The sequence below is a fragment of the Rattus norvegicus genome, chromosome X, assembly GCF_021556685.1.
Source record: "Rattus norvegicus strain SHRSP/BbbUtx chromosome X, alternate assembly SHRSP_T2T, whole genome shotgun sequence".
Taxonomy (NCBI): domain Eukaryota; kingdom Metazoa; phylum Chordata; class Mammalia; order Rodentia; family Muridae; genus Rattus; species Rattus norvegicus.
In genome coordinates this window covers 82,428,508-82,500,596 of record NC_141554.1, presented here as the reverse complement: position 1 = coordinate 82,500,596, position 72,089 = coordinate 82,428,508, and the positions used below count along the sequence as shown (strand labels likewise).

The window sequence follows — 72,089 nt, the reverse complement described above, 5'->3', positions numbered from 1 at the left end:
TCCTCAGAAAATTGGACATTGAACTGCCTGAGGATCCAGCTATACCTCTCTTGGGCATACACCCAAAAGATGCCTCAACATATAAAAGAGACACGTGCTCCACTATGTTCATCGCAGCCTTTTTTATAATAGCCAGAAGCTGGAAAGAACCCAGATGCCCTTCAACAGAGGAATGGATACAGAAAATGTGCTACATCTACACAATGGACTATTACTCAGCTATCAAAAACAACGAGTTTATGAAATTCGTAGGCAAATGGTTGGAACTGGAAAATATCATCCTGAGTGAGCTAACCCAATCACAGAAAGACATACATGGTATGCACTCATTGATAAGTGGCAATTAGCCCAAATGCTTGAATTACCCTAGATGCCTAGAACAAACGAAACTCAAGACGGATGATCAAAATGTGAATGCTTCACTCCTTCTTTAAATGAGGAAAAAGAATACCCTTGGCAGGGAAGGGAGAGGCAAAGATTAAAACAGAGACTGAAGGAACACCCATTCAGAGCCTGCCCCACATGTGGCCCATACATATACAGCCACCCTATTAGACAAGATGGATGAAGCAAAGAAGTGCAGACCGACAGGAGCCGGATGTAGATCGCTCCTGAGAGACACAGCCAGAATACAGCAAATACAGAGGCGAAAGCCAGCAGCAAACCACTGAACTGAGAATAGGTCCCCTGTTGAAGGAATCAGAGAAAGAACTGGAAGAGCTTGAAGGGGCTCGAGACCCCAAAAGTACAACAATGTCAAGCAACCATATCTTCCAGGGACTAAGCCACTACCTAAAGACTATATATGGACTGACCCTGGACTCTGACCCCATAGGTAGCAATGAATATCCTAGTAAGAGCACCAGTGGAAGGGGAAGCCCTGGGTCCTGCTAAGACTGAACCCCCAGTGAACTAGACTATGGGGGGAGGGCGGCAATGGGGGGAGGGTTGGGAGGGGAACACCCATAAGGAAGGGGAGGGGGGAGGGGGATTTTGCCCGGAAACCGGGAAAGGGAATAACACTTGAAATGTATATAAGAAATACTCAAGTTAATAAAATAAATAAATAAATAAAAAAAAAAAGCAGAAATCATGTCAGAGAAGAGGCCAATTGAAACTCTTCCTATTCCAACTAAAAAGAAATCCCCCCATTACTCTGGAATATCTTCCAGTTCTATCCATAACAATTCATTGAAAGACTTCGATTCCTTATAGAGCACCTGCTTGAGAAGACAAAGCCACTGTAGCAAATAGAAAAGTGTCCAGTTGTGGTCTCCCTACCCTTTGTTTTTGGGAATCCTCATCTCTCAAGCTATCTAATTCCCCATGCCTACGCAACATAATACCACAGGAAACTTCTCCCATAACAAGTAATATTTCTGCAAAGAATTTTCTCATGATTTTATGTAAGAAATTTTTAGTGGGCTAGGAAACTGTCCTTCATGGCTGAGATACACTTATATGTCATGACTGAAAAGAGAACACTCTATAGAAGATTTATCTCTGTCTTCAACTAATAAATTTATGTATGAATGTGGTAGCAAAATGCATTATAGCTTTTAATAATTGTTAAACCATACTCTCCTAAGCTATACACTTAATTCTAAGACAAATATCAATAATAGCCTAATCAGGATTCCATTAAGAAGAGAGCCTCCAATAGCAAATTAGGAAGCTTCTTTTTCATATGTGTTTCTTCAAATATAGACAGCACACCCACAATGAAACCACCAAACAATGGTTAGGGAGCAATGACATATGAAAGCAATAACAATATCACTTACCAGTCACAGAAAGAATGGCCTATTCCAGCTGTATCTCACACTGTTCCAACTACACCATATAACAGAGTGCCGACTAGGTTCTCACAAAGGGGGCAATTGGCCATAAAATAGCTTGCCCCAAGGACTATTAGTGAAAGGGAGTATAAAAATCTTAGAAGAGAGAAGGAAATAATCACTGGGAGGCAGGGGGAAGGAGGGGTCTGGGTGGGAGATGAGGAGAGGGAGGGGAAAAAAGGAACAGAATCAGGTACGGGGTGGGCAGGAGAGAATCCCAAAGGGACAAGAGAATGAATAGGGATAAACAGCTTCATAAGGAAAGTGGGAGGCGGGGGAACCCTCTAGAAAGTACCAGAGACCCTGGATGTGACAAACTCACAACTCAATGGGCAAGGCCAAATTGCCCAACTCTGGGGAGAGGGAACTCAGAGTCCTCTAGTAGAAAGACAGGGCCTCAAGTAGAAGGACAGGGTTACTAACCCACAGTCAAATTTTCTGACCCAGAACTTCCTGTCTGAAAGAACTGTGGGGACAAAAATAGAGAAGAGACTGAAGGAATGGTAGTCCAATGGCCATCCCAACTTAGGATTCAGCTCATGAGAGAGCACCACGGCCTGAGGCTATTATGAGTGCTGTGATATGCTTATGCGTATAGACAGGAGTCTGGCATGTCTGTCTTCTGAGAGGCCCTACCAGCAGCGAACACAGACAAAAGCAGATACTTACACCCAAACATTGAACTGAAGTCAGGCATCCCTATGGTTAAATTAGGGGAAGGACTGAAGAAGCTGAAAAGTAGAGAGACCCCATAGGAAGACCAGCAGTCTCGCCTTACCTAGATACCAGGGAGCTCCCAGAGACTGAGTCACCAACCAGGAGCATACACAGGCCCTGGCACATTTATAGCAGAGGTCTGCCTGGTCAGGTCCTAGTGGGAGATGTTCTTAAACCTTGAAAGACTTGAGGCCCCAGGGAAGGAGGAGGTTGAGTAGGGGTTACACACTCTTGGAGACAAAGGGGAGGAGGAATGGGATAAGGAACTGTGGGAGAGAGGGCTGAGGGGCAAGCAATGGCAGAAATGTAAACTAAAAAAAATAAATAGAATTCTTCCATTTCTAATAGGTATTTACCATTTACAATGGAAATTATTCCTTCCACAATGAGACCTACAAATACCAAGAGGCAGCTTTCAAGTACAATGGTAGGCATCTCGTGGTGGTAAAATCATAAAAAAACAGGAATAATTAGTATCTTTATTATTATTCATCTCTATATGCCATCTTTATGTCAAGCCTTGTGACTTAAGGAAATTAGCTATTCAGTCATTTGATATTTTTCATTTTTATAATGACTTAAAGATCCAGAGGTATGAACAGAGATATCTGTCTCTATATCAGAAAAAATATTTACTAATAGAATAAAAGTATTCACAGTTAATAACTTCCATGTGTCCACAGACTCATTTCAGAAATGAGCACATTAAAACAATGCAGCTGTCATCTGAAAACATTCTTTGCTTTTGCTCATAATTACAGTGATACACATTTAGTAGTTTAAAAAAGTATGTAATAATTCAAATGTCAACTTTGAGTAAGAAGACCTGAAAATAGCCTTTAGTAATCATATCTAATTCCTCACTACTTAACAATTATATAACTGTACGGGATGATGCCACAGGTGAGTCAAGTACAAGATAGAATGAGGCCTGTCGTTGGACGAGAAGGAAAGATGGACAGGAGAAAAGTTTGAGGGAATGTGAGGAGACTGGAAGGAAAGGAGGAAGAGAGGAGAAAGCTGTGGAGAAGCTGCAGAGAGGACGTGGAAGCTGATGTTAAGATCCCACACGGTTCCTTTACAGATTGTTATGAATGTTCTTAAGGGATGGATATGTACAGGACTTTGTATATTTAAGTGGGCAATTATATCCAAGCAATTGGATCAAAAGTTATTGGGTTGTGTGTTCTTTCTTGGGGCGATGTAAGTTTAAGAGAGTATGTGGCGGCTGGGACACTGAGCCACCATGGAATTAGGATGTATATTTCTGTCATGGTGGCAGCCTGCCTTGGGAACTGGATGGGTAGAGAGATTGTTGCCAGGCTCAGAGAGAGGCCTTCGGCAGTATTATATTGAATGGAGCAAAGTGGGTGAGAGGCTTTGCTGACTGAGATTAAGATACCTATCAGATATCTTGTGGTACTGTGGTGCCGGACCTATAGCCCGTAAAAAGACTGATTTATTTTTTTATAATTGTACCACAAGATAACTACTTAATGAAGGAGTGGACAACAGGAGGAAAGATAATTCTGGTTACAGATACACAGCAAACATGTGTCATTTGTATGATAAAAAAATACAATCCCTGGCCAGTGAGATGAATTCATGGCTAAATTCTTTGCTGCCATGCCTGACTGAGTTCAATCCCACAGACCCAGTGATGGAAGAACTCAGTCATACCACTTGTAATCTAGCTTTCACACGTGCTATAGTACACACAACCCTTATCAATAAACAATAGTTGTAAAAAAGTATCATGAAGTGGTTTCTCTCCCAAGAACATGAGTTTTTTTTAACTTCTGTGGAAAATCCAGCTACCAGCTCATCTGACAGAAGTTCTCTATTTTATTTTGTATTCTTTTACTTTGCCCTGTATTCTATGCCATGCTAGATACTAGTTTGCATTAAACCATAGATAATATTCTTAATTATGACAAGCTCTCTCTTTTACAGCTAGACCTTAAAGCCTATCAAGATAATCATTCCCTTCCTTGCTTAGCATTCCTACTTAATCCTGATCAGCCCTTTTCAATAATGATGGTTATTTTTCATGTATTGAAGCTAGCACTTCTATTCATCTTTAGCAAAATGCTGGCACATGAAAATAGCTGAGCAGACATCTATCAAACAAATAATAAATACATTTTTAGAAATAAATCCCAGCTGGTTCCTGAAAGATATTCAATTTCTCAGTGGTTGAAAGAAGTATTTTGAAATACATCCTCCCATTTAATTTTCTCAGTAAACAAATATAAGTCATAATCTGATATTCTAATTTTTAAATTATAGGAATGGAGAAAGTAGTATTAAATCAATCAATTTACATTTATTAATAATCTGCCATGCACTAGGCACCAATTCTTAAATAGACAGAAATACTAAAAATAATCTGTATTTATCCATCATAACATACCACTTCTGTCTTGATCCTCCACTGAAATGTTTCTTTCTTCTGGATATTGGAATAATTTGAAAACTCTTGATAATAAAAATAATTAGTTCTATAACCCAGTGGCATAACATAGTATTTCCCATATAAAATGTGCTCAGAAAATATTTTTAAATAAATGAATAAGTTAACAAAGCTAATAGACTATTTTATATTTTTAAACTTTTAAAATACAAAGAACTCATGAAGTTAGACTGCAGGGAGACAAATAACCCTATTAAAAATGGGGTTCAGAGCTAAACAAAGAATTAACAGCTGAGAAACACCAAATGCATGAGAGGCATCTAAAGAAATGTTCAACATCTTTAGTCATAAGGGAAATGCAAATCAAAACAACCCTGAGATTCCACCTCACACCGATCAGAATGGCTAAGATCAAAAACTCCGGTGAGAGCAGATGCTGGTGAGGATGCAGAGAAAGAGGAAAACTCCTCCATTGTTGGTGGGATTGCAGACTGGTAAAACCATTCTGGAAATCAGTCTGGAGGTTCCTCAGAAAATTGGAAATTGCACTACCTGAGGACCCAGTTATACCTCTCTTGGGCATATACTCAAAAGATGCCCCATATAAGAAAGACACATGCTCCACTATGCTCATAGCAGCCTTATTTATAATAGCCAGAAGCTGGAAAGAACCCAGATGCCCTTCAACAGAGGAATGGATACAGAAAATGTGGTACATCTACACAATGGGATACTACTCAGCTGTCAAAAACAATGACTTCATGAAATTCATAGGCAAATGGAGGGAACTGGAAAATATCGTCCTGAGTGAGGTAACCCAATCACAAAAAACACACATGGTATGCACTCATTGATAAGTAGCTATTAGCCCAAATGCTCGAATTACCTTAAATGAACACATGAAACTCAAGAAGGATGACCAAAATGCAGATGCTTCATTCCTTCTTTATAAGGGAAACAAGAATACCCTTGGGAGGGGATAGGGAGACAAAGTTTAGAACAGAGACTGAGGGAACACCCATTCAGAGCCTGCCCCACATGTGGCCCATACATATACAGCCACCAAGCTAGATAAGATGGATGAAGCAAAGAAGTGCAGGCTGACAGAAACCGGATGTAGATCTCTCCTGAGAGACACAGCCAGAATATGGCAAATACATAGGCGAATGCCAGCAGCAAACCACTGAACTGAGAACGGGCCCCCCTTCTCGGGGGGGGGGATCAGAGAAAGGACTGAAAGAGCTGAAGGGGCTTGAGACCCCATATGAACAACAATGCCAACCAACCAGAGCTTCCAGGGACTAAGCCACTACCCAAAGACTATACATGGACTGACCCTGGGCTCTAACTGCATAGGTAGCAATGAATAGCCTAGTAAGAGCACCAGTGGAAGGGGAAGCCCTTGGTAATGTAAATAAGAAATACCCAATTTAATAAAGATGGAGAAAAATGTATATTCTCTTTCTTAGGTTATGATATCTCAGTCCCATTTATGGATGAGTATCTCTTAGGTGCTCCACTTTGTCCTATGATCCTGATTATTGCCATTTTTTATAATTACTCTATCTAGTATTGCAAAACATTAAAAGAACCTCAACTATTCATATATGCTGTAATTACTCCAAATACATGCTTCTGGGATCAAGGAATTAGAAGCTGAGCACTAGTGAGTCATAAATGTGCCAAGGTCTCATCTCTCCCTAGGCCTTACATATACTATATATAAAGGACAATAGGTGAACATGAAGATTGCATGAGAATGGTCTATATTAACCAATAGAGAAACCAACCTTTCCCTGACACTCTATCTGCATGCTGTTAATTTATGGGCATTGTTTCAAAACTGAATAATACTTTCTGTTATTATTGTGATACTTATATACTTTGGGAATGCAAAGTAAGATTTCTTTTGGAATTAACATTTTTAATTAATTAATTTATTTATTCACCTTACATCCCAACTGCTGCCCTCACCCTTTTCTCAATCCCCACCTCATAAATCCCTCACCACATCCCCTTTTCCTCTGACAGGGTGAAGGCCCCAATTTCTTTCCCCCAGCCCTGTCACATCAAGTCTCTGGAGGGTTAAGCACATCCTCACCCACTGAGGCCAGACAAGACAGCCCAGATTGGGGAACCGATTCCACAGACAGGCAACAGCTTTGGGATCAACTTCTACTCCACTTATTGGGGATCTACATGAATACCTGAGCTTCATATCTGCTACATATGTATAGGGGACCTAGGTTCAGCCTGTGTATTCTCCTTGGTTGGTAGTTCAGTCTCTGGGATCCCCAAAGTGTCCAGCTTAGTTGAGTCAGTTGGTTTTCCTGTCGAGTTCCCATTCCCTCCAAGGCCCTCAATCCTTCCCTTAACTCTTCCATAAGACTCACCTGCACTTTGTCTAAAGTTTGGCTTTGGGTCTTTGCATCAGTTTCTGTCAGCTACTGGGTGGAGCTTCTCAGAGGACAGCCATGCTAGACTCATGTCTGCAAGTATAATAGAGTATCATTCATAATGTCAGGGATTGGTGCTTGGCCATGGGATGGGTCTCAAGTTGGTCTCGTTATTGGTTGGCCATTCCCTCAGTCTCTGCTCCATTCCCAGTCCCTGAATTTATTTTTTGTTTTAAATTTTAAAAAGTTAAATGTTTTATTAGCTATTTTATTTATTTATATTTTAAATGTGAATTCTGCCCCACAAACCCCCTATCCCATCCACCTCCTTGTTGCTTCTATGAGAGTGCTTTACCCACACCACCTACTCCAAGCCCTGCCTTAGCATTCCCCTACACTGGGGCATCTAGCCTCCACAGGATCAAGGGCCTCCCCTTCCACTGATGTCAGATAAGGCAATCCTCTGCTATATATGCATCTGGAGCCATGGGTCCTCCCAACCCCAGTGCACACTTTGGTTGGTGGTTTAGTCCGTTGAGGTCTGGTTGGTTTATATTGTTTTTCTTCATAGACAGGTTAAATTTGGGGTTGAAAGTTTTGTGGGTGGGTTGATGTCCTTATCCCTCCTAGCTAATGTAGGTAGCCAAATAAGAGAGCTAATATTTTAATAACCATATTGTCATTATTAAATTCCACATTAAACGGGGAGAATGAATCATAAATAAATTTAGCACACATACCCCACTAGCTTGAATTGAAACAGAGTGGACTCCCCAGCTGCTCCTTGGATTAATCATAGGATGCTCTGCTCTGGCCTAAGATTTAGACCCAGGAGCCAGGAAAGAAAGCTGTGGAAAATTAAACGATTGACAATTGAGAAGAATTTTAGCCTCAGGTACAACTATCAAGAGAGGGGACAAAGTCACTGGAAATTGGATTCTCCCCACTGAGAAACATGGGGTATTTTTAATTAAATTATTCTCATACAATATATTTCAAACATATTTTTTGTTACAGTAATACATCTTCGTTCTTTAAATACTGAAAAGGTATTTCTAAATCAAAGATTATCAAGGCTTCTGCACAGAAGAGCACTAACCCTGTCAAGAACACTTGACAGGAAGAGATTTGATGCAGAGCTCCACAGCCTAGCTCCTTGTTTTCACAAACAGAGGAGTTCCACTGTGGCAGACATGCCCTGATTTAATGAACACAAAGGTCATGAGAATTTTCCAGTAAGGCTGTCATTTAGAATATGTGCAAATCGTCTCCATTGCTGCTACAACCAACAGGTTTCCTACTGATTTTCCCTCCACTGAAAAACAGGGGAAAAGAATAACTAGACAGAAACAGACTTATTCAAGTCTCAGATTGAGGAAGATTAATTAGACCTTTCCTCTCATAACCTTCATTTTAGGGGCAGATTTAGTTTTGAGGGACTACCTGGGACAGTAACTGGGAAATTCCTTGCTCATTAGAAAAAGAATGCTTAAGTAGCTTGCATTTACACATTTACACTGTATATCAAAGCAGATCAAAAAAGAAAGTAAGCCTTTTTTCTTCAGGCAAACCATTACTTGGAAAACTTTATTTCCCATATATCCTTTAAGCATCAGAAAAACATTGTAGTTTCATATTTTTGTCTGTTGTTACAATATTTTTTATAAAACTTATTTTTATAAGTTTTATAGGGTTTTGCTACAGTAATGTCCTTTTGGTTTTTCCCAGCTCCACAGAGGCATAATTGATAAATAAAACATTCATATTAAAGTTGTATCATGTGATGATCATTATATGCATAGATTATGAAATGAACTCCACATACATATACATAGAAATATTATCACATGCTGACAAGGATAGTGGATATTGCTGACAGTTGTATGCAACACTATATTTTAATATTTGTCATGAATTACCTTAAATCTGACATCTATATTGTCTCTTTTCTGTAAATTGTTGTTTTTAGCTTCTAAAATTAAAGCATACCAAGATGAGCATGAGAGATCATGACTGTAATCACAGCATAGGAGGAAAATAATGAGTTTGAACCAAGCACAAGTTACAGGGTGATTTCCAGACCAACCTGTATTCTAGAGTGAAACCTAGTCTCACAAAAGAAAAAAAATTAAAGTGAACACAGCAGAATAGGACACGACTTTTCAGATTATTGCAAAATTGCAAAGTAAACAGGCAAAAACATTTTAGAATGAACGTCTTGATTCCCAATAAAAACATGTTTTCCTTTTCTGATAATGGACCAAGACAGAGGTAGAGGGAATAACAATGAAACAAAGAAACTAAGGGACTAAAGGAACAAAGTGATTAATGTAACTAGCTAGTCACAGAAAGCATAAGTAATGAAAATGTGGGCGCCTTAGGTTACTGCATAAATCAATGGATCATTTTTCTGTACTGCCCAAACATCATCAAAGCTAACAGCCAATGAAAAATCAATCACACATTTTTAGTAAAAACAAGAAAAAAATCTACGATACAGATTCACCAATGCTTGTTTTTATGTTTTTTTTTTTGTTTGTTTGTCCATTGAACAAGAGGTTCACTCTGTATCTAAGACTGATGAGAAACTCTCTATACAGTCAACTACAATCCTTTTGCCTCAGGCCCCAAGTAGTGGGATAACTGTTGCTATAACACCCAGCTTGAAGATACGATTTTGATTTCCCAAAGAGCAGTACTTTTGTGGAGGAAGGAGAGGAAGATGATGCAGGTTATCACATGGCCCATGCTGCAAGCTCAGTATGTATGTATGGCATTGAACTCCTGATCCTCTTGCCTCTACAAGGGCTCAGATTACAGGTATGAACCATCAAGATAGTGAAATAGATTTTTCTTGAAAGGAATTCTACTTTTTTGGAAGTAAGGTATTATTTGAAAACCTAAGAACCTAAAATGTTATTTCCTTGTAATCTTCCTCATCTACAGTTCCATTTATCATAATCCTTTACCAACAATTTACATAGTCACTTTGCTTTGAGAACAAAGATCACTAATTTTACATTAGTTGCTATTCTCAGCAATTATTTTCTGAGTTTTCACTAGACTGATCTCTGAATAATTACATTACCTGTGGGATATTCAGTATTGATGACACTTATTATCTAGACCTAGTCTTTTATGTCAGAGTTCTACCACTTTGAGTTATCATTTTAGAATCTAAAGAGTACCATTACATGGACATAAAAACACTTCTCCACTACATTATTTTATTGATGTATATATTACAATTAATAACATGAAATTCCTAAAGTATTCAGCTTGATAAATAATTGATTATATATATATATATATATATATATATATATATATATATATATATATATATATATAAAACCATTGCCTAATATATGCTCTGACCCCATTAAAAGATAGAGATTTTAAAAAAGACATTGCACTAGAAATATACTGATATAAATAGAAAATTTCAGGAAAGAATTAATGAATGTGGTAACATCTTAAATGAGTAGCTTGAGCCAGTACTAGGAATCTCATTTTGGAGACTATGAAAATTTGGAGTATAACAGAAACAGTGGTACCATGCAACTGACAAACTAGAAAGACTTACAAAAATCAGGGAAATGCAAATCAAACCTATATTCACACTCATTCTCATACCAACCAGAATAGATATTATCAAAATTACATAAAACCATTGTTGTTAGGATGCAGGGGATTAAAGAACCCTTATACAAGCTTAGTAAGAACATAAGTTAACCTAGTCATTGTAGAAATAACTATAAACCCATTTGAGAGCCAACAAGATGGCTCAGGGAAAGAAGTCTAATTATCACAATTTGATACTCCAGCTCCACGTGGCAAAAAAAAAGAGAACTTACTCCCTCAAACTGTTCTCTGATCTTCACATGAACACTGTAGCATGTACATACGAGCAACACACAAATTCATTAATAATTAATTTTAAAAATTAAATACATAAATCTCCTTCAAGACCTATAAAATAAGTAAAATGGAGACAATCTGAAAACAGAAATGAAACAAATAATAAAGGGAGATGACCTGGAAATAAGAATAAAATAATTTATTATATATAAGAGACTGTCATATGTATTCAATAAAATTTTACTTGGCCATAAATAATGAAATTATTTTCTTTGAAGGAAAATTAATGAAACTGGAAATCACTCTGTTAAGCAAAATACATCAAGTAACACGTTTTTTCTTTTACATGTAAAATTTAGGAGAGAAATGAGTATATTAAAATGGAACTATTAGGAAAGTGAGTGGGAAACAAGGAGTTAAGGAAACAGAGTAGAGATCAACACAGAGATACAAATGATCAAATTACATTATATGCATTATGAATATGTCATTATAAATGCATTACTTTGTACAATTAATACATCATAACTTTAGACACAAACATGAAAACAACTTTCCTTAACGAATATATAAATACTTCAGTTATGAGCCAGTAGAAATTATTAAGAAAATTATTTTTTTAAAAAAAGAAAAAACTGATTGTGTTTAGGCTTTCATCTCTAAGACAAAATGTCCCATATAAACAACTTAAGGGTAGGGAGATATACTTTATCTCATGATTTCAGAAGGTTCAGTCCATGACTCTTTGGCCTCATGCATTTGGATATAACATCATGCTGGCAAAACACACATAGTGTCCAGAAACAATAGACTAATCAGGACAGTATATATTTTCCAAGGATCTACTCACACCAACTAAAACTGTGGATAACATATAATGCTCAAACTATAACACTGACATTTCCCTAGAGTAGCAGAGACACTTAATACTTGCAAAAGAAAGAAGACATTTAAAATGTTAAAACTAGTGCATGGTTTGCCATAGTGAAACTGATGTGTGAGGAAGACCTCTGACTTCTTAAGCCATCCCCAATGCCAGAGGCTAAGTAACTGGGATATCATTCAGTCAAGTAGCTGAGTATCTCAGTCATCTCTCTCCAACCCTAGAAAGACTAGCGAGCTTGATTCTACCCATGGAAAATCAGAGCACAAAAGATGGCTAAAATTTGTTCTCCTAATGAAAAGCAAAGCCCACATTAAGAGGCTCAAAATGTAGCCCAAACATAGTGAAAAACACCCCAAAAAATCTCAATATCATGACAGAGATCATAGAAGGAACTTCTAAGCCTATCTTAACAAAAGATGTGATCATAGATGAACAGAGTCACAGTTCTGTATGTTTTACTCTGAGACAGTTTCACTCTCTATAACCCAAGTTCCCATTGAAGAATGACTGCAAAGAGAAAATTCTGTGTGTGTGTGTGTGTGTGTGTGTGATATTATAACAATTAACAAAATAATGCCTTTATAAGAAAATAAATTTAAATTAGATTCATCATATTAGGTGAATTAAGCTACTTTGAAACACAAATAAAAATGCCACAATGTAGCCATCTCTCCAGCGTCTCGTAGAGAATTTTTAAATATTTGCTTTAAGGAAACAACAAATTGGAGGGGGAAAAGTAACTCAGTGCTATACCAGAGAAGCATAACAAAATATTGGAAACAATTTGAAAAACATTTTCAATCTTGAGATGAAAAACATTAGCAGTGAAATTTAAAAATGTGATAGAACACAGGGAAAGTAGGCTGTGCTAACAGACAAAAGAACTGGTGAGGTTGAATGAGCTCAGACCTCAGGAATCTCAGAGATTTGAGATCTTCAGGAGTCAAGCTCCACTTCCTACCTGTCTCTGTACCTGTTCTGGAACACATAACCATGACACCCCACTGAAAGGACCATAGATAGTCAGTCAGGTAATATAATGCCTGGAGTACTTCCCCATGCAAAAGGAGCATCACTAACATTTCAACCTCAGCTTACAGGAAACACCTACCCCCTAAATCCCACCCTACTCCTTAATATTTAGATAATCCTATTCCATACAGAATAAAGCACACAATTTATTTCACTGAGCATCCTCTGAGCGAGGCCATTTTCATTGAGATGTAACACTTGGGAAAGAGTTCTCTCTCCTGAAGTATTCACCACTGGAGCTTGTACCCACCTGACTGGCCAGGTTCATGCCACCATCACTGCCTGTGCTCCTGTCACTACCAACAAGAGACCTGGGACCCTGGATACCAGCCCTCTGCAGGCCACTGAAACCTTTTCACTTCTCTTCTAAGAGCTCTACTACTTCCAGCATTCCTAGCCAGACTGGAGTCTAGTGGAACCTATTAGTCTCTGGCTTGGCCTTGCCCTCCTTTTATTGCTCATTAAGAAACAGAAGAAGAAAGGACCACAATAGAAAGTAATAGCAGAAGGAAAAATAGAAGGAAGGAAAACTAGTCAGCTCAAATGGAGGGCTATTTGAAAATAAAATGTCAGAAGCAAAAATAATAAAAACAACAAGTGTTCTAAAATGTTGGGACAGTATAAAAAGAGACAATATTCAGGTTATAGGTTTAAAGAGGGCCCGAGAATACCAGTAGGAAAATGCTTATTCAAAGAAATAACTAAAAGAAAAGATACAAGTAATCAAATACAGAAAGGTGAAAAGTCCATAAACTGTTTTAACTCAACAAAGTCTACCACGATGGAAATTATAATTAACCTTTCAAAGGAGCAAGATAAAGAAGATTCACTGGTATAAAAGAATTAAAAGAAGGCCAAGGGATTGTCTCAGTTGGTAAACTGAAGGCCCTGAATTCTGTTCAAGTTTTGCTTCCTTTCATGTGTATATGGGTTCTGCCTGCATAGATGTTTGTGTACTGCACCCCTAACGCCCATGAAGGTCAGAAGAAGGTGTCAATCCCTTGAAACTTGAGTTATAGGCAGTTGTAAGCTGCCTGACAAACTATTGGACACCAAATTCAGGTATTTAGGAAGAGCAGCCAGTGCCTTTAACCACTGAGCCAGCTATCCAGCCACAGTATATGAACTTTGAACTCATGTAAAAAGAAATATGTACCTGTAATCCCAGAATCCCAGTACAGAGGAGAGAGAAAAAGGAGAATTTCTTGTGCTTTCTAGATAGCCAGTCTAGCAAATCAATGAGCTCGAGATTAAGTGAGAGACTCTGTCTCAAAATAAATAAAGAAATGAAATGAAGATAGGAACGATGACAATTAACATTTATTTCTGCTTTCCACATAGACATGCAAGCATATGTGTGCAAAGTGCCACAAGCACATGCATGTGTACACACACACACACATGCACAGAGAGAGAGAGAGAGAGAGAGAGAGAGAGAGAGAGAGAGAGAGAGAGAGAGAGAGAGAAGGAGGAGAAGGAGGAGGAGGCGGAGGAGGGGGAGAAGAAGAAGAAGAAGAAGAAGAAGAAGAAGAAGAAGAAGAAGAAGAAGAAGAAGAAGAAGAAGAAGAAGAAGAAGAAGAAGAAGAAGAAGAAGAAACAATTAACAAATTGTCAAATGTCATATCCCACTCAGACAGATAATAAAGAAATATCAATAGTTACATTGCTAGAAGAAAGGACCTAGCCAACACTATAGACCATTTCAGCCACCTCTTCTGAATATTATTTTCCATCATTAGTTGCTATGTAACTAGCCACAAAATAAACTCAATACATTTTATTTAGAATAAAATCAAATATAAATGCATAGAATCAAAAAGTATGAACCTGAGAAGCCAATTAGTAAAAGACTGAATAAAGAAAAATACTACTTTTTAAATAGAAAATAATGATACAACATATCAAAACAAAAGAGATAGAAGGAAACTAAAATTAAGGGGAAAGTTTATACTAATTATAGCTTATAACAGATAATAAAAATGGTCTCAAATTAAAATATGTATTACTGCATCTAAAGAGCCTAAAAAAAAGTACATACTAAATCCAAAATTAATAAGAGGGAGGAAAGGATAAATATTAGAAAGAAATAATGACAAAAGTAAACAGTATGAAGTACCAACAAAACAAATACCTTTTTCTTTAAAAAAAAAGTAAAAAAAGACAAAAAACAAAAACAAAGCTTTGGCTAAACTAAGAAAAAGACATAAATCACAGAAATAAATAAAATAAAAGCCAGAAACAAGAATGAGAGAACTTATAACAGATAATGCAGAAATAAAAATGATAATTAATGATTATTATAACTATACCTGTAAATCTATCTGGATAAAAGAGAAAATATCTGTATACATATACCCTACAAAAATTTAGCCATGGAAAAATGTGAAATCTCACCAGAATAATAAGTAATGAAATTGACTCAGCACTAAAAATGTCTGCCATCAAAGAGAAGCGCATAGTCAGATACTAAATGCAAACATTTAGAGGACAAAGATCAATAGTTCTTATGTTATTTCAATAGCAGAAAGGGACAGAGTTCTCAAAACCCATTCTATAAGGCAAATCTGTTCCTGGCATGAACATACTGCTAATGTACCATTAGATTTAATTTATTATTATTTTATTAAGTTCTGCATTTAGATTCATCAAGAATACTAATAAACTGAAACTAAAAGCTTACTAAATTGGTACCTTTGATGAACTGGAATTAATGCCATTGATTCAAGGGTAGTCCATTTATATTTATATAAATCAGTGACATATGACACATCAAAGCAATAAGATAGAAGGACATGAATCATATAATTACCATATAGCACTTATGCCAAATGGAGGGAAACTAAGATTTCCACTTTTACAATTTCTAGTCAACATATTACTGAAAGTGTTACCTAGACAACCAGGTAGGCACTGTCTTCCTGGAATTGGATGTAGAGATGAAGATACAGTGATGTATGTCCTATAGATTTTATTATTTGCAACATACAGTTTCTCCTCTCAATCATTTTTTGAGACAGTTTCTTTTCTTTTCTTTTTTTTTTAGGTTGGCCTTGAATTCATACTACTTCTGCTTTTTCCTTTCAAGAGTTGGGATCACAGGTATATGTCATTATACCTGTATTTCTATTAAGTTTACCTTTTTTAACATACCAGATTACTCTTAAGACTTATTACAGAATCAAACCACCAGTGCAGAGCGACGAAAAAAGAAAAAGCCAATACTCAATTAAACATGACCAACATTGCAGACATTATTGTCCTTTTCAACTTGATATGGTAAAATTGATCACTAAGTGTGACTCAGCATGATTCTATTCCAGTGTCTCCTGTTGGTGTTGTGTGTAATTTGTTACCAGTTTTCACTTGGACCTATTGATAATCCATTGCATTTTAATGAGATGGCCAGCAACGATTGTCTTAGTCATTTTGTTTTTCCTGTTATTCTGATAAAATAACTCAAAGTAACTCAAGGGAGAAAGAGAGGATTGATTTACCATTCAAGGGTATAATCCATCATGGTGGGGAAGTTAAGACAGCAGGTGCCTGAAGCAACTGGTCACATTAAGCCCACTATGAGGAAGCAAAACATCATGGTTATGCTGATTAGCTTCTCTTTCACCTCCTACATAAGTTCAGCACAGCTCAGTGAATCAATGAGTTTATTGGGGTTACTAACAAAACTCAATGATAGAGGCACCATCAAAGTTCACGCTAGTATGGGTGATGATTCAGGAACGCCAAAAAGCTGAAATTCCCATGACAACTTGCAGGGCAGGCAGTTCAACAGGTTGTAGTGTCCTTTCCAGACACTCAGTTGGTCTGAGCCCCTTCCAGGAATCTGCGCAGGTCTTTGCCACTTCCAGGCAGCTCAGCCTGTCTAAGAATGCTTCTATACCTACTCTGGGAAGAAGGAATTATTATATCTGGTCAGTTTCAGGGATTTCCTAAAGGTTCTGAGCTGTTTAGTTCTTGAGTCTTAGAGAATATCCATTTAGAACATCTTTAATCTTAAGGAACTTCCATGCAGGGTGTAATGTTTCACCTTGATTGCTGCTACACAGCAGCATCCTCTAACTTTTTTCTTACAAGCTCATTCTTCTACACAGAAACTAGGCTACCCTTGAACTCACAAAGATCCATTTACTATGCCTCTGCCCCTGCCCCTGTCCCTGCCCTTGCCCCTACTCCTGCCTCTGCCTCTCAAGTGCTAGGATTAAAGTATGTGCCATCATGTCTGACACATTATATTTTCATACATGTACTTAATGTATTTCAATAATACTTGCCATTTGTTACATTTTTGTCCCCTACACACACTGACTAATCTCATTACTCATCTTAACTAGTACCCTTTTATTTTCATGCTTTGTTTATTTATTTTTATTCATTTATTTATTTATTTATTTATTTATTCCCTTTATCATAGTGATCTGGTAAGTTTCATTAAGATTGCTTACATAAGCATGCAAAAGGGTTTTTGCCCCTCAGGAATAACACCACCTCTGGAGTTGCAATACCACTTTCAATGTGTGTAAATCCTCAGGGAGGTGTAGGATCCCATAAGCCCCACTTCATTGTGACTGGATATGAATGGGCTCCAGGTTGTATAAATCTTATGCAGGTAGTTACAGCTGCTGGAGTTCAAGAGTGCAGCAGCCATATCATGACTGAAAGCCAGTTCTCCACACCCTTCCCCCAGCCCTTAGGTTATTTCCAGACGTGCTTCAGCAATGTGCCCCCAGCACTAGATATATAAATGTCCTAGTCGTGTAATAATCACTTATTTTTCAGCATTGGGACTCATTATTAGTTTTTGCAACTCTCACTGCATAAAGAAACTTCACAGAGTGACAGCAGCACTAATCTCTAGTCAAAAACATAGTTATTTAGAATGCAATTTGACAGGTAGATCGTGTCTATTTGCAAAACAGCAGTTACTTCTCCAGTGGAGTTGATGACCTCTTCATCCATTGACTTTTGATTAAATTTTTATTAGCACGTATGAGTTCTCTTCTGTGAAATGGACCCTAAGTCTAATCAAAAAAGCAGTTACTCACGCTTATAATAGACTTGACACCATTGCACCATGTGTAGCTTTCCTGGATACTCATTATTATTACACTCAAAGTCTGCATCTGAGTAAAACTTCACATGACAATTTTTTCTAGTAGCTTGCACACTTTTGACCCTATGAAGACTAACTACTAGGGAGGTAGCCTCCAGCCTAATTAAAGCTTGACTTTTATAAGTCCTGCCGCTGCTAAAAACAGCTTTATCCACCCACATAGGGTAATTCCATTCAAACTTTTTTTTAAATTCATCTTTAACTATCTAACCAACCAACTCTCTAAATTCCCTTAAAGCTTTATAATGCATTGTTCATTAGGTGGACCTTCTCCTCCACTCTCTGCTCAGCACAATCTCCTGGGACTCCCCTCACCACTTAACCTTTACATTCACTAAACTTATCCATACCAAATATGTCCCTTTCCACTTTCATATCACATACATTGTACTATTTCCATCCCGCTTAAGGAATCCCTTTTCTTCTCTCATGTGCCCTTTTTAGTTTCAAGGTCTCTATATACACTCACTCCTACATAAATGCACAAACATAAATATTGGAAGCTAGAATTTACATATGAAATAAAGGATGCAGTATTTATATTTCTAAAGCTGAGTTCTAGCACTTAATATATTTGCTAGTCCCAAGCATTTCTTGAAAATTTCCTAGTTTCATTTTTAAGGCAGAATAAAATTTCATTGAATATATGTATAGCACTCTAATCATCTATAGGCTTGTATTTTTCTAAACCAAAAAACTTTTGCTTTGATCATCCTTTCATTTGTTGATGGAAATCTAGGTGGATTCTATCCATATCCTTCCTGTTATTTATAGAACAACAATAAACATGGATTTCCATATTTGTAAATATAAGCATGAGTATAGGGCCACCCATGGACATGTGGGCACCCTATCAGAGGCTACTGATTCTCTTCCCCAACAGCAATCAACTTCTAGCAGCGCCTCAGTTAGGGGCAGGATCCTCTTCATATGCCCCTTCCTTAACTATACTGGTATTGTGTCTTATTTGATCTCAGATAGGTCTTGTGCAAGAAACCACAACCAGTATGAGTTTATAACTGCAAAACCCCTTCTATGTTCAGAAAACACTGTTTCATATTGTTCCTCTTTCTCCAGAGCCCATAAGCATTAGGGGTAGAGGGTAATATAGGTGCCTTGTTTAGAGTTAGGTAATTCACAGTAACTTATTCTATGCATGTTGTGAGTCTCTGTACTAACTACCATGTACCATGTCCCATTGCCAGCTTGTGTCACTAGATGGTACTAGCATATTTGTAAGATGGGTTCTGGTAAAAGGAAGTTAATCCACTGGAGGCACCCCCCCTCAAGGCTATTGGGAAACTAGATTTTTCCTATCCTGGTTTCCCATCCATCATGGAGTAAGTAGCTTTCTTTTGCCACACACTATTCCATGAACTGTCTCACTATAGACTCAAAACAAAACAGATAAGCAACCATGGACTAAAATGTATAAAACTATGAGACAGGAAGAAAAAACTAACGCGAAAGGCAAACTCAAATAGGTCTTAATTATCTCTAGCATCAAATAAAATTTACATGAAACAAATAAGCATAGAATAAAACATGGATGTCCTTTATGTTTGGAGACTGATTCCACACTTAACAAACATCTATGAGGTGGTTTGAATATGTACAGCCTCCATATATCATTTGTATGAATACTTACCCCAAAGGGAGTGGCATTAATAGGAGGCTCAGTCTTCTTGAAGTAAGTGTGGCCTTGGTGGAGGACCTGTGTCACAGTAGGGGTCATACTTTCAGGTCTCCTATGCTCAAGCTCTACACAGTATGACAGTTTCCTTCTACCTGTGGTCAAGATGTACAACTCTCAGTTTCTTTTCTTGTATCATGTCTATCTGCCTAATGCCAGGATTCCTGCCATGATGATAAAGGACCAAATGTCTGGCACTGTAAACAGGCCCCAATGAAATGGTTTCCCTTTAAAAGAGTTGCTGTGGTCATTGTATCTCTTCACAGCAATAACAGCTTATCTAACAAAATCTGTGAAAGAATTTCTTCTGGTCTCCATCTAAATCCCATAGCTAGGGCTGTCCCACAATCCTCCATACACAAATACTGTCCAGAATGAGCATTCTCCCAGGAGTGCTGTCACTCCTAAGCTCATAGGTGACACCACCACTTTTGTTTCAATAACTGGCCAAAGAGAGACCCACCAGGAGTGCACAGGGCATAAGAACCACAGAGTAGCATGTAACAGGATCCTTCAAATCACCATCTGCACCCCAGAGCCTTGTGTACCCAAATCCTGCTGGGAGAGAGACGATTGTCCAGGAGTGCTGGCACACCTAAGAGCATGAATTTACAGGCCCACAAGAGGGAGAAGTTCCAGCCAGAGACTACAAGACCAACTAATAGCAAAGGTAACCAAAGAGCAAGAGGCAAGCACAAGATCATAAGCAACAGAAACCAAGAATAATTGGCAACATCAGAACCTAGTTCTCCTACAAGAGCAAGTCCTGAATACCCTAACACACCAGAAAAGCAAGATTCAAATTTAAAATCATATCTCATGATGATGATAGAGGATTTAAGGAGGACATAACTAACTCCTTTAAAGAAATACAGGAGAACACACGAAAAAAGTTAGAAGACCTTGAAGATGAAACACAAAAATTACTTAAAGAATTACAGGAAAACACAATCAAACAGGTGAAGGAATTAAAAATTGAAATAGAAACAATAAAGAAAGCACAAAGGGAGACAAACCTAGATAAAGAAAACCAAAGAAAGAGACAAGGTGTCATAGATACAAGCATCACCAACAGAGGACTCCATAGAAATTGTCGACACAACTGTTAAAGATAACGTAAAAGGGAAAAAGCTACTGGTCCAAAACATACAGGAAATCCAGGTAACAAGGAAAAGATCAAACCTAAGAATAATAGGTATAGAAGAGAGTGAAGAATCCCAGCTCAAAGGACCAGTAAATATCTTCAACAAAATCATAGAAGAAAACTTCCCTAACCTAAAGAAAAAGATGCCCATAAACATATAAGATGCCTATAGAACTCCAAATAGATTGGACCAGAAAAGAAACTCCTCCAGTCACATAATAGTCAAAACACCAAATGCACAAAATAAAGAAAGAATTTTAAAAGCAGTAAGGGAAAAAGGTCAAGTAACATATAAAGGCAGACCTATCAGATTTACACCAGACATCTCACCAGAGACTATGAAAGCCAGAAGAACCTGGACATATGTCATACAGACACTAAGAGAACATAAATGCCAACCCAGGTTACTGTATTCAGCAAAACTCTCAATTAACATAGATGGAGAAAGCAAGATATTCCATGACAAAACCAAATATACACAATATCTTTCTACAAATCCAGCCCTACAAAGGATAATAAATGGTAAAGCCCAACATAAGGAGGCAAGCTACACCCTAGAAAAAGCAAGAAACTAATCGTCTTGGCAACAAAACAAAGAGAAGAAAAGCACACAAACATAACTTCACAGCCAAATACAAATATAACAGGAAACAACAATCACTATTCCTTATTCTCTCTCAACATCAATGGACTCAATTCCCCAATAAAAAGATACAGATTAACAAACTGGAAACGCAATGAGGACCCTGCATTCTGCTGCCTACAGGAAACACACCTCAGAGACAAAGACAGACACTACCTCAGAGTAAAAGACTGGGAAAAACATTCCAAGCAAATGGTCAGAAGAAGCAAGCTGGAGTACCCATTCTAATATTGAATAAAATTGATTTTCAACCAAAAGTCATCGAAAAAGATAAGGAAGGACATTTCATATTCATCAAAGGAAAAAACCACCAAGATGAACTCTCAATCCTAAATATCTATGCTCCAAATACAAGGGCACATACATAAATAAAAGAAACCTTACTGAAGCTCAAAGCACATATTGCACCTCACACAATAATAGTAGGAGATTTCAACACCCCACTCTCATCAATGGACAGATCATGGAAACAGAAATTAAACAGAGACATACGCAGACTAAGAGAAGTCATGAACCAAATGGACTTAACAGATATTTATAGAACATTCTATCCTAAAGCAAAAGGATATACATTCTTCTCAGCTCCTCATGGTACTTTCTCCAAAATTGACCATAAAACATTGTCATAAAACAGGCCTCAACAGATACAGAATGATAGAAATAATCCCATGCATCCTATCAGACCACCATGGGCTAAAGCTGGTCTTCAATAACAATAACGGAAGAACAGCCACATATACATGGAAGTTGACAATGCTCTACTCAATGATAGCCTGTCAAGGAAGAAATAAAGAAAGAAATTAAAGACTTTTTAGAATTTAATGAAAATGAAGGTACAACATATCCAAACTTATGGGACACAATGAAAGCTGTGCTTAGAGGAAAACTCATACGCTGAGTGCCTGCAGAAAGAAACAGGAAAGAGCATAAGTCAGCAGCTTGATAGCACACTTAAAAGCTCTAGAACAAAAAGAAGCAAATACACCCAGGAGGAGTAGAAAGGAGGAAATAATCAAACTCAGAGCTGAAATCAACCAAGTAGAAAGAAAAAGGACCATAGAAAGTATCAACAGAACCAAAAGCTGAATCTTCGAGAAAATCAACAAGATAGATAAACCCTTAGCCAGACTAACCAGAGGAAACAGAGAGTGTGTGCAAATTAACAAAATCAGAAATGAAAAGGGAGACATAACTACTGAATCAGAGGAAATTCAAAAAAATTCATCAGATTCTACTACAAAAGCCTATGTTCAACAAAACTTAAAAATCTGCAGAAAATAGACAATTTCCTAGACAGATACCAGGTACCAAAGTTAAATCAGTAACAGATAAGCCATTTAAACAACCCCATAACTCTTAAAGAAATAGAAGCAGTCATTAAAAGTCTCCCAACCAAATAGAGCCCAGTTCTGGATGGGTTCAGTGAAGAATTCGATTAGACCTTCATAGAAGACCTCCTACTAATATTATCCAAACTATTCCACAAAATTGAAACAGATGGAGCACTACCGAATTCCTTCTATGAAGCCACAATTACCCTTATACCTAAACCAGGCAAAGACCCAACAAAGAAAGAGAACTTCAGAACAATTTCCCTTATGAATATCGACACAAAAATACTCAATAAAATTCTGGCAAACCAAATCCAAGAGCACATCAAAACAATCATCCATCATGATCAAGTAGGCTTCATCACAGGGATGCAGGGTTGGTTTAATATACTGAAAACCATCAACGTAACTCACTATATAAACAAACTGAAAGATAAAAACCGCATGAACATTTCATTAGATGCTGAGAAAGCATTTGACAAAATTCAACATCCCTTCATGATAAAAGTCCTGGAAAGAATAGGAATTCAAGGCCCATACCTAAACATAGCAAAAGCCATATACAGCAAACCAGAAGCTAACATTATACTAAATGGAGAAAAACTTGAAGCAATCCCACTAAAATCAGGGACTAGACAAGGCTGCCCACACTCTCCCTACCTATTCAATATAGTTCTCAAAGTTCTAGCCTGAGCAATCATACAACAAATGGAGATCAAAGGGATAGAGATTGGAAAGGAGGAAGTCAAAATATCACTATTTGCAGAGGATATGATAGTATATTTAAGTGATCCCAAAAGTTCCACCAGAGAACTCCTAAACCTGATAAACACCTTTAGCAAAGTGGCTGGGTAAAAAATTAACTCAACTAAATCAGTAGCCTTTCTCTACACAAAAGAGAAACAAGCAGAGAAAGAAATTAGGGAAAGGACACCCTTCATAATAGTCCCAGGGGTTGGGGATTTAGCTCAGTGGCAGAGAACTTGCCTAGCAAGCGCAAGGCCCTAGGTTCAGTCCTCAGCTCCAAAAAAAAAAAAAAAGACATAATAGTCCCAAATAATATAATATACCTCAGTGTGACTTTAACCAAGCAAGTGAAAGATCTGTATGATACGATCTTCAAGCCTTTGAAGAAAGAAATATAAGAAGACCTCAGAAGATGGAAAGACCTCCCATGCTCATGGATTGGCAGGATTAATATACTAAAAATGGCAATTTTACCAAAAGTGATCTACAGATTCAATGCAATTCCAATATACCAAATCCAAATTCTTCAAAATACCAATCCAATTCTTCAGAGAGTTAGATAGAACAATTTGCAAATTCATCTGTAATAACAAAAAACCTAGGATAGCTAAAATTATCCTCAACAATAAAAGGACTTCTGGGGGAATCACTATCCCTGAACTCAAGCAGTATTACAGAGCAATAGTGATAAAAACTGTATGGTATTGGTACAGAGACACACAGATAGACCAGTGGAATAGAATTGAAGACCCAGAAATGAACCCACACACCTATGGTCACTTGATTTTTGACAAAGGAGCCAAAACCATGCAATGGAAAAAAGATAGCATTTTCAGCAAATGGTGCTGGTTCAACTGGAGGTCAGCATGTAGAAGAATGCAGATCGATCCATCCTTATCACCTTGTACAAAGTTTAAGTCCAAGTGGATCAAGGACCTCCACATCACACCAGATACACTCAAACTAATAGAAGGAAAAGTGGAGAAGAATCTCAAACACATGGGCACTGAGAAAATTTCCTGAAGAAAACACCAATGGCTTATGCTCTAAGATCAAGAATCAACAAAGGTACATGTTCCACTGTGTTCATAGCAGCCTTATTTATAATAGCCAGAAGCTGGAAAGAACCCAGATGCCCTTCAACAAAGGAATGGATACAGAAAATGTGGTACATCTACACAATGGAATACTACTCAGCTATCAAAAACGATGACTTTATGAAATTCATAGGCAAATGCATGGAACTGGAAAACTTCATCCTGAGTGAGGTAACCCAATCACAGAAAAACACACATGGTATGCACTCATTGATAAGTGGTATTAGCCCAAATGCTTGAATTACCCTAGATGCATAGAACACATGAAACTCAAGAAGGATTACCAAAATTCAAATGCTTCACTCCTTCTTTAAAAGGGGAACAAGAATACCGTTGGGAGGGAATAGGAAGGCAAAACTTAGAACAGAGGCTGAAGCAACGCCCATTCAGAGCCTGTCCCACATGTGGCCCATACATATGCAGCCACCAAACTAGAAAAGATGGATGAAGCAAAGAAGTGCAGGCTAACAGGAACCAGATGTAGATCTCTCCTGAGAGACAAAGCCAGAATATGGCAAATACATAGGCGAATATCAGCAGCAAACCACTGAACTGAGAATGGGATGCCTGTGAAGGAATCAGAGAAAGGACTGAAAGAGCTTGAAAGGGCTTGAGACCTCATATAACCAACAATGCCAACCAACCAGAGCTTCCAGGGACAAAGCTACTACCCCAAAACTATACATGGACTCATCCTGCGCTCCCACTGCATTGGTAGCAATGAATAGCCTAGTAAGGGCAGCAGTGGAAGGGGAAGCCCTTGGTCCTACCAAGACTGAACCCCCAGTGAACAGGATTGTTGGGGGAGAGCGGTAAGGGGAGGAGGATGGGAAGGTGAACACCCATATAGAAGGTGAGGGAGAGGGGTTAGGGTGATGTTTGCTGGAAAACAGGAAAGTAATAACAATTGAAATGTAAAGAAGTAACCAATTTAATAAAGATGGAGAAAAGGAAAAATTATGAAAAGTAAAAAAAAAAAAGAATTACAGGAAAACACAACAAAACAGATGAAGGAATTGAACAAAATCATTGAGGATCTAAAAATGGAAAAGGAAAAAAATAAGAAATCACAAAGGGAGACATCCTCAGAGATAGAAAACCAAGGAAAGAAATCAGGAGTCTTAGAAACAAGCATCACCAACAGAATATGAGAGACAGATGAATGAATCTCAGGGGCAGAAGATACCATACAGAACATTGACACAACCATGAATTATGATGTAAAACACAAAAAGCTCCTAACTCAAAAAATCCAGTAAATCCATGACACAATAAGAATATCAAACCTAAGGATAATATTTACAGGAGAGTAAAGACTCCTAACTTAAAGGGCCAATAAATATCTTCAACAAAATTATGGAAGAAGACTTTCCTAATCTAAAGAAAGAGATGCCCATAAACATACAAGAAGCCTACAGAACTCCAAATAGATTGGACTAGAAAAGAACTTCCTCCAGTCACAAAATAGTCAAAATGCCAAATGCACAAAACAAAGAAAGAATATTAAAAGCAATAAGGGAGAAGAGTCAAGCAACATATGAAGGCAGACCTATCAGAATTACACCAGACTTATCAGTAGAGACTATGAAAGCCAGAAGATCCTGGGCAGATGTCATACAGAAACTAAATGAATATAAATGCCAGGCCAGGCTACTACATACAGCAAAACTCTCAATTAACATAGATGGAGAAACAAATCCATGAGAAAACCAAGATATTCCATGACAAAACCAAATTCACACAATATCTTTCCACAAATCCAGCCCTACAAAGGAGAGTAGATGGCAAATTCCAACACAAGGAGGGAAACTACATCCTAGAAGAAGCAGGAAAGTAATCTCCTTGCAAGAAAACCAAAAGAAGACAGACACACAAACATAACTCCACCTATAACATTAAAAATGACAGGAAACAAAAATCACTATTCCTTAATATCTATTAACATTAATGGATTCAATTACCCAATAAAAAGACATAGACTAACAGACTAGATATGTAAAGAGGACCCAGCACTTTCCTGCACACAGGAAACACACCTCAGTGACAAAGACAGACACTATCTCAGAGTAAACTGCTGGAAGACAATTTACCAAGCAAATGGCCCCAAGAAAAAGTGAGAGTAGCAATTCTAATATGAAATAAAATCAACTTTCAACCAAAGCTTTTCAAACCAGATAAGGAAGGACGCTTTATATTCATCACAGGAAAAATCCACCAGGATGAACTCTCAATCCTGATTATCTATGCTCCAAATGCAAGGGCACCAAAATTCATAAAGGAAAACTAACTAAAGTTCAATGCACACATTATTCCTCACACAATAATTGTTGAAGATTTCAACACCCCACTCTCATCAATGGACAAACGTGGAAACAGAATTTAAACACAAACCAAGAGAAGTTATGAACCAAAACGGATTTACCAGATATTTATAGAATATATCATCCTAAAACAATATAGCTTCTTCTCCGCAGCTCATGGTACCTTCTCCAAAACTGACCACATAATCTGTCAAAAGACAGGCCTTAACAGATATAAGAAGATTGAAAGAAGCCCATGTATCCTATCATTACCACAGACTAAGGCTGGTCTTCAATAACAACCAAAATGACAGAAAGCCCATATATACATTGAAGAAGAACCACATTGTACTCAATGATAACTTAATCAAGAAATAAAGAAACTAAAGCCTTTTTAGAATTTAATGAAAATAAAGGCACAACATACCCAAACTTATGAGACACAAGGAGAGCAGTGATAAGAGGAAAATCCATAGTTCAGAGTGGCTCCAAAAAGAACCTGGAGAGAGCGTGCATTAGCAGCTTGACAGCATACTTAAAAACTCTAGAACAAAAAGAAGCAAATACACCCAGGAGGAGTAGAAGGCAGGAAATAATCAAACTCAGAACTAAAATCAACCAATTAGAAATAAAACCAGGATCTGATTCTTTGAGAAAATCAAGGAGATAAACCTTAGCCAAACTAACCAGAGGGCACAGAGAGTCTATCCAAATTAAGAAAAAATCAGAAATAAAAAGGGAGACATAACAACAGAATCAGAGGAAATTCAAGAAAATCCTTGGATACTACTACAAAAGCTTATATTAAACAAAAGTGGAAAATGAGGAAAAAATGGACAATTTTCTAGACAGATAACAGGTACCAAAGTTAAATTAAAATCAGATAAACCATATAAACAGACTCATAACTCCTAAAGAAATGGAAGCAGTTATGAAAAGTCTCCCAACCAAAGAAGGCCTAGGAACAAATGGGTTGAGTGCAGAGTTTGATCAGACATTCATAAAGACCTAATACAAATACTGTTCAAACTATGCAGCAAAATAGAAACAGAAGGAACACTACTCAATTTCTTCTATGAAGCCACAATTATGCTTATACCTAAACTACACAAAGACCCAAAAAAGAAAGAGATATTCAGACCAGTTTCCCTTATGAATATCAATGCAAAAATACTCAATAAAATTCTCACAAACCAAATTCAAGAACGCATCAAAATTGTCATCCATCATGATCAAGTAGGCTCCATCCCAGTGATTCAGGGATGGTTCAATATAAGGAAATCCATAAACATAATCCACTATGTAAGCAAACTCAAAGAAAAAACACACAATCATCTCATTAGATACTTGGAAAGCATTTGAAAAAATTCAATACCCCTTCATGTTAAAAGTCTTGGAAAGTTAAGGATTTCAAGGCCCATACCTAGACATAGTAAAAGCCATACACAGCAAACTACTAGCCAACATCAAACTAAATGTAGAGAAATATGAAGCAATTCCACTAAAATCAGGGACTAGACAAGGGTGTCCACGCTCTTCCTATTTATTCAATATAGTACTCGAAGTCCTAGCCAGAGCAATCAGACAACAAAGGAGGTTAAAGCCATACAAATTGGAAAGGAAGAAGTCAAAATATTACTATTTGGAGATGCTATGATAGTATACCTAAGTAACCCCAGACATTCCACCAGAGAACTACTAAACCTGATAAACAACTTCAGCAAAGTGGATGGGTATAAAACTAACTCAAACAAATCAGTAGCCTTCCTCTACACAAAAGATAAATAGGCTAATAAAGAAATTAGGGAAACAGCACCCTCTTGTAACTCTCTGCTGTGAACCTTGTTCACAGTCCCATCATCTGCCCCCTGTTGTCATTGCCACAATTCCCAGTATCCTAGTAAAATCAAAACTCTAGAAGCTTGTAAATTATCAATCACATTTATATCACTCCACAAAACATCCACACAATATACTCAGAGTCAATTGATAATGAAATTAACTGCCCACTTAGATTAAGACAAATTTTCCTATAGTAATCCATCCCTTATAAGATATTCATAGCTAATTAAAGTCACATGGGGGTGGATCATCCTTCTCCTCCTCTATCTTCTCTTCTTCTCCTGTCTTTCTCCTCTCTCTCTCTTTCTCTCTCTCTCTTTCTCTCTCTCTCTCTCTCTCCACACACACACACACACACACACACACACACACACACACACACACACACACGTACATGTAGCATAAATGGTTTTCTGATTTCTATGGAGAATGTAATGCTAATTTTTTTCCTTTCTGCTTGATTTATTTAGAAAATTTATCTCTTTTCTGCTCATATAATGTTCTTAGCAAAGTTACTTTATTCTGTTGGTCCTGGTGGTACATGAAGATCTTTGGATATAGGGGTATGAGGATCAGAAGTTGAAAGCTAACCATGACTACATAGTATGTCTGAGATACTAGAGAGATCACTGGATAGGTAAAGAGTGCTTGTAGCTCTTCACGAGGAATAGAATTCAGTTCTACATACCCATATTGGGCAGCTCACGATTCCCCTTATCTCCAGGGTATCTGTCACCGTCTTTTAGACTCCATGGGCCTCTGTACACATGTGGCATTTACAAAAACAAAAACACACGTATACATATAAATTTTAAAATACATCTTAAAAAACAACAAAAATTGTGATTTTGAGAAAGCCCTGGGATATATGAGATCCAAGTTTAAAAAGAAAGAAGAAAAAGAATAAAGATATTTTTAATTTATGCTCTTATTTGGGTTTGTTTTACTCTATTTTAAAATTTATGAGATTTTTAAAAAGATTTATTTTGTATATATAAGTGCTTTTTTCACATATAAGTATGGATCCCTCATGAGTGCCTGGTGCCTGCAGAGCTCAGCAGGAATTAGATTCCCTTGAGCTGGAGTTACAATTGTGGACTTCCTTATGGGTACTGGGAATTCAATGTGGGTCCTCTAGAACAAACAGTGCAATCAAGAACTGAGCCATCTCTCCAGCCCCTTTAGTTTATTTTAAAAGTGATATTAAGCCTCATTTTTTTCTGTTCAGATTCATGTACTTTCTCTATTAGTTGTGTTGATGATGATTGGCAGGAAGCAAATGAAAAGGTGTGTGGAGAGTCGTGAAAGTCTACCTTAACAAAAAGAGATTTTCTGCTTCCTTTACAACCTCTCCCTGCCTCATCTCCAGCAATTGCCTCCTCAGATCTTCCCACAAGATTCTCCAAAATTCAGAGAATTACGCTTTACCAGCCTTTCAGGGAACTGCAAAGTTATTTCCTCTAAAGACTCAATCCCACCACATACCCATCCACCCTGAAAGGCCACTATGTGTTCTACTCTTGTGAGTTGCTAGAACAATTTGCTACAACCTTATCCTGTTTATCCCATATGTGGGCCTACCTTATATACTTGTTCCTGTCCAGGAAGGGCTTCAGAAATTTCTGCAAATATCAAAGTTCCCAGGTGCCCAAGTCCCCTATATAATAGCACCATATTTGCATGTAAACTGCACACATCCCTCCACATACTTGAAATCACCTCTACAAGACTTAAAATACATAAGAAAATATGCACTCTATATAAATGGTTGTATTGGATTACTTAGAGAATGAAAGAAAAGTCTGCAAACATTCAGTATAGATGTTGTGTTTTTCTTCAAGATATTTCCTGTGTGTAATTGATTAAATGTGTGTGAAACCAGATACTAAGGGATACTATGTCTTAAAAACCATGTTATCCAATGGTTGAATACCATTGAAATTTGGGTAAACTAAGGAAAATATGTACCCATGAACCCTGGTATTCTAGCTGGATAGAAGGTATCCAAGCCTGACATTGTTGAGAAACCACCAACTTCCTTACATGTGCTTTTCAGAATGACCCCAGAAACACCCTGTCTACATTCTGGGGCCAGGTATAAGCATTTTACTTCAGTCTTCTTGTTATCAGGTTGGTTTACTTCTCTCTGTGTCCTTGTCATAGGAACACCCTTTGATTGTAGAACAGTGCAGGTCTTTTTTTGCTTAAAAAGACTGAAAAGCAATAGTTAACACAACTTCAGGACAAATAGCAGAAACCAGCAAGGGTTTCAGTTATCCTAGATTTAAGTGAGACAATCCCAACTGGACTTCCGTTTTTATTACTATGACTATTGTTAATATTATTTGATTGAGACATGGTTTTCATGTATCCAAGGGTTGGTACAAATATAGATATAGATATAAATATAGATATAGATATAAATATAGAATTAAATCTATATATGAAATCTTTGACCATTGCCCCCCTCTTGGTCCACCCTCTGAGAGTTTCTCATCACAATCCACCTCACCCTGTCTCTAAAAGGATGCTCCCCTCACTAGGCCTCCCCACTCCCTAGGGCCTCAAATCTCTTGAGAATTAGACACATCTTTTCCAAATAAGTCCAGACCAGGAAGTCTTCTTCTATGTATATGTCAGCATCCTCCGACCAGCTCCTGTGTGTTGCCTGTTTGGTGTCTCAGTGTCTGGGAGATCCTAGGGGGCCAAGTTAGTTGAGACTGCTCATCTTCCTATGGTGGTCTTCCCCTTCAGCTTCTTCCATCCTTCCCATAATTCCACCATGGGGGGGGGGGGTTCCAGAGTTCAGTCCAATTGTTAGATATAAGTATCTGAATGTGTCTCAATCAGTTTCTGGTTGGGCCTCTCAGAGGAAAGCCATTCTTAGTCCCTGTCTACAAGCATACCATAACATCAGTAATATTGTCAGGTCTTGGACCCTCCCCTTGAGCAGAATCCCAAATTGGTTGGTCACTGGACTACCTTCAGAGTCTTCTCCATTTTATCCCTGCAGTTCTTTGAGACAGGAACAATTCTATGTCAGAAACTTAAAACTGTGTGTTGGTAACCCCATCCCTCCACTTGAGGCCTTGTCTATCTACTGGAGTTGGATGCTTTTTAAATTTTCTCTCCCCAAAGTTGGGCATTTCATTGAGTCCTGTGAGTCTCAACTCCCAGGTCTCTGGTACATGTTGACGAAGATATGGAGCAAGCAGAACATTAATCCTTTGCTGGAAGGACTACAAAATTGTGCAATCACTTTGGAAATCAATTTGGTGGATTTTCAGAAAATTGGAAATAGTTCTACCTCACTATCCACCTATACAACTCCTGGTCATATACAGAAAAGATATTCAACTACCCCACAATGACACTTGCTCAACTATGTTCATAGCAGTTTTACTTGTAATAGCCAGAAACTGGAAACAACCTAGTGGCCCCTCAACTGAAGAATGGATATACAAAATGTAATAAATCTATACATTGAGGTACTATACAGCTATTAAAAAAAGATACCATGAATATTGTAGGCAAATGGATGGAATTGAGAATATCATCCTAATTGGGGTAACTGGGACCCAAAAGTCATGGATGGTATATAGTCACTTAAAAGTCAGTATAAGAGCTGAACCAATCCCACAGCTATCTGTACCCAAATCCTGTGGGAAAGAGAGCTGGACTCTCAGAAGTGTGGCAAGGGGCAGGATAGATGTCCAGATGTCCAGATGTCCAGATGTCCATGATAATTAATAGAAATCTGAAACTTGCCAGGATGTAAAGCTTAGGGGCAGGGCATCATGACCTGGGATAAGGGAAGGACCCAACAATCAATGGGGTGACCTAAATTGTGACTCACAACATTGGGTTTATGGAACCTGAAGAGGCTATGTCTTGTAACTAAGCAAGGACCACAGTGAAGCTATAGTCACACCAAATCATTCACAAAACTCTTGACTGAAAATTTCTCCTGTCTATGAGAAATGTAGGGCATATAGCAGACCAAAGCAATAACTGCCCCAACAAGAGACCCATCCCATGGGTGACCACCAATTCCTGACATTATTAATGATACTATGTTAGGTTTGCAGACAGAAACATGTTTTCCTCTAGGAGATTCTACCCAGCACCTGACTCAGACAGATACAGACACACAGCCAAACATTGAATGGAGCTTGTGAACTCTTATGGAAGAGTTGGGAGAAGGATTGAGGGCCCCAAAGGCGATAAGACCTCTAAAGGAAAACCAACAAAATCAATTAACTTGGACCATTGAGGCTCTCAGTTATTAAACTATCAACCAATGAGCATACACAGACTGAACCTGGGCCCCAAACACATATATAGCAGAGTGCAGCTGTGACATCAGTATAGAGTCCATGCTGTTTACTGCCAGTTATATCAGTGATATCATCCTAGACCCAGAGGATACAAAAGACCATGTACATAAACCTCTTCCACAGTGGCAGGATGGATCAATGACATCAATAGCAAATCTGGTGTCAAAAAGGCTATTTTATTTAATGTGGTCTACATTGTGGGGTGCATGCATGCATCAGGGAAATCATCATAGTTTCTTGTGGAAGTTGTATCTCAATAGTATCTATGGACACAATCCTGTTTGCTTGTGACAGCAGGCAGTATTGATATCGTTATAGATTCCAGTTGCAAGTATCATCACACATATTTCTCAGATGGCCTTCAGAACACTTAACATGAAATAGGCAGCAGTATTATGTACTTCAAGATAGACTCTTCCGGCAGTAGGGCTCACAGACATCACCAAGCTCCTGAAGGTAAACACTGACTAGGGATATAAACATGGTTACCATAGGCAGCAGTGTTAAGTGGCATCAAGATATTTTCCTTTGCAATTGTTATGAATGATATAATCCTTACAGTCCAAAGTATCATAATATCCCTAATATCCTGGTGGCTAGTAGCAGCCATCATCAGGCTTAAACCATGGTGTTTATTGCCAGGAGATATTTTTGACATGTACACAGTTTCAGAGGATGTATCAGACCATGGCAAGTAATGTCTACTCTAGTGGCAGGATAGACCTTTGACATCAAATTGGTTGCAACCAGCAGCACAAATCATGGTACGAGATGGCATAAGTATTGATTGCTGACATAAGCATAGATTCAGGTAGTATTTGAATAATTCATATTCCAATTGGCAGCAGAGAACACGACCATACTGGCTGTTCCTGGCATCAAGGATTGTGGACACACAATGGTATCTTTTCCCAAAATATACCAATGATCTCAATATAACATATCTCAGAACACTTCACAACATGACCTCAGGCAACAATATTGACTATAAACTTCAGAATAGACACTGGTGGCTGGAGAACTCCTTAATATTAACATTCTCTTCAGAAGCAACATGGACTATGTGTAACATGGGTACTGTTGGCATCATGGATGATGGACATCAACATAATTTCTGAGGGCAGGTTAGATTGGTGATGATTGTATAATTTCCAGTGGCAACAGGGAACATTGATGAGGTTGCCTGTAGCAGCATGGATCTTGTGCTATCCTACCATATATGTTGCTAGGTATGTCAGTGACGTCAGTATATACTCAGAGGGAAAGAGTCTATTGGCATAAATCTCTTCTAATGTCACAGGATGGATCACTAACACAAACATCACTTCTGGTGGTAGTATACATGATAGTCTGTAGCAAGGGATAAATGCACGCATCAGGGACCTCACCATAGTTTCTTGTGGCAGGTAGAATCTCAATAGCAATGAAGGACATCATATTGTTTGCTGATGACAACAGGTAGCACTGACATGAACATTGCTTCCACTGGAAAAGTGGGATCGCTAATATAATCATCCCAATCCATAGCGGGACCTGGGATCACTAACATCTTGTAACTTGTGACAGAATGGATCCGGGATATACTGTAATTTTTGTTACTGTGGAGTTGTCATTGACATCATAGTTTCACTGGAAGTTCAGATCATATACTGAAACCTCTTCTCTAGTTCCAGCATAGATCCTCAACATCAAAATAGTTACAGCTGGAAAGTATCTATAAGGTTGCAGAATTTATATCAATAACTATTCTGGTGACAGTTAGGATCTTATACATGGCATGCTCTACAAAGCAACTACAATCATACATCAGGGACATCACCATAGTTTCCTGTGGCAGGTAGGACCTCAATAGGAATAATGGACATCATCATGGTTGCTGGTGGGCCAGAGGCCTCAGTGATCTAGGATACACCATAGTGTTTGCTTCTAGAAGGTATCAGTAACATTGATGCAGTTTCAGAGGACAGATCAGACTATGAACAGAAACTTCATTTCTATTGGCAGGATGGATCCTTGACATAAAATGTGGTACAGCTGGCAGCATATATTTATTATATAACATAGTCTCAGATGGCAGAAAAATGGATCACAGACATCAGTATAGGTTCTGGTGGCAGCTGGAATCACTCAGATTAATGTGGTCACATGTGTCACCAGTGATCACTGACATTATAGCTGCTCATTGCATCAAAATTCATGGGCATACAATGGTGTTTGTTGCCTTAATGTATCACTGACCTCAACATATCACAGAAAGGTTAACTCAACAAAACCTTAGTTAGCAATATTGACTATGAACTTCACCATAGACTTTGGTAGCAACAGGTTTCCTTTACATTATCAGTCTCTTCAGAACCAACATGGACTATGGCATTCAACCTTGATGCCGGTGTTATCATTGATGATGGACATCAGCATAGTTTCTGGTGGCACTTTGAATTAGTGATATTAACATTGTACTCATTTGCAACAGGGATCACTAAAATCAAGGTTACCTGTGGCAGCATTTATCTTGGGCAATACCATTGTATCTGTTTCTGAGCATATCATGGACATTGGTATAGATTCAGAGAAACATCTTCTCCATTGTCAGGATGGATCAATGACATCTTGAACAATTCTTCTGATTTCAGTGAGGATCTTATGCATAATATAGTCAAAAGAGTTATGATTAGTCAGCAGGGGCTTCATGCATGCATAAAAGGCATTTCATACACTCCTGTGTTTTGTTGTACTGGTACATGTCCTTAATGCATGCATTTATCCCTTGGTACATGTTAGTTTCATAGGGCAGGTCCTACCTGCCACTGGAACAATAAACACCATCACAATTAGTGATGTCAGTATGCAGCCATGACATCAACACTGCTTCAGGAGGCAAGTCAGGTCACAGTCATAAAACACGTCTCTGGTGGCAGCATAGTACACATACATCAACATGACTTAGGCAGTATTATCGACCATGAACTTCAAGACAGACTCTTCTAGCACCATGGATAACAGACATCACAAAGCTCTTCAGAGGCAGCAACATCTATGGATAGTAATATATTTACAGGTAGAAGCATGGATGAGTGACATCACTATATTTCTGTTGGCAGTTGTGGTAACTGATATCATCCTGGTCCAAAATGGCAGCACAAATATTTAATATGATGCTTGCTATTGCAGCAGGGACTATAGATATAGTATGATATCTGTTGACAATTGTATCACTGACATCAGTGTTGATTCAGAGGGTAGAAGAAATTATGAACATAAGTCTCTTCTCCAGTAGCAGGATGAATCAATTATATCAAATTTCTTCTTGTGGCAGAAAGGATATTACTCATAATGAGGTCTAAAAAAAAGAAAAAATATGCATGTATCAGAGACAGCAGCACAGTTTCCTATGGCAGGTAGGATCTCAGACACCAATCTTATTCCCAGTGCCAGCTGAGAACACTCACCTCAATATGACCCTGCACATCAGTATAGAACTTGGAATTCAGCCTGTTCTCATGCAGCAGCACAGATCCTTGTCATCAATAAGGTCTTCCTAGGAAATAGAAACGATGGATGCCATCATGTTTCCTAGGTCCAGTATATAGCACTGACAGGAATATAGGCTCATATTGTAGATCATATTAGAGACTTAAAACTAGTTTTCAATAGCAGCACACACTACTTACCTCATTATGATCTTTGGAAGCAGTTGTGACCATGAACTTCACAATTGACACGCTGGCCACATTGATCATAGACATCAAGAAGGTCTTTAGAAACAGCACTGACTATGGATCTCAATGTGGTTATAAACAGTAAAACAGGTGAGTAAAATCAATATATTTCTCTTAGCAAATAGGACAATTGATATCACATTTAGTCCAAAGTATCAATAGGGATCATTAAAATCCTGGTTGCCTGTAGCATTAGGGAATCTTGGATATACTATGATGTCAATTGCCAGGAAGTATCAGGAACATCATGGTAGTTTCATAGGGCAGGGAGGACCATGAGAAGTAATAATATCTATAGTGTCAGAATGAATCATTGACTTCAAAATTATTATAGCTACGAGTATACTTCTCATAAAGAACATTCTCACAGGTGACAGAAGCATGCATCACTCACATCAGTATAGATTCCAATGACAATTGGAATCATTCATATTAATGTGGTCCCAAGTGGGGAAAGAATCACTGACAATATGGCTGCTTGTGGCATTAAAGAATATAGACATACAGTGCTGTCTCTTCCAATGATGTATATATCAGTGAACTCATGGTTTACATCAGGGGATTCATGCATGCATCAGGGACATCAACAGAATTTCCTGTAGCAGGCAGGATCTCAGATATTAATGTGATCTCTAGTGCCAACTCAGAACACATACCTCAATATCACCTCAACTGTCAGTATAGACCTTAGAATTAACATGTCCTTAAATAGCAGCAGAGATCCTAGCCATAACCATGGTCTCTATCAGCAATAGGAATCCTGGAGTCCATCATGATTCAGCATTGCCATCAACATAGCTTCAGGTTGCCGTTAGGATCAGACATCAAACATGTCTCCAGTAGCAGCACACAACACTTACCTCACTTTGACTTTAGACAGGGATTGAATTACCGTGGAATTCACAATAGATCCTTCTGGTTGATTTAACTAGAGGCCTGAAATATCATGGACATACAGTGGTGTCTGGTGTGACTATATGTATGACCTCAACATAACATATCTCAGAACATGTAACTCAACATTATCAAAGGCAGCACTATTGACTGAACTTCATTATAGATTCTGATGGTCTCAGGGATTCTTAACATTGCTATTTGCAATGACCACACAGATTATGGATGTCAACATGATTATCAGTGACAACATGGATTATTATCAGTAATGTCAGTATTTCCCTTGGTAGTTGGGATCACAGATGTTATCAATTTGGTCCAAAGTGGGAATAGGGATCACTCATGATCTGGTTGTCTATGGCAGCAGGGATCTGTGAGATAACATGGTGTCCATTGCCAGGAAGTACAAAGGACATGAAAATACTTTCAAAGTGCAGGTATGACCATATAGAGAAACCTTATTTCTAGTTGTAGAGTGAATCATTGCATCAAATTACTTATGAATGCAAGATACTTCTTAGATTTTCTGCAGAAGCATAGATAATAAGCATCAGTAGTGATTCCGTTGGCAATTAATAAAGTCATATTAATGTGGTCACAAATGTCATAAGGGCTCAATGACATATTGGCTACTAGAGACCAGAAGAATTATAGACACACAGTGGTGTCTGACTTTTATAAATACATACTCAACATATATCTTGTCTCAGAACATGTAACTCAACATGATCCAAGACAGCATTATTGACTGAATTTCATTGTAGATTCTGATGATCTCAGGGATTCTTAACATCCACAATGTCTTCAGCACCAACACTGACTATGGATTTCAACATGGCTACTAGAGGCAGCATGTATGACTCACATAATCAAAGTCTCTGCAGCCTCTTTGCATTAGTGACATAAACATGGTACCCCATGAAGCTAGGATCACTGACAATAAGTTTGCCATTGGCATCAATTATCTTGGACAATACCATGGTGTCTGCTGCCAGGTATATATCAGTGCCATCAGCACTGATTCACAGGAGAGAAGAAATTATGGTCACAAACCCTTCTCCAGTGACAGGATATATTATTGACAAAACTAGCACTTATGGTGGTAGTAAGGATATTGTGTGTTTCATGGTTGATAGTAGGTTCTACATGTATGCATCAGGGACACGAACAGAATTTCCTATGGCAAGTTGGATCTCATAAATCAATCTGATCTCACGTGCCACATAAGAACACTTACCTCACTATGACCTCATGTGTCAGTATGGACCTCAGAATTTAGCATGTTCTCCAGAAGCAGCACAGATCATAGCCATCACAATAATAGACTCCATCATGATTTCTGGTTATAGCATGCAGCACTGACATCAACACAGCTTCAGGTTTCACACATGATCACTAGCATCAACATCACTAGCATCACTAGCATCACATGTCTCCAGTAGGAACACACAGGACTTACCTCATTATGACCTTTAGCACCAGAACTAACACTGAAATTCACAACAGATTATTCTGGTTGAGTTATCACAGACATCAAGGCCTCTTCAAACATGCTACTTATGGTTCACAATGTGGATACAAATGACAGCATAGATGAACGACATCAATATTTTTCCCTTGGCAGTTGGGATCACGAATGTCATCAATTTGTTCCAAAGTGGTAGTAGCAATTATTCACTGCCTGGTTGACTGTGGGCATAGGAATCTGAAATATACTATGGTATATCTGTTGCCAGGGATATCAAGACAGTTTCATAGGGCAGGTATGACCATGTACAGAAACCTCTTGTCTAGTGACAGAATGCAACATGACATAAAAATGGTTACAGCTAGAAGAACCCTTCTCATGAATTGGGCAGAATCTTAGAAAATTGGCATCAGTGACGATGCCATTGCCAGTTAGAAACAGTGATATTAATGTGTTCCCAAGAGGCAGCAGGGATCACGGACATGACTGCTGGAAGACTGAAATATATATAACAGACAACCGTGTCTGTTGCCACACTATATGTGACTTCACCATAATATATCTCAGAACATATGACTCAACATGATCTCAGACATCAGTATTGACCTAAAACATTACCTTAGATTCTGCTAGCCCCAGGGATCATTTGCATTAAAAATATCCTAAGAGGCATCATGGACTATGATTTTAAACATGGCTACTGAAACCATCATAGTTTCTACAAGCATTTGGTAATGGTGATATTAACATGGTAAGCAGGTGCAGCAGGGATTACTGACAACCAGGTTGTCAATGGCAGCATGGACCTTGGACAATACCATGGTGTATGTTGCCAGGTATATATCAGTGACATCATCATCAATTCATAGGGCAAATCATACATCTCTTCCCTAGTGGCAGGATAGATCACTGTTATCACTATCACTTCAGGTAGCAGTAAGGATCTTGCACGTAACAAGGTCAAAAATCAGGGGCTGCATTCATGTATCAGTGATCTCAACAGAATTTCCTGTGGCAGATAGGATCTCATATATCAATATGATCTCCATTGCTAGCTCAGAACACTTACCTCAATATGACCTACCACATCATTACAGACCTTTGGATTCATCGGGTTCTCAAGCAAAAGCATAGATCATAGCCATCACCAGTGTGTCCATTAGCAATGGAAATAATAGATTCCATCATGATTGCTGGTCATCAAACAGTGCTGACATCAAAACAGCTTCATGTTTCAGGCAGGATCACAGGCATCAATATTTATTACATGTTTAAAATGGGGGGCTACACACATGTATAAGGAACATCAACCAATTTTCCTGTTTCGGGTAGGCTTCTAGATAACAATCGGATCTCCAGTACCAGCTAAAAATATTTACATCAAAATGATCATGGGCATCAGTATGGACCTTGGGATTCATTGGATTCTCAAGCAGCAACACAAATAAGAGCCATCACCATCAGCATTAGGAATAATGGACACCATCATGATTTCTAGTCACCACATGCAGCACTGGTATCAGCACAACTTCTTGTTACAGGTAGGATCATAAGCATCAAAATACAATGTTTTTTCACATCAGGAGCTACATGCATGCATCAGGAACATCAGTAGAATTCCCTGTGGTGGGTAGGATCTCAGAGATTAGTTTTGTCAGCTAACAACACTTACCCTCAATATGACCTTGGATGATATTGGTCCCAAGGTCCTTGGAATTCAGAAGTTTCTCCAGAAGCAACACAGATTCTAGTCATCATTAGGTTTTCCATATGTAATAGGAACAATGGCCTCTATCACGCTGGCTGATTAGAGCATACAATGATATCAGCAGAACTTCAAAATGAAGATATGATCACTGACATCAAAGGTGATGACAGTAATAGTATACGGCTCTTTCCTGTTTATAAACTTAGGCAGCCATAATGACAATGATCTTTACAATAGACTCTAGTGGCCAAGGGATCTCAGCAGCCAAGGAGCTCGTCAAAGGCAACATTTGTTGCTAAGCCATTCCACCTACAAACATTGACTATGGATCTCAACATGGTTACCAGTGGTATCATGGATGAGTGATATCAATATACTTCCCTTGGCAGTTGTGGTCTCTGGTTTCATTGAATGGTCCAAAGTGGGAGTAATCTTCACCCCTGACCTGGTTGCCTATGGCATCAGGGTTGTGGGATATAAAGTAGAGTCAGTTGCCACAAAGTATTAGGGAGCATCAAAATAGTTTCAGAGGAGAAGTATGGTCATGAACATAAACCTCTTCTCTAGTGGCAGGATGCATCATGACATCAAAATTGTTATAGAGGGCAAGAATATTCTCATAAATTGAGCAGAAGAATGGAAAACAGATATCAGTAATAATTCCATTGGCAGTTGGATAAACTCCTATCCCTAATGGCAGCAGGTATTACTTGCATGGCTGTTGGAGGCCTGAGGTATTATGGACATACACCAGTGTACATCACCACAATTTATATGCTCTCAACATAACATATGTCAGAAAATATAACTAAACATTACCATTGGCAGCACTATTGAACTTGAACTTCACCTTACTTTGATGGATTCAGGTACCATTAACAATAATCATGTCTTCAGAAGCAATATATTCTATGGGTTTCAACATAGCTCCTGGTACAGGATGGATGATTCACACCATCCAAGTTGCTGTAGGCACTTTGGATTAGTGATATTAGCATGGTTCCCAGTGGAATCAGAGATCACTGACAACTTTGTCAAAAGCAGTATGGATGATGGGCAATACTGTGGTGTCTCTTGCCAGGTATATTTCAGTGACATCAGCAACAATTCGAACAGCAGATGAAATTATGATTATAAACCTCTTCTCCAGTGGCAGGATAGATATTAGGCATCACTTCCACTTCTTGGGGTGGTAATGATGATTAACAGCAGGAGCTACATGCATGCACCCATGACATCTTCTGAATTTCCTGTGGGAGGTAGGATCTCAGACATCAATATGATATCCAGGGCCAACTAAGAACACTTACCTCAGTATGCTAGAAGGCATCAATAAGAACCTTGGAATTTATCAGGTTCTCAAGCAGAAATGTAGATCATAGCCATTCCAGGATCTCCATCACCAATAGGAATAATGGACTCCTTCATGATTGCTGGTCACAGAATGTATCACTGATATCAACATAGCTTCTTGTTAAAGGTAGGATCACAGGCATCAAGATACATTCCATGATAGACATCACAGACTACATGTTTTTGTCAGGAACATCAACAGAATTCCCTGTGACACTTAGGATCTCAGCCATCAATCTGTTCTCCAGTGTCATCTCAGAACACTCAATATGACATCAGTTGTCTGTATGGACATTGGCATTCAGGTAGTTTTCCAGAAGCAAATGAGATCATAGCAATCACCAGGGTCTCAATCAGTAATAGGAATAATGGACTCCATAATGATTGCTGGTCACAGCTGGAGCACTGGCATCAGAATAACTTCATGTTTCAGGTAGTCACAGGCATCCAATGCATCTCCTGTAGCAGCACACAACACTTACCTCATTATGACCTTGGGCATCACTACTGATCATGAACTTCACGAAAGACTCTGCTGTCTCAGAGATCTCACACATCGGGGAATACTTCCATGAAAACACTGACTTTGGATTTCAACATGATCACCAGTAGCATCATGGATGAGTGACATCAATATACTTCCTTTGACAGTTGGGATCATTGATGTCATCGATCAGGTCCAAAGTGACAGCAAGTATTAGTCATAACCTGGCTGCTTATGGCAGCATTGATCTGGAATATGCCATCTTGACTTTTGCCAGGAAGTATTATGCATATCCAGTACTCTGCATATTCAGATGATCAGTAGGACCTTGTACAGAAACCTCTTCTGTAGTGGTAGGCTGCATCATGACATCAAAACGGTTAGACTGGTAAAACATTTCTCCTAAATTGGGCAGAAGCATGAATAACAGTCATAATCAAATTTTCAATGCTTTTGGAGACATTCATAGTTTGTGCTCCCACATGGCAGCACGGATCACTGACATCATGTCTGATGGAAGCCTGAAGTCTAATGGACATACAATGGTGTCTGTTACCACTATATAGGTGACCTCCACATAATATATCTCAGAAACTGTAACTCAAAATCACCTGTGGAATTATTATTAAAGTTTCACTTCTTTGTAGACTCTTCTGGCCTCAGGGATCCTTGATATTAATAATCTCATAAGTATCATGTACTATGGGTATAAACAGGGCTTCTGGATTAAGCATGGATGAATGACATCATCATCGTTACTGCAGGCACTTTGGATTACTGTTGTTCAATATAACCTCCCTTGAAAATGGATTGTGACCTAGAAGTCCCTAGAAGAAATGATCTGCTCTGCATACCCAGGTCACTTTTGATCATTGTGTTTATCACAATAGACACCTAGCCAATTGTTTATAACAATAGAAAGCCCCTCGGGACCCACAGTGTTCTCAGTAGAAGCAGAGATCACTGACAAGGTTTCCAATGGCAACGTGGATCTTGGCCAATTCCATGGTATCTTTTTCCATGTATACAACAATAATTTCCGTTTTGAATCAGAGTGCATAAGGTATTATGGTCATGCACCTCTTTCCCAGTTACAGGATAGATGTAGCATGACATATTTTCTATATCACTATCTCTTTTGGTTGTAGTAAGAATTTTATACATTACATGGTTGACTATGGGTGCTACATGAATGTATCACACATCAACAGAGTTTCCTGTGGAAGGTTTGATCTCAGACATCAATTGAATCTCCAGTGTCAGCTCAGAACACTTACCTCAATATGACCTTGGGCATCAGTATTGACTGTCAAATTCACCAGATTCTCAAACAGCAACACAGATCATAGCCTTAACTATGATATGCCATCAACGATAGGAATAAGGGACTCCATCATGATTGCAGCTCATATCATGCAGCATTTACATCTACATAGGTTTATGTTTCAGATATTATCATAGGCATCATCATATATTGCACATATAGCATCTGGACCTATATGCATGCATCAGGAACATCAACAGAATTTCCTGTAACAGGCAAGATCTCAGTCATCAATCTGATCCAGGTAAGATCTGAGTCATCAATCTGATCTCCAGTGCCAGCTATGAATAATTACCTCAATATGAATTCAGGAATCAATAAGGACCTTGGAATTTATCAGGTGCTCGAACAGCAACACATATCTTAGCCATCATCAGAGTCTCCATCACCAATATGAAAAATGTACTCCTTCATTATTTCTGGACACAGAATACATCACTGACATCAACAGAGCTTCATGATACAGGTAGGATTGCTGGCATCAAAATACTTTGCATGATCAACATCGGAGGATACATGCATGCATCAGAAACTTCAACTGAATTTACTGTGATGGGTCGAATCTCAGCTATCAATCAGATCTCCAGTGCCAGCTCAAAACAATTACCTCAAAATGACGTTCTGCATCAGTATGGACCTTGGCATTCATCAGGTTCTCCAGAAACAATGTAGATCATAGCCATCGCCAAGATCACCTTCAGTGATATTAACAATGGACTCCATCTTGATTGCTGATCACTTCAAACAGCAGTGACCTTAACATAACTTCAGGTTGCAGGTAGGATCACTGGCATCAATGGTGTCTTCATTAACAAAACACAGTACTTACCTCATTATGACAGTAGGCAGCACTACTGACAATGATCTTTATAATAGACTCTTCTGGCATTGGGATCTAAGACATCAGGGATCTTTTCCAGCACAACACTGACTATGGATCTCAGTATTGTTACCAGTGGCATTGTATATGAGTAATATCAATGTATTTTCTTTGGATGCCGGTATTTCTCATGTTATCAACTGATCCAAAGTTGCAGGAAGGATCAGAGATACACCATGGTGTCAGTTGCCATGAATATCAGGGACATTAAGATAGTTTCAGATAGCAGGTATGGCCATGAACAGAAACCTCTTGTTTAGTGACAGGATACAACATGACATAAAAATGGTTACAGCTGGCAGAACCCTTCTCACAAGTTGGACAGGATCATGGATAACTGATATCTGTAATGATTTTACTGGCAGTTGGAGACACTCATATTAATGTGCTCTCGTGAGGCAGTGGAGATCAATGATATCATGGCTGCTGAGGCCTGAAGTATCACATACATGCACTGTTGTCTGTTGCCAGTATATATGTGACCTCAACTCACTATATGTGGAACTCTCAACATGACCTGAGGTTGCAGTATTGACTGTGAACTTCAGCGTACATTCTGCTGGCTTCAGGGATCCTTGACGTTAGAAATCTCTTCAGAAGCAACAATGATTGTAGGTTTCAATATGGACATTGATGGCTCATGGATGATAGTCATCATAATATTATCTGGGGACACTTTGGAGATTCAGGTTCTAATTAAAAAGAGAGAATATAAAAGGAGTAAAGAGGGTAAGATAAACTAAGAATATCTGGAAAAGTCATAAGAAATCACACTATTAAGTAGCTACAAAAAGACCTATATACCATATAAGTCATAAGTAAATGAACACACATAATTTAATTAAAAATTTACCCTTTAGCTTACATATTAAAGCAAATGAATGCAATTATTTGTATCTCTTTTATTTCAAATTATGTAAAATTTTTAATTATATCTAATTTGCTTCAGATGATAGAATTATATTTTTCTCCATCTTTATTAAATTGAATATTTTTTATTTACATTTCAATTGTTATTCCCTTTCCCAGTTTCCAGGCCAACATCCCCTTAACCCCTCCTTATCACAGCTAAATATTACCCAAATATTTGTGATTTTTTTCATGTGGGGGTTGATTGATACTATATCCATCAGCTAGAAAATAATAGTACTAGATTCTCCCCTATGTTCTATGACCTCCTTAGCTATATGATTTTGGTTAAATTTGTATTATGGAACATTGGTCCTTTCTTGTGTAGTGGGCCTTGAATTCAACCAGAACCCTAACATCTACAGACTAAATTTACCTAGTTTCCTTATTCTTTATTGATGTGTTTTTAGGTGAAAAAAATCCCCTCACCATTTTCTCCCTTCTAATTCGGTTTCTATTCCTGTAGCAGTAACTATCCCCTTCATATTTCATGTGTCCTTTCTGTTAAACCCATGAAGTCCATTGAAATAGTTACTTTCCAGGTGCTGTGATAAAATACCATGACCAAGGCATCTTACAGAAGGAATAGTTCATTTGGGAATATGCTCTCAGATGGAAAAGTCTCCATCATGTTAGGGTTGTATTCCAGAAAATGTCAGGAATAGTAGAATGAGGAGGAAGCTGAGAGCTCTCTTCTTTTACAAGCACAAAGAAAGGAACTAAACTGGTAATTGAACTAAGCTATATATACCCAAAGCCAGCCTGTAATAACATATTTCTTCTGGCATCACCATAAACTAACTATATCTTCCCAAAAACCAGCACCAAAGGAGGATAACCTCCTTCCTGATGGAAGCCTGAAGTCTAATGGACATACAATGGTGTCTGTTACCACTATATAGGTGATCTCCACATAACATATCTCAGAAACTGTAACTCAAAATCACCTGTGGAATTATTATTAAAGTTTCACTTCTTTGTAGACTCTTCTGGCCTCAGGGATCCTTGATATTAATAATCTCATAAGTATCATGTACTATGGGCTTCTGGATTAAGCATGGATGAATGACATCATCATCGTTACTGCAGGCACTTTGGATTACTGTTGTTCAATATAACCTCCCTTGAAAACGGATTGTGACCTAGAAGTCCCTAGAAGAAATGATCTGCTCTGCATACCCAGGTCACTTTTGATCATTGTGTTTATCACAATAGACACCTAACCAATTGTTTATAACATTAGAAAGCCCCTCGGGACCCACAGTGTTCTCAGTAGAAGCAGAGATCACTGACAAGGTTTCCAATGGCAACATGGATCTTGGCCAATTCCATGGTATCTTTTTCCATGTATACAACAATAATTTCCGTTTTGAATCAGAGTGCAAAAGGTATTATGGTCATGCACCTCTTTTCCAGTTACAGAATAGATGTAGCATGACATATTTTCTATATCACTATCTCTTTTGGTTGTAGTAAGAATTTTATACATTACATGGTTGACTATGGGTGCTACATGAATGTATCACACATCAACAGAGTTTCCTGTGGAAGGTTTGATCTCAGACATCAATTGAATCTCCAGTGTCAGCTCAGAACACTTACCTCAATATGACCTTGGGCTTCAGTATTGACTGTCAAATTCACCAGATTCTCAAACAGCAACACAGATCATAGCCTTAACTATGATATGCCATCAACGATAGGAATAAGGGACTCCATCATGATTGCAGCTCATATCATGCAGCATTTACATCTACATAGCTTTATTTTTCAGATATTATCATAGGCATCAACATACATTGCACATATAGCATCTGGACCTATATGCATGCATCAGGAACATCAACAGAATTTTCTGTAACAGGCAAGATCTCAGTCATCAATCTGATCCAGGTAAGATCTGAGTCATCAATCTGATCTCCAGTGCCAGCTATGAATAATTACCTCAATATGAATTCAGGAATCAATAAGGACCTTGGAATTTATCAGGTGCTCGAACAGCAACACATATCTTAGCCATCATCAGAGTCTCCATCACCAATATGAAAAATGTACTCCTTCATTATTTCTGGTCGCAGAATACATCACTGACATCAACAGAGCTTCATGATACAGGTAGGATTGCTGGCATCAAAATACTTTGCATGATCAACATCGGAGGATACATGCATGCATCAGAAACTTCAACTGAATTTACTGTGATGGGTCGAATCTCAGCTATCAATCAGATCTCCAGTGCCAGCTCAAAACAATTACCTCAAAATGACGTTCTGCATCAGTATGGACCTTGGCATTCATCAGGTTCTCCAGAAACAATGTAGATCATAGCCATCGCCAAGATCACCTTCAGTGATATTAACAATGGACTCCATCTTGATTGCTGATCACTTCAAACAGCAGTGACCTTAACATAACTTCAGGTTGCAGGTAGGATCACTGGCATCAATGGTGTCTTCATTAACAAAACACAGTACTTACCTCATTATGACAGTAGGCAGCACTACTGACAATGATCTTTATAATAGACTCTTCTGGCATTGGGATCTAAGACATCAGGGATCTTTTCCAGCACAACACTGACTATGGATCTCAGTATTGTTACCAGTGGCATTGTATATGAATAATATCAATGTATTTTCTTTGGATGCCGGTATTTCTCATGTTATCAACTGATCCAAAGTTGCAGGAAGGATCAGAGATACACCATGGTGTCAGTTGCCATGAATATCAGAGACATTAAGATAGTTTCAGATAGCAGGTATGGCCATGAACAGAAACCTCTTGTTTAGTGACAGGATACAACATGACATAAAAATGGTTACAGCTGGCAGAACCCTTCTCACAAGTTGGACAGGATCATGGATAACTGATATCTGTAATGATTTTACTGGCAGTTGGAGACACTCATATTAATGTGCTCTCGTGAGGCAGTGGAGATCAATGATATCAGGCTGCTGAGGCCTGAAGTATCACATACATGCACTGTTGTCTGTTGCCAGTATATATGTGACCTCAACTCACTATATGTGGAACTCTCAACATGACCTGAGGTTGCAGTATTGACTGTGAACTTCAGCGTACATTCTGCTGGCTTCAGGGATCCTTGACGTTAGAAATCTCTTCAGAAGCAACAATGATTGTAGGTTTCAATATGGACATTGATGGCTCATGGATGATTGTCATCATAATATTATCTGGGGACACTTTGGAGATTCAGGTTCTAATTAAAAAGAGAGAATATAAAAGGAGTATAGAGGGTAAGATAAACTAAGAATATCTGGAAAAGTCATAAGAAATCACACTATTAAGTAGCTACAAAAAGACCTATATACCATATAAGTCATAAGTAAATGAACACACATAATTTAATTAAAAATTTACCCTTTAGCTTACATATTAAAGCTAAATTGCATTAAATGAATGCAATTATTTGTATCTCTTTTATTTCAAATTATGTAAAATTTTTAATTATATCTAATTTGCTTCAGATGATAGAATTATATTTTTCTCCATCTTTATTAAATTGAATATTTTTTATTTACATTTCAATTGTTATTCCCTTTCCCAGTTTCCAGGCCAACATCCCCTTAACCCCTCCTTATCACAGCTAAATATTACCCAAATATTTGTGATTTTTTTCATGTGGGGTTTGATTGATACTATATCCATCAGCTAGAAAATAATCGTACTAGATTCTCCCCTATGTTCTATGACCTCCTTAGCTATATGATTTTGGTTAAATTTGTATTATGGAACATTGGTCCTTTCTTGTGTAGTGGGCCTTGAATTCAACCAGAACCCTAACATCTACGGACTAATTTTACCTAGTTTCCTTATTCTTTATTGATGTGTTTTTAGTTGAAAAAATCCCCTCACCATTTTCTCCCTTCTAATTCGGTTTCTATTCCTGTAGCAGTAACTATCCCCTTCATATTTCATGTGTCCTTTCTGTTAAACCCATGAAGTCCATTGAAATAGTTACTTTCCAGGTGCTGTGATAAAATACCATGACCAAGGCATCTTACAGAAGGAATAGTTCATTTGGGAATATGCTCTCAGATGGAAAAGTCTCCATCATGTTAGGGTTGTATTCCAGAAAATGTCAGGAATAGTAGAATGAGGAGGAAGCTGAGAGCTCTCTTCTTTTACAAGCACAAAGAAAGGAACTAAACTGGTAATTGAACTAAGCTATATATACCCAAAGCCAGCCTGTAATAACATATTTCTTCTGGCATCACCATAAACTAACTATATCTTCCCAAAAACCAGCACCAAAGGAGGATAACCTCCTTCCTGATGGAAGCCTGAAGTCTAATGGACATACAATGGTGTCTGTTACCACTATATAGGTGATCTCCACATAACATATCTCAGAAACTGTAACTCAAAATCACCTGTGGAATTATTATTAAAGTTTCACTTCTTTGTAGACTCTTCTGGCCTCAGGGATCCTTGATATTAATAATCTCATAAGTATCATGTACTATGGGTATAAACAGGGCTTCTGGATTAAGCATGGATGAATGACATCATCATCGTTACTGCAGGCACTTTGGATTACTGTTGTTCAATATAACCTCCCTTGAAAACGGATTGTGACCTAGAAGTCCCTAGAAGAAATGATCTGCTCTGCATACCCAGGTCACTTTTGATCATTGTGTTTATCACAATAGACACCTAACCAATTGTTTATAACATTAGAAAGCCCCTCGGGACCCACAGTGTTCTCAGTAGAAGCAGAGATCACTGACAAGGTTTCCAATGGCAACATGGATCTTGGCCAATTCCATGGTATCTTTTTCCATGTATACAACAATAATTTCCGTTTTGAATCAGAGTGCAAAAGGTATTATGGTCATGCACCTCTTTTCCAGTTACAGAATAGATGTAGCATGACATATTTTCTATATCACTATCTCTTTTGGTTGTAGTAAGAATTTTATACATTACATGGTTGACTATGGGTGCTACATGAATGTATCACACATCAACAGAGTTTCCTGTGGAAGGTTTGATCTCAGACATCAATTGAATCTCCAGTGTCAGCTCAGAACACTTACCTCAATATGACCTTGGGCTTCAGTATTGACTGTCAAATTCACCAGATTCTCAAACAGCAACACAGATCATAGCCTTAACTATGATATGCCATCAATGATAGGAATAAGGGACTCCATCATGATTGCAGCTCATATCATGCAGCATTTACATCTACATAGCTTTATTTTTCAGATATTATCATAGGCATCAACATACATTGCACATATAGCATCTGGACCTATATGCATGCATCAGGAACATCAACAGAATTTTCTGTAACAGGCAAGATCTCAGTCATCAATCTGATCCAGGTAAGATCTGAGTCATCAATCTGATCTCCAGTGCCAGCTATGAATAATTACCTCAATATGAATTCAGGAATCAATAAGGACCTTGGAATTTATCAGGTGCTCGAACAGCAACACATATCTTAGCCATCATCAGAGTCTCCATCACCAATATGAAAAATGTACTCCTTCATTATTTCTGGTCGCAGAATACATCACTGACATCAACAGAGCTTCATGATACAGGTAGGATTGCTGGCATCAAAATACTTTGCATGATCAACATCGGAGGATACATGCATGCATCAGAAACTTCAACTGAATTTACTGTGATGGGTCGAATCTCAGCTATCAATCAGATCTCCAGTGCCAGCTCAAAACAATTACCTCAAAATGACGTTCTGCATCAGTATGGACCTTGGCATTCATCAGGTTCTCCAGAAACAATGTAGATCATAGCCATCGCCAAGATCACCTTCAGTGATATTAACAATGGACTCCATCTTGATTGCTGATCACTTCAAACAGCAGTGACCTTAACATAACTTCAGGTTGCAGGTAGGATCACTGGCATCAATGGTGTCTTCATTAACAAAACACAGTACTTACCTCATTATGACAGTAGGCAGCACTACTGACAATGATCTTTATAATAGACTCTTCTGGCATTGGGATCTAAGACATCAGGGATCTTTTCCAGCACAACACTGACTATGGATCTCAGTATTGTTACCAGTGGCATTGTATATGAATAATATCAATGTATTTTCTTTGGATGCCGGTATTTCTCATGTTATCAACTGATCCAAAGTTGCAGGAAGGATCAGAGATACACCATGGTGTCAGTTGCCATGAATATCAGAGACATTAAGATAGTTTCAGATAGCAGGTATGGCCATGAACAGAAACCTCTTGTTTAGTGACAGGATACAACATGACATAAAAATGGTTACAGCTGGCAGAACCCTTCTCACAAGTTGGACAGGATCATGGATAACTGATATCTGTAATGATTTTACTGGCAGTTGGAGACACTCATATTAATGTGCTCTCGTGAGGCAGTGGAGATCAATGATATCAGGCTGCTGAGGCCTGAAGTATCACATACATGCACTGTTGTCTGTTGCCAGTATATATGTGACCTCAACTCACTATATGTGGAACTCTCAACATGACCTGAGGTTGCAGTATTGACTGTGAACTTCAGCGTACATTCTGCTGGCTTCAGGGATCCTTGACGTTAGAAATCTCTTCAGAAGCAACAATGATTGTAGGTTTCAATATGGACATTGATGGCTCATGGATGATTGTCATCATAATATTATCTGGGGACACTTTGGAGATTCAGGTTCTAATTAAAAAGAGAGAATATAAAAGGAGTATAGAGGGTAAGATAAACTAAGAATATCTGGAAAAGTCATAAGAAATCACACTATTAAGTAGCTACAAAAAGACCTATATACCATATAAGTCATAAGTAAATGAACACACATAATTTAATTAAAAATTTACCCTTTAGCTTACATATTAAAGCTAAATTGCATTAAATGAATGCAATTATTTGTATCTCTTTTATTTCAAATTATGTAAAATTTTTAATTATATCTAATTTGCTTCAGATGATAGAATTATATTTTTCTCCATCTTTATTAAATTGAATATTTTTTATTTACATTTCAATTGTTATTCCCTTTCCCAGTTTCCAGGCCAACATCCCCTTAACCCCTCCTTATCACAGCTAAATATTACCCAAATATTTGTGATTTTTTTCATGTGGGGTTTGATTGATACTATATCCATCAGCTAGAAAATAATCGTACTAGATTCTCCCCTATGTTCTATGACCTCCTTAGCTATATGATTTTGGTTAAATTTGTATTATGGAACATTGGTCCTTTCTTGTGTAGTGGGCCTTGAATTCAACCAGAACCCTAACATCTACAGACTAAATTTACCTAGTTTCCTTATTCTTTATTGATGTGTTTTTAGGTGAAAAAAATCCCCTCACCATTTTCTCCCTTCTAATTCGGTTTCTATTCCTGTAGCAGTAACTATCCCCTTCATATTTCATGTGTCCTTTCTGTTAAACCCATGAAGTCCATTGAAATAGTTACTTTCCAGGTGCTGTGATAAAATACCATGACCAAGGCATCTTACAGAAGGAATAGTTCATTTGGGAATATGCTCTCAGATGGAAAAGTCTCCATCATGTTAGGGTTGTATTCCAGAAAATGTCAGGAATAGTAGAATGAGGAGGAAGCTGAGAGCTCTCTTCTTTTACAAGCACAAAGAAAGGAACTAAACTGGTAATTGAACTAAGCTATATATACCCAAAGCCAGCCTGTAATAACATATTTCTTCTGGCATCACCATAAACTAACTATATCTTCCCAAAAACCAGCACCAAAGGAGGATAACGTGTTCTAATGCCTATAGGAGATATTTCTCACTTTACTCAACATATTCAGGCTCTGCTGTCATTAGTTGTATGGTCCATATCCCTAAAAATATAATTTTCTGTCTTCCAATAGGGACCAAAAGGAAGTGGATAAAGTTCCTTAGCCAGCAGTAGGATTTTCTAAAGATCTTGCCCTACATGCGAGGTTGTTTGGCTTGAACTTGTACTGGTCTTATGCATATAGTTATTTTCACTATGATTTCACATGTAGAAATGCCTTCTTGTGTCTGGAAAACAGACTTTCTCTGTATTTAGTCACTACCTTTGGCTCTTGGAGTCTTTCAACTATATTCTCCATGGTGAACTCTGAACCTTGAAAAGAGGGGTGCTGTTGTGATTTAAGTAAGAAATGCTCCCCATTAACTTTGGAATTCAAACACTTGGTCCCAAATGATTGGTGTTGCTTGTAGGGCTGAGGTTGGGGTTATGAATAAGTCTATTATTGCAGGTGGCAAATCAGGGCAAATATCATTTCACTACCACCTATTTATCCTCTCTGCTTCCTGCTTTTACGTCAAGATGTGAGCACTTAGTATCCTAATATAATCTGGACAAGACAAGGACCTAAGAAGCAGGCTGGTTTAGCCATTCTAATATCCAGCAAAGGAGATTTCAAACCACAATAAGTTAACAGAGATGCAAAAGGACACTTCATATTCATCAAAGAAATGATCCACCAAGGTGACTTTTAGATTCTTAGCATCTATGCCCCAAATGCAAGGGCACCCACATTTGTAAAGGAAATGAATATTAATAAAGCTTATATTATACATTGACTCACATTCAGATTGAGAGACTTCAATACTGCATTCCCAACAATGTACAACTCATCCAGACAAAACTTAAACAGAGAAAAACTGGAGCTAACAGACCTTGTGAAACAAAGGTACCTAATATCATCTAAAGAACACTTCACCCAAACAGAAAAGAATATAAGTTCTTCTCAGCACCTCATGGAATCCTCCAAAACTGACTATATAGTCACAAAGTAAGTTTGAAAAAATAGAAGAAATTTGAAATAATTCCTTGTATCCTATCAGACAACCCCAGATTAAACGTGAATTTAAACAACTATAAAAATAACAGAAATCCTACATATTCCCAGAAAGCGAACAAACTCTCTGCAGAATGACTGCTGGGTCAAGACAAATGTAAAGAAAGAAATTAAAGACTTTATAGAATTCAATGAAACTGAATGCAGAAGATACCCAAACTCATAGAAGACAATGAAAATAGTGATAAAGGAAAAGTTCATAGCACTAAGTGCTACATAAGGAAATTGGGGAGGTCTCAGTATAGGAATCAATATCATACCTGAAAGCTCTAAAACAAAAAGAAGCAATCATGTTCTAGATTATTAAATGGCAGAAAAAATCAAACTTAGTGCTGAAATCAATAAATTAGAAACAAAGAGAACAATACAAAGAATCAACAGAACTAAGTACTAGTTTTTGATAAAAATAAACAAGATAGCCAAACTAACTGAATGAGAGAATGTCCAAATTAACAAAATCAGAGACAAAAAGACAAAAAGACCTACCAGACCTGGAGACCATCCTGACAATCATGAAAGCATACTTTAAAAGCATCTACTTGATCAAATTGAAAAATCGAAATTAAATGGATAATTTAATTGATATATTAGTTACTAAATTTAAATAATGATCAGATAAACAATTTAAATAAACCTATAACATCTATAGAAATAGAAGCATTCATTAAAAGTGTGACAGCCGTAAAAGCCCAGGCCAAGATCTTTTTTAGTAAAGATTTTACCAGACTGTCAAGAGATAATGCCAGTATTACTAAAATCAATTCCCTAAATATAAAAAGAATATTTGCAAATTCATTTTATGAGACCACAGTCACTCAGACACCTAAACCTCACAAAGATTCAACAAAGTAAGAATATTACAGATCAATTTCCCTAATGAACATAAATACAAAAATACTCATAAACCAAAGAGACATCAATATTATGCATCATGATAAAATATGTCTCCTCCTAAAGATGAAGAGGTGGTTCAACATACAAAAATCAGAAAAGTAATCCATCATATAAACAAACTTAAAGAAAAAAAACCACATGATCATTTCATTGGATTCTGAAAAGCCTTTGAAAAAGATACAACACCCTTCATGATAAAAGTCTGGAAACAGTAGGGATACAGGGCCTTACCTAAACATAATAAAGATAATTCATAGAAATCCAGTCACTAAAATCAAATTAAATAGAAAGAATTTCAAAGCAATTTCAATAATACAGAACAAGAGAAGGCTGTCTATTCTCTCACACACATTCAAGATATTAATTCAAGATTAGCAGGAGCAATAAGAAATCTGAAAGAGATTACGAGGATACAAATTGTAAAATAAAGTATCACTATTTATAGATGATATAATAGTAAAAGTTACTCCCAGAATTCTTCCATTGAACTCCTAGAGCTGATAAACATCTTCAGTAAAGTGGCTGAACATGAGATTAATGAAAAACAATCAAACAAATAAATGTAGCCTTTCTATACACAAATGACAAACAGGCTGAGAAAGACTTCAGGGAAACAACATCCTTCACAATAGACACAAATAATATAAAATATGTTGTTATAACTATAAGCAAACAAAAGAAGTCTTGTATGATAAAAACTTCAAGTCTCTGAAGAAAGAAATTGAAAGAGATATCAAAAGAGAAAGATCTCCCATGCTCATGGATTGGTCAGATTAACATAGTAAAAATTGTCATCCTACCAAATGTAATCTTTGCAGTCAAAGCATTTGCTATCAAAATTCCAGGACAAACTTTTACAGATCATAAAAGGGCATTACTTGGCTTCATTTGAAAAACAAAACAAAAGTAAATAACAACAAAAATAAAAGCAAAACAACACAGGATAACTAAAACAATTCTATACAATGCAGGGACATCTGGAATATGTATTCCTGATTTCAAGCTATACTAAAGAGCTGTAGTAATAAAAACTGTAAGAAAGCAACCACAAATGGGGAGGGAGGGAGAGACAGAGAGGGAAAGAGAATGGAGGTGGCAGGAGAGGGGAACATGATCTGGTTTGGGTGGGGGACAAGGGCCAGCAGAACCCCGAGGGCCAGCAGAAAGAATGGAAACAGTTGACCTTGAGAGGAAGGAGGTTGGGAGGATGCTCTAGAATGTACAAGAGACCTGGGAAGTAAACGACTCTCAGGAATCAAAGGGGTGGGTACCTTACATGAAATCCCCTACAATGAGGAGAGGAAACTTATTGAACTTAATCGCCAACAGAAAAACAGAGCATCAAGTAAGGGATGAGTTTGCTATCCCACAGTCAGTGTTCTGACACATAATTCTTGCTGTCTGAAAGAAATGCAGGGATGGAAATGGAGAAGAGCCTGAGAAACAGAAGGTCCAGCAATAGGCCCAAAGTGGGATCCAACTCAAGATGAGGCCGCAAGACCTGAAACAATTACTGACTTTATCGGGCATTCACAAAAAGGGAGCTAACATGACTGCCCTCTAAAAGACCCAAAAAGCAGCTTGAAGAGACAGACACAGATATGTGCACTCAATCAATGAACAGAAGCTGCTGACCCTTCTGGTTGAATTAGGGAAAGCTGGAGGAAACTGAGGAGGAGGGCAACCCTGTAGGAGAACCAGCATCTCAATTAAGCTGGACCCTTGAGATTTCTCAAACACTAGATCACTAAACAAGTAGTATACACCAGCTGAAATGAAGTCTCCAACACATATTCAGCAGAAGACTCACAGGTCTGGGTTTAGTCAGAGATGATGCAACTAACCCTCAAGAGACTGTAGGCCCCACAAAATGTATAGGTCTGGTGGGGGTGGGTGGGGTGGGGACATCCTTGTGGAGATGAGGGAGGGGGACGAGGTGGTCATATGGGATGTGGAACAGTCAGGGTGTGGACCAGGAACAGAATAAAATCAGGAATATAAAAATAAATAAATAGCAGTCCAGGCAGCGCCAGGACCTGAAGGGACGCAGTCAACAGTTCTCTCCACCCAAATACCGTGGGAGGGAGACCTAAACTTTCAGAGGGGCAGACATGACTGGGAAGCCATAAGAGACTACACTCTGCCCACATTTCTGACTCCAGAGGAAAACACGTAACGCCATCTAGGACCCCGGTGCATGGGGGCTCCAGGAAAAGGCTGTACAGGCCCTCCTAGTTGCTGCTCTCACGAAGAGCTCAAAAGCAGCCCCCAACGAGCAACCTGAGCACCAGGACCACAGATAAGGCAAAGTTTTCTGCTCCAAGTGACCTGCCTGGTGGACTCAGGACACAGGCCCACAGGAACAGCTGAAGACCAGTAGACAGGAAAGACTACACGCCCGAAAGCAAAACACTCTGTTCCCATAACTGGCTGAAAGAAAACAGGAAAACAGGTCTACAGCACTCCTGACACACAGGCTTATAGGACGATCTAGTCACTGTCAGAAATACCAGAACAAGGTAACACCAGAGACAACCTGATGGGGAGAAGCAAGCTCAAGAACCCAAGCAACAGAAACCAAGACTACATGGAATCATTGGAGCCCAATTCTCCCACCAAAGCAAACACTGAATATCCAAACACACCAGAAAAGCAAGATCTAGATTTAAAATAACATTTGATCATGATGCTGGAGGACTTCAAGAAAGACATGAAGAACTCCCTTAGAGAAACGGAGGAAAACATACATAAGCAAGTAGAAGCCTATAGAGAGGAATCACAAAAATCCCTGAAAGAATTCCAGGAAAAAACAATCAAACAGTTGAAGGAATTAAAAATGTAATAGAACCAATAAAGAAAGGACACAGGGAAACAAACCTGGATATAGATAACCAAAGGAAGAGACAAGGAGCCGTAGATACAAGCATAAGCAACAGAATATAAGAGATAGAAGTGAGAATCTCTGGAGCAGAATATTCCATATAAATCATCGAAACAATGGTGAAAGATAATGTAAAACAGAAAAAACTACTGGTACAAAATATACAGGAAATCCAGGACTCAATGAGAAGATCAAACCTAAGGATAATAGGTATAGAAGAGAGTGAAGACTCCCAGCTCAAAGGACCAGTAAATATCTTCAACAAAATCATGGAAGAAAACTTCCCAACCTAAAGAAAGACATGCACACAAGCATACAAGAAGCCTACAGAACTCCAAATAGATTGGACCAGAAAAGAAAATCCTCCCGTCACATAATACTCAAAACACCAAATGCACAAAATAAAGAAAGAATTTTAAAGCAGTAAGGAAAAAAGGTCAAGTAACATAAAAGGCAGACCTATCAGATTCACACCAGACTTCTCACCAGAGACTATGAAAGCCAGAAGATCCTGGACAGATGTCATACAGACCCTAAGACAACAAAAAATGCCATTCCAGGCTACTGTATCCTGCAAAAATCTCCATTAACATGAATGGAGAAACCAAGATATTCCATGAAAAAACCAAATTTACACAATATCTTTCTACAAATCCAGCCCTACAAAGGATAATAAATGGTAAAGCCCAACAAAAGGAGGCAAGCTACACCCTAGAAAAAGCAAGAAACTAATCGTCTTGGCAACAAAACAAAGAGAAGAAAAGCACACAAACATAATCTCACATCCAAATATGAATATAACGGGAAGCAATAATCACTATTCCTCAATATCACTCAACATCATTGGTCTCAACTCCCCAATAAAAAGACATAGATTAACAAACTGGATATGCAATGAGGACCCTGCATTCTGCTGCCTACAGGAAACACACCTCAGAGACAAAGAAAGACACTACCTCAGAGTGAAAGGCTGGAAAACAACTTTCCAAGTAAATGGTCGGAAGAAGCAAGCTGGAGTAGCCATTCTAATATCAAATAAAATCAATTTTCAACAAAACTCATCAAAAAAGATAAGAAAGGACACTTCATATTCATCAAAGGAAAAATCCACCAAGATGAAATCTCATTCCTAAATATCTATGCTCCAAATACAAGGGCACCTACATACATAAAAGAAACCTTACTAAAGTTCAAAGCACACATTGCAACTCACACAATAATAGTAGGAGATTTCAACACCCCACTCTCATCAATGGACAGATCAGGGAAACAGAAATTAAACAGAGACATACACAGACTAAGAGAAGTCATGAAACAAATGGACTTAACAGATATTTATAGAACATTCTATCCTAAAGCAAAAGGATATACAATCTTCTCAGCTCCTCATGTTACTTTTTCCAAAACTAACCATATAATGGGTCATAAAACAGGCCTCAACAGATACGGAATGATAGAAATAATCCCATGCTTCCTATCAGACCACCAGGGGCTAAAGCTGGTCTTCAATAAAAATGAGGGAAGAATGCCCATATATACACAGAAGTTGAACAGTGCTCTACTCAGTGATAACCTTGTCAAGGAAGAAATAAAGAAAGAAATTAAAGACTTCTTAGAATTTAATGAAAACGAAGGTATAATATACCAAAACTTATGGGACACAATGAAAGCTGTGCTAAGAGGAAAACTCATAGCTCTGAGTTCCTGCAGAAAGGAAGCATATATCAGCAGCTTGACAGCACACCTAAAAACTCTACAACAAAAAGAAACATATACACCCAGGAGGACTAGAAAGCAGGAAATAATCAAACTCTGAGCTGAAATCAACCAAGTAGAAACAAAAGGGACCATACAAAGAATAAACAGAACAAAAGTTGGTTAATTGAGAAAATCAACAAGATAGATAAACCCTTAGCCAGCCTATCAAGAGGACACAGAGAGTGTGTACAAATTAACAAAATTAGAAATGAAAAGGGAGAAATAACTACAGAATCAGAGGAAATTCAAAAACTCATCAGATCCTACTACAAAGCCTGTATTCAACAAATCTTGAAAATCTGAAGGAAATGGACAAATTCCTGGACAGATACCAGGTAAACAGATAAACCATTAAAAAACCCCATAACTCCTAAAGAAATAGAAGCAGTCATTGAAGGTCTCCCAAACAAAAAGTGCCCAGATCAAGACAGGTTCAGGAAAGAATTCAATCAGAACTTCATAGAAGACCTCACACGAATACTATCCAAACTATTCCACAAAATTGAAACAGATGGAGCACTACTGAATTCTTTCTATGAAGCCACAATTACTCTTATACCTAAACCACACAAAGACCCAACAAAGAAAGAGAACTTCAGAACAATTTCCCTTATGAGTATCAATGCAAAAATACTCAATAAATTTATGGCAAAACAAATCCAAGAGCACAACAAAACAATCATCCACTATGATCAAGTAGGCTTCATCCCAGGAATGCAGGGATGGTTTAATATACGGATAACCATCAACATGATCCATTACATAAACAAACTGAAAGAACAAAACCACATGATCATTTCATTACATGCTGAGAAAGCATTTGACAAAATGATTAAAGTCCTGGAAAGAATAGGAATTCAAGGCCCATACCTAAACATAGTAAAAGCCAAATACAGCAAACCAGTAGCTAACATTAAACTAAACGGAGAGAAACTTGAAGCTATCCCACTAAAATCAGGGACTAGACAAGGCTGCCCACTCTCTCCCTACTTATTCAATATAGTTCTTGAAGTTCTAGCCAGAGCAATCAGACAGAAAAGGAGATCAAGGGGATACAGATTGGAAAACATGAAGTCAAAATATCCCTATTTGCCGATGGTATGATAGTATATTTAAGTGATCCCAAAAGTTCCACCAGAGAACTACTAAAGCTGATAAACACCTTCAGCAAAGTGGCTGGGTATAAAATTAACTCAAATAAATCAGTAGCCTTCCTCTACACAAAAGAGAAACAAGCTGAGAAAGAAATTAGGGAAATGACACCCTTCAGAATAGTCCCAAATAATATAAAATACTTCGGTGTGACTTTAACCAAGCAAGTAAAAGATCTGTATGATAAGAACTTCAAGCCTCTGAAGAAAGAAATTGAAGAAGACCTCAGAAGATGGAAAGATCTCCCATGCTCATGGATTGGCAGGATTAATATAGTAAAAATGTCCATTTTATCAAAAGCGAGCTACAGACTCAATGCAATCCCCATAAAATTCTTCAGAGAGCTAGACAGAACAATTTGCAAATTCGTCTGGAATAACCAAAACCCAGGATAGCTATAACTATCCTCAACAATAAATGGACATCTGGGGAATCACTATCCCTGAACTCAAGCAGTATTACAGAGTGATAGTGATAAAAAACTGCATGGTATTCGTACAGAGACAGACAGATAGACCAGTGGAATAGAATTGAAGACACAGAAATGAACCCACACACGTATAGTCACTTGATTTTTGATAAAGGTGCCAAAACCATCCATTGGAAAAAAGATAGCATTTTTAGCAAATGGTGCTGGTTCAACTGGAGGTCAACATGTAGAAGAATGCAGATCAATCCATGCTTATCACACAGTACAAAGCTTGAGTCCAAGTGGATAAAGGACATCCACATCAAACCAGATACACTCAAACTAATAGAAGAAAAAGTGGGGAAGCATCTCGAACACATGGACACTGGAAAAATTTCCTGACCAAAACAACAATGGCTTATGCTCTAAGATCAAGAATCAACAAATGGGATATCATAAAACTTCAAAGCTTCTGTAAGGCAAAGGACACTGTGGTTAGGACAAAATGGCAACCAACAGATTGGGAAAAGATCTTTACCAATGCTACAACAGATAGTGGGCTTATATCCAAAATATACAATGAACTCAAGAAGCTAGACTGCATGGAGACAAATAACCCTATTAAAAAATGGGGTTCAGCCAGTGAACTAGTCTATGGGGGGAGGGCGGCAATGGGGGGAGGGTTGGGAGGGGAACACCCATAAGGAAGGGGAGGGGGGAGGGGGATGTTTGCCCGGAAACCGGGAAAGGGAATAACACTCGAAATGTATATAAGAAATACTCAAGTTAATAAAATAAATAAATAAATAAAATAGTTTTAAAAATAAAAAAAATGGGGTTCAGAGCTAAACAAAGAATTCACAGCTGAGGAACGCCAAATGGCTGAGAAACACCTAAAGAAATGTTCAACATCTTTAGTCATTAGGGAAATGCAAATCAAAGGAACCCTGAGATTTCACTCAAACCAGTGAGAATGGCTAAGATCAAAAACTCAGGTGACAGCAAATGCTGGCGAGGATGTGGAGAAAGAGGAACATTCCTCCCTTGATGGGATTGCAGACTGCTACAACCATTCTGGAAATCAGTCTGGAGGTTCCTCAGAAAATTGGACATTGAACAACCTGAGGACCCAGCTATACCTCTCTTGGGCACATACACACAAGATGCCCCAACATATAAAAAAGACAGGTGCTCCACTATGTTCATAGGAGCCTTATTTATAATAGCCAAAAGCTGGAAAGAACCCAGATGCCCTTCAACAGAGGAGTGGATACAGAAAATGTGGTACATCTACACAATGGAATATTACTCAGCTATCAAAAACAATGACTTTATGAATTGCATAGGCAAATGGATTGAACTGGAAAATAACATCCCGAGTGAGGTAACCCCATCACAGAAAAACACACATGGTATGCACTCATTGATAAACGGATATTAGCCCAAATGCTTGAATTACCCTAGATGCACAGAACACATGAAACTTAAGAAGGATGACCAAAATGTGAATGCTTCACGCCTTCTTTAAAAGGGGAACAAGAATACCCTTGGCCGGGAATAGGTAGGCAAAGTTTAGAACAGAGGCAGAAGAAACACCCATTCAGAGCCTGCCCCACCTGTGGCCCATACATATACAGCCACCAAACTAGATAAGATGGATGAAGCGAAGAAGTTCAGGCTGAGAGGAACCGGATGTAGATATCTTCTGAGAGACACAGCCAGAATACAGCAAATACATAGGCAAATGCCAGCAGCAAACCACTGTACTGAGAACGGGACCCCCGTTGAAGGAGTCAGAGAAAGGACTGGAAGAGCTTGAAGGGGCTTGAGACCCCCATATGAACAACAATGCCAACCAACCAGAGCTACCAGGGACTAAGCCACTAAGCAAAGACTATACATGGACTGACCCTGGGCTCCAACCTCATAGGTAGCAATGAATAGCCGAGTAAGAACACCAGTGGAAGGGGAAGCCCTTGGTCCTGCCAAGACTGAACACCCAGTGAACAAGATTGTTGGGGGGAGGGTGGTAATGGGGGGAGGATGGGGAGGAGAAGCCCACATAGAAGGGGAGAGGGAGGGGCTTGGGGGAATGTTGACCCAGAAACCAGGAAGGGGAATAACAATCAAAATGTAAATAAGAAATACTCAAGTTAATCAATATAAAAATAAAATAAATAAATAAATAAATTTTAAAAACAAAATGAAGGGGCTGGTGAGATGTCTCAGTGGTTAAGAGCACTGACTTTTTCCAGAGGTCCTGAGTTCAAATCCCAGCAAACACTTGGTGGCTCACAACCATCTGTAATGAGATCTGATGCCCTCTTATGGTGTGTCTGAAGACAGACAGCTACAGTGTACTTACATATAATAAACAAATAAATAATTCTTTAAAGAAAACAAAAAAAGAAATGAAAAGTACTTTGTTGGTAAATAAATTATTTGATTCTCTGGAGTCTAACTTTTTGTGTTCTTTGTATATATTGGACAATAGCCCTCTATCGGATGTAGGATTGGTAAAGATCTTTTGCAAATCTGTTGGTTGCTGTTTTGTCATAATGACAGTGTCTTTTGCCTTACAGAATCTTTGCAATTTTTTAAAGTCCCGTTTGTTGATTCTTGATTAGTTTGAGTGTATCGAAATCACCCTCTCTGACCTAAAGCTATACTATAAGGCAATATTGATAAAAACTGATTGGTATTGGTACAGAGACAGGCCGGCTGATCAATGGAATAGAATTGAAGATGCAGAGATGAACCCACACACCTATGGTCATTTGATCTTTGACAAAGGACCTAAGACCATCCAGTGGATGGGCTAATCAATATCCTTAGTCATCAGGGATAAACTCTTCCATTGTTGGTGGGATTGCAAGCTGGTACAACCACTCTGAAAATCATTCTGGCAGTTCATCAGAGAATTGGGCATAGTATTGCCTAAGTACCCAGCTGAACCACATCTGGGAATATATCCAAAAGATGATCCAAAATATAACAAGGACACATGCTCCACTATGTTCATAGCAGTTTTATTTATAATAGCCAGAAGCTGGAAATAACCCAGTTGTCCTTCAATAGAGGAATGGATACAGAAAATATGGTATGTTTACATAATGGAGTACTACACAGCTATTAAAAACAATGACTTCATGAATTTCTTAGGCAAGTAGGCAGAGCTAGAAAATATCCCGAGTGAGGTATCATAAAACACACAAACACACACACACACACACACACACACACACATAGTGTGTACTCACTGATAAGTGGATATTAGCCCAAAAGCTCAGATTACCCAAAATACAATCCACAGACCACATGAAGCTCAAGAATAAGGACAACCAAAGTGCAGATGCTTCAGTCCTTCTTAGAGGAGACAAAAATATTCATAGCAAGAGATATGGAGACAAAGTTTGGAGCAGTGACTGAAGGAAAGGCCATCCAGAGAGTACCCCACCTGGGGATCCAGCCAATGTACATAAAGGCACCAAACCAAGACAATATTGCTGATGCCACAAAGTGCACACCAACAGGAGCCTGATACAGCTATCTGCCGAGAGGCTCTGTCAGAGCATGACAAACACAACGTTGGATGCTCACAACCAATGATTAATCTGAGGATGGGGTCCCCATTGGAGAAGTTAGAGAAAGGATTGAAGGTGCTGAAGGGGTTTGCAACACCATAATCATAACAGTATCAATCATCCAGAGCTCCCAGGGTCTAAACCACCATCCAAAGAGTACACATGGATGGACCCATGGCTCCAGATACATATGTAGCAGACGATGGCCTTGTTGGGCACCAATGGGTGGAGAAGCCATTGGTTCTGTCATGATTCCACACCCACCAGTGTAGGGAAATGTCAGGGCGGAAAGAAAGGAAGGGGTGGGTGAATGGGTGGGGTAACACTGTCATAGAAGAAGGGGGTGGGTGATGGGATAAGGGGTTTATGGTGGGGAAACTGGGAAAGCTGATAACATTTGAAATGTAAATAAAATATCTAATAAAAAGATGAATAAAGAGAGACAATTTGACATTTGTATGCATCAGTAATATCCATTCTAACATAACTTCCACCAATATTTTCCTCAATATCATAAGAACAAGAGTGTTAGTAACCAAAGTTGAGCTATTAGCATAATCTTTTCTTTTAAGATTACCATAGATTGGACTATAAAGGATTCTAAGTAGTTCTGTACAATCTGGACAAACTATTTTAATATGAAATATTGATATAAATTGCTAAATTTACAGTTATGAAGAAGCAACAGAACGATTTTTTTCTGGTTGGGGGTCACCAAAACATAAGAAACTGTATTAATGGTTGCAGCATTAGGAAGTTAGCAAACAACTCCTATAAATGGTACAAATAAGCTACCAGGTCCAAGTTAATACTAGAAGAATTTATAGTAATAGTCCTGTGAAAATAGTACAGACCTCCATACAATGGTCACTATAAAATTACATATTTCCTAATAAGATTCCACATACTAACATTTTCAGTGATTCTTATACTATTTTTAGATGCCTCTTTGACCATAACAAAGGATATGTAGACCAAAGTAGAAAGTATGAACCACATTAAATAGCAGGCTTATCTATGTTTAGATTTGCTCAAGGTCACCAATCCTCTAATTCCATTTAATATCCTTAAACACAGGATTTAACTTCATTCCAATTTCTGGTGCCCCCATTTATCTTTGAACCATACATTTTGGATTATTCTTTCTCAGTTTGCTACACTTGATCAAAATGCTCCCCGTAAGTGTGAACCATAGAAAAATGTCCAAACTAGGATGCTTTGAGGCTTCTTTTGTTAATGCTATCATTCTAAATCTCTTTATGTTAGTCTCAGGCAGACCTTTTGGAAAAGGGCAAAAGCAGCCACATGCTTCACCAAAATACCAAAAGAATGTTTTGTAAGATACATACTATGAGTCTTCTCCTTTGAAGTTTCTTAGAGACAGGCCCCCACAGTTGAAATCACTCTCAGCAACACTGTCTTCCATGCTTCTAATCCTATGGACCGATAAGCCCCATTTAAAGCCTCCCCTCCATTACAAAATCCTAAAATAATTATTCCTTCAAACAAAACTATGGTCAGACCTACCATAGCAATACCATCAGCCCTGCTAGTAAATTCCTAATATTACGATCATGTCAGGAAGCCTGACAGCATATAGGAAGCCATGGTGCTGGAGGAGCCAAGGGTTCTACAGCTTTATCCAGTTAGGAGACTCTCTTTTACAGCCAGCCAGGAGTATGGTCTGGATCACTCTGCCCAGAATTGACAATGTCCTGACATTTCAAAGCACTGCCTCCATTGTGACACAATCTGACACACTTCCTGTAGGAAAGCTATACCTTCCCCAACAAGGCCACATACCTGATTATTGCAAACTACTTCTCATAGGCTAAACATATCTCACCAATCACATTCCAGTCTATGGCATTCATAGTCTTGTTTAAACACATGAGGCAATGGGATTATGACAAGCTCTAGCATTACACTATACAAAATATATTAACTCCAACTCCAAAAGTCCCGATAGTCTAACACACCACAACAATGTTTGAAAGTCCCAAGTCTCTTCTGAGAATCATGGAATATCTTGAGTATAATCCCCTATAAAATCAAAGGCAAGTAGTACATGACATACTTCAACCATCACAGGATATACCTTAACATTATAAAACATCATAGTTGATGATATAACTTACTTGATAATAATTGATGGTCATTACTTGAACAAAGGACTACCTAAAACCAGCAATACCCCAATCTCTGGTAAGCATTTCTGTCTTAGTTATGGTTTCATTACAGGGAAGACAGGAGAAGAGACTCCATGACTAAGACAACTCTCATATAGGAAGACATTTAATGGGGGCTGACTTACACTTTTAAAGCTTCCTTCTATTATCACCATGGCAGGAAGTATGGCAGCATAAAGGAAGCCATGGTGCTGGGGGAGCCAAGGGTTCTACAGCTTTATCCAAACGCAGGCAGGAAATTCACTTTCACAGCCAACCAAGAGGATGGTCTGAACCACACTGGCCAGACTTGAGACTTTCCTGAAACCTCAAAGCCCCACCTCCATTGTGACATACATGCTGTAACAAAGCTACACCTTCCTCACTAAGGACCCATGTCTGATCAATGCCAAACTTCTGTGGGCTAAACATATTCAAGCCATCATATCCATTCACTACCTGGCACCAATAGACTTTTTCAAACCAATGAGGGCATGGGGCCTATAACTAGCCAAAGCATCACACAAACTACCCAACTACAAAATTCCATATAGTCTAGCATAGACTCAACAAAGTGTAAACTCCTAAGTGTCTTATGATATTCATGTACTCTCTAAAATGCAGTCCTGTGGAAAACAAAATGTAAATAGTAGATCACATATTTACAACATCACAGGATATACATTAACATTTCAAAACATCACAGTGGAGCTCACTGCTCCCAAACCCCGTGGGAGAGAGAGAGCTCACCGACCAGACAGGTCGGCACTCCTGAGACTGCAGAGCGGAAGAGACCACCAACACTGCCCACCCCTGCCCACATCCCTGGCCCAAGAGGAAACTGTATACGGCCTCTGGGTTCCTGTAGATGAGGGCCCAGGAGCAGCAGGTCCGCTGCGTCTGAGACACCACCAGAACCTGAAGGGACCGACCGGATAAACAGTTCTCTCCACCCAAATCCCATGGGAAGGAGAGCTAAACCTTCAGAGAGGCAGACACGCCTGGGAAACCAGAAGAGACTACACTCTGCCCACATCTCTGACTCCAGAGGAAAACACCAAACGCCATCTGGGACTCTGGTGCACGGGGGCTCCCGGAGAGGGTGGCGCCACTCCTTCTGGTTGCTGCCCCCGCAGAGAGCTTATAAGCAACACCCCACGAGCAAACTTGAGCCCCGGGACCACAGGTAAGACCAACTTTTCTGCTCCAAGCGACCTGCCTGGTGAACTCAGGGCACAGGCCCACAGGAAACTGTAGGTAGGAAAAACTACATGCCCGAAAGCAGAACACTCCGTTTCCATAACTGGCTGAAAGAAAACAGGAAAACAGGTCTACAGCACCCCTGACACACAGGCTTATAGGACAGTCTAGCCACTGTCAGAAATAGCAGAACAAAGTAACACTAGAGATAATCTGATGGCAAGAGGCAAGCGCAGGAACCCAAGCAACAGAAGCCAAGACTACATGGCATCATCAGAGCCCAATACTCCCACCAAAGCAAACATGGAATATCCAAACACACCAGAAAAGCAAGATCTAGTTTCAAAATCATATTTGATCGTGATGCTGGAGGACTTCAAGAAAGACACGAAGAACTCCCTTAGAGAAATGCAGGAAAACATAAATAAACAAGTAGAAGCCTATAGAGAGGAATCACAAAAATCCCTGAAAGAATTCCAGGAAAACACAATCAAACAGTTGAAGGAATTAAAAATGGAAATAGAAGCAATCAAGAAAGAACACATGGAAACAACCCTGGATATAGAAAACCAAAGGAAGAGACAAGGAGCCGTAGATACAAGCATAACCAACAGAATACAAGAGATAGAAGAGAGAATCTGAGGAGCAGAAGATTCCATAGAAATCATCGACACAACTGTCAAAGATAATGTAAAGTGGAAAAGGCTACTGGTCCAAAACACACAAGAAATCCAGGACTCAATGAGAAGATCAAACCTAAGGATAATAGGTATAGAAGAGAGTGAAGACTCCCAGCTCAACGGACCAGTAAATATCTTCAACAAAATCGTAGAAGAAAACTTCCCTAACCTAAAGAAAGAGATGCCCACAAGCATACAAGAGGCCTACAGAACTCCAAATAGATTGGACCAGAAAAGAAACTCCTCCAGTCACATAATAGTCAAAACACCAAATGCACAAAATAAAGAAAGAATTTTAAAAGCAGTAAGGGAAAAAAGGTCAAGTAGTATATAAAGGCAGACCTATCAGAATCAAACCAGACTTTTCGCCAGAGACTATGAAAGCCAGAAGATCCCGGACAGATGTCATACAGACACTAAGAGAACACAAATGCCAGCCCAGGTTACTGTATCCTGCAAAACTCTCCATTAACATAAATGGAGAAACCAAGATATTCCATGACAAAACCAAATTTACGCAATATCTTTAAACAAATCCAGCCCTACAAAGGATATTAAATGGCAAAGCCCAACAAAAGGAGGCAAGCTACACCCTAGAAAAAGCAAGAAACTAATCGTCTTCGCAACAAAACAAAGAGAAGAAAAGCACACAAACATAATCTCACATCCAAATATGAATATAACAGGAAGCAATAATCACTATTCCTCAATATCTCTCAACATCAATGGTCTCAACTCCCCAATAAAAAGACATAGATTAACAAACTGGATATGCAATGAGGACCCTGCATTCTGCTGCCTACAGGAAACACACCTCAGAGACAAAGACAGGCACTACCTCAGAGTGAAAGGCTGGAAAACAACTTTCCAAGCAAATGGTCGGAAGAAGCAAGCTGGAGTAGCCATTCTAATATCAAATAAAATCAATTTTCAACTAAAAGTCATCAAAAAGATAAGGAAGGACACTTCATATTCATCAAAGGAAAAATCCACCAAGATGAACTCTCAATCCTAAATATCTATGCTCCAAATACAAGGGCACCTACATACATAAAAGAAACCTTACTAAAGCTCAAAACACACATTGCACCTCACACAATAATAGTAGGAGATTTCAACACCCCACTCTCATCAATGGACAGATCATGGAAACAGAAATTAAACAGAGACATACACAGACTAAGAGAAGTCATGAACCAAATGGACTTAACAGATATTTATAGAACATTCTATCCTAAAGCAAAAGGATATACATTCTTCTCAGCTCCTCATGGTACTTTCTCCAAAATTGACCATACAATTGGTCAAAAAACAGGCCTCAACAGGTACAGAAAGATAGAAATAATCCCATGCGTGCTATCAGACCACCACGGTCTAAAGCTGGACTTCAATAAAAATAAGGGAAGAACGCCCACATATACGCGGAAGTTGAACAATGCTCTACTCAATGATAACCTGGTCAAGGAAGAAATAAAGAAAGAAATTGAAGACTTCTTAGAATTTAATGAAAATGAAGGTACAACATATCCAAACTTATGGGACACAATGAAAGCTGTGCTAAGAGGAAAACTCATAGCTCTGAGTGCCTGCAGAAAGAAACAGGAGAGAGCATATGTCAGCAGCTTGACAGCACACCTAAAAGCTCTACAACAAAAAGAAGCAAATACACCCAGGGGGAGTAGAAGACAGGAAATAATCAAACTCTGAGCTGAAATCAACCAAGTAGAAACAAAAAGTACCATACAAAGAATAAACAGAACCAAAAGTTGGTTCTTTGAGAAAATCAACAAGATAGATAAACCCTTAGCCAGACTATCGAGAGGACACAGAGAGTGTGTAAAAATTAACAAAATTAGAAATGAAAAGGGAGACATAACTACAGAATCAGAGGAAATTCAAAAACTCATCAGATCCTACTACAAAGCCTATATTCAACAATTCTTGAAAATCTGCAAGAAATGGACGATTTCCTAGACAGATACCAGGTAAACAGATAAACCATTAAAACAACCCCATAGCTCCTAAAGAAATAGAAGCAGTCATTAAAGGTCTCCCAATCGAAAAGAGCCCAGATCCAGACAGGTTCAAGAAAGAATTCGATCAGACCTTCATAGAAGACCTCACTCGAATACTATCCAAACTATTCCACAAAATTGAAACAGATGGAGCACTACTGAATTCTTTCTATGAAGCCACAGTTACTCTTATACCTAAACCACACAAAGACCCAACAAAGAATGAGAACTTCAGAACAATTTCCCTTATGAATATCGATGCAAAAATACTCAATAAAATTCTGGCAAACCAAATCCAAGAGCACATCAAAACAATCTTCCATCATGATCAAGTAGGCTTCATCCCAGGCATGCAGGGATGGTTTAAT

The 72,089-nt window shown here is 38.4% G+C and overlaps 1 long non-coding RNA gene across 1 annotated transcript; it reads right to left on the bottom strand.

The window, feature by feature from the left end:
• Positions 1–33,557: 33,557 nt before the first annotated feature.
• LOC102554698 (uncharacterized) lies at positions 33,558–43,430 on the bottom strand. Its single transcript, XR_015646593.1, has 3 exons — positions 37,074–43,430; positions 36,852–36,940; positions 33,558–36,742 (listed from the first exon to the last, which is right to left on the bottom strand). It is a non-coding gene; the product is annotated as an uncharacterized LOC102554698 (long non-coding RNA).
• Positions 43,431–72,089: the final 28,659 nt, after the last annotated feature.